Genomic DNA, 72,089 nt, shown 5'->3' on the forward strand with positions numbered 1-72,089 from the left:
TCTATCCTTTCGTATCAAGTGGAACTCTTAGCAATTTACAAGGCATATAAAAATGATTAAAACTTTCATGTTAAATAAATTAAAAACATCTACGTTAATTACTAAACAATCAAGCAGTCAAGTATAAGAGAACAAAAGATCATGTTGAATCAATAGATTCATTGAAGAATAATCCTAGATTAGAGGTGCTACATGAAAAATGTAATATTTTAAAAAATATGATTGCAAAGTGTATTTTTTATTGGAAAGCTGTTCCATGCTAGCAACACTTCTGGCTTCAATCCCCATTATTTCTCCAAAGTGGGAAACTATCACATTCTCCCCACAAAATGACCTTATCTGTCAAGCGGATTCTCCAGAGAGTACAGAGTGTGGCCTTGATGGAGATAGTTTCCAAAGCAACAAGGAGGAAATATTGCTCAAGTCCAAAAAATGAAGAACGTATATGTGAATGTTGACATTCTCCTAAATCCACATGAGTGTAAGAGAGGAAAGAGATAAAAGTTAATCAGTTACAAGATTTTGTCATTTGGTTGCAATCTTCATAAAAGTAATTTTAGGCTTAATTTGGACTTGACTTCTTGGTCTGGTCTATATCTTGGGGCTGACAGATTCCAACTGGACTAATTGGTCCTGGAGATACCTACTTCCTAATTCAGTGTTGGAGAACCTTTTTGGCACTGAGTGCTGAAATGGGAGCATGAGCGCACCAGGAAGATGATTTTCCAGTTTCCAGCACGTGCATGCGCCCCTGCCACTTGGTCTTCACGTGTGTATGTACACCAGAAACTGGAATACCAGGTAGCCAGTGTGCATGCGCGTGTCGTAAACCGGAAGAACAGATGCCCGGTGTGCGCATGCACCCCAGGCTGCTTTTCCGGTTTCTGATGCTCCCATGCGTGTGAAGACCAGCTGACCGGTGCGCCAGAACCCAGAGGAGCAACAGGTGAGATGGCTCTGCATGCCACTTCCGGCACGTGTGCCACAAGTTCGCCATCGCGGTTGTAAGCTATAATTTGCACTGCATCCTTTCATTTTAACTATTCCTTGGTCTATTTGATCATATTCTTTTGGCTGTCTTTTTTGCCTAAATACATTTGCCCCCCCCCCCCCCGGGGTGGGTTTCAACCGGTTCTCGGCGGTCCCTGCGAACCGGTTGGTCGGCGAACCTGGAAGTAAGTAACTTCCGGGAACGGCGACTGGCGTACCCGCCCACCCACACTCCTTACCTGGTTTTGACGAGTTCTGCGCTTCCACGCATGCGCAGGACGCATACAGCGCCTGCGCGATCCTCCAGGAGCAGCTAGAGCATCGCACAGACGCTAGTACGCATGCGTGCACCGCGCGCGTGCATGAGGACGCCGCCGGCCCCGTTCCAACCAAACTGGTTGGAACGGGGCGAGAAACCCACCCCTGCCCCCCCATATTTTTCTCTCATAATTTTGAGAGAGACGGGTGATTCAGGAATGTATAAATAAATAAATAAATAAATAAATAAATAAATTTCTTCATCTAAATATGCACCGGAAATGAACCGTTCCATCAACACTTTTTTTCTTAATGTTTAGAAGTGTAATTCCACACACTTCCATGTCAGTCTGAAACATATGCAGCTCTTTTCATTCCATTCCGAGGAGCTTTCATATCCTTATAACCCCTTTCTATTTGGCTGTTGGGAAATAAATCCATCTCCAAATTCTTTCTCACAGAGACTCATTCTTTTTCCATCTTTCTACTTTTATTAAAATTCCTTTCACTGTCATCCTTTTCTTCCATGTTCATTTTTTCCTTCATGATCCAGGCTTGACCCTCCCATCCCCTATTAGGATATTTTATATTCTAATGCTGCAAGCCTTTCGTCATTAACAAGCAATTTCAGTTGTTTGTTCATTTTTTTTTGTCATATCTGTTTATGAATAGACTTATTTTTAATCCACTTATTCCAAACAAACCCTTTTTTCTAAACAAATATTTGCCAAATAGTCATCATTCCCACTCGCTCCTTGGTCTCTGAATGGCCTAATAACTTTTTTCTATACTGATTTAACTTGTTCCCATAGATTTGTGTCGCCTAACAGGATTCCGCTAACTAACAAGGCAACCGATAGTTGCTCATAGCTGTCAGTTCAGGGGGTCGTGTATCCCAGAGGTCCGTGGAACTGAGAGCCACTGGATTACTGGGTGTTCAGCATACTTGGAGCTCACCAGGTGGGAAGAGTGCATATTACTATTTATTTATAAACTAAAAATAATAGAATAAATGTTAGGCGTTGCAACTTAAAGAAAAAAAAAACCACAGTAAGTTACAGTTGGCCTAAACACAAATCTAAGAGGTGAAAAAAAGTAGGGCTTAAAATGTTTGGAATGGCCTATAATGTCTGAGCCAGAACAAATATAACATCTGTGTAGCTCTGAATGTTTTTGGTTAGGTCACAGTGCTTTCAAAGGAATTTCAGTCACTTTTTATTCATGCTTATGACTTGCTTAGACTCTTTAATCAAAGGCTCAAGGAAGAAAAACAAGCCACGGTACACATCAGTTACAGGGAAGAGAGAGGCCTTAAAGGTCTAAGGCTAAAAGACCAATAGCTTCTGCAACTGAATTCTCAACCTCCCTGGCCTGTTGGGTCAAGGTATTTTCTTCTAAGGAAAGTCAAATGGGACGTATTATAATCCCTGTATATACTTTTTAAAAAAACTTCATGTTAGGTGGGTTAACAAGTTAAAGATTGTATGGGGGAATGGGAAGGGATCCAACAGACCATGCAAACAATGTGCACAATATGCTGTTTTGCACAGCGGGTTTATTGTAAAGGACAAGAGTTCTGCTTTCAGTAATTGCTCTGCTTTGAGTCCTTAGAGAAAGGCAGCATGGAAGTACAATAGAGTTGTGTTTGAAAGAAGATTTTAAAACAAATCATTTTTGGAATGGTGCTACATAGTCTGTATAGTATACTGGGCTAGCTGGGAAACATGTACAACCAATCTGTGTAATGAACTAGCTAGTTTATATGGCAAAGCACAAATTCGGAAATATGCAGAGTGATGATAGCAAAAGCACTTAGACTTCTATACTGCTTCACAACCCTCTCTAAGTAGTTTACACAATCAGCATATTGCCCCCAACAATCTGGGTCCTCATTTTACCGACTTCGGAAGGATGGAAAGCTGAGTTAATCTTGAGCCGGTCAGGAATGAACTCCTGGCAGTGGGCAGAATTAGCCTGCATTCTAACCACTGCTCCACGTTGGAAGATTGAATACGATTGTCTCCTGCCAATTACCTCCCATAGACCAATTAGATCCCACAGATTAGACCTCCTCCGAATTCCATCTGCCGGCCAATGCCGGCTGTCGACCACCCGGAGGAGGGCCTTCTCTGTGGCTGCTCCGGCCCTTTGGAACGAGCTCCCCGTGGAGATTCGAACCCTCGCCACTCTTCAGGCCTTCCGGACAGCCGTTAAGACTTGGCTGTCCCAGCAAGCCTGGGGTTGAGTTCCTCCCCTACTCGAATTTGCTGTGCTTGCTGTGTTTTTTAAATCATTTGTATCGTTGCCCTGTTTTTGTCTTACTTTTCTGTATTTGTTCCCCTTCCCTTGGTTTTTGTTCAGCCACCCTGAGTCCCTTCGGGGAATAGGGCGGCTTACAAATCGAATAAATCCAATTCAATCCGATTGTATTCTGAAGGCATTTTTAATATTGGAAACATTCTAAAAATATTGGTTTAACTAAGTAGGAATGAATGAAAGATGTTTTCGCTCACCTCCCCCACCCCCTTCACAGTGGGAACAAAGTGTGAGGAGCAAAAGAATGATCACTGCAGCCTCTTTCTAAGTGGTTTACAGAATCAACATATTAACACCAACAATCTGGGTCCTCATTTTACCGACCTCGGAAGGATGGCAGGCTGAGTTAATCTTGAGCTGGTCAGGATCGAACTCCTGACAGTGGGCAGAATTAGCCTGCAAAACTGCATTCTAACCACTGCACCACCACGGCTCTTTTATATTCACTGAGAACTTTGTTTTAGTCCCCCACCATTATTTTTGTTTTCTTTTTGAAGATACAGTCTTATAAGTCTTACATATGTGTTTAACTAACTAAATTTATAAGAGCCATTTTTATAAATACAAAGCAATGGAGCTTTCATCCAACTTCGGTGTTTGGCCATGAGCATGAATTTTATTCTGGATAGAAGAGGAACCTGGCTTTGAAATGGGTTTAGGGTTCCATTCCATGGCGCCTATATACTCAACTGCATTGGGAAATCATCCTTCTACTGCTTGCAGGATAATCAGGATCAGATAGAATTGAGGACATCCATCGGGTGGCTGTTCAATAGCTAAATCTGTTCGATCAGACAGTAGAATATCCATGAGGCATCTTGGAGAATAAATGCCTGGTTTCTGGAAAGACTCCTAATCTGTTTATGTACAGACCATATTCATTTTGGGAATAAGATCTAGTGGCAACTATAAGGCAACAGCAACTTCTTAAATAGAAACACATACCATGTTGAAAATTCAAATAGATATATTGAAATTAAAAAAGGAAGTAGTTTCTAGCTTAGTATAGTGATAGGGGACTTTACTTAACTTGACATCCAGATTGGGAGATCAATTCTCAAGTTATGATCCTCCCAGAAAATTCCTGCCTTGTCTTCATGGCAACTTTCTTCTTCCCATTGTTGAGGAAAGCACAAGAATAACAGAATAATAGAGTGAGAGGACTTCTAGAAGATCAATTATATTTAATAATTCGGTAAGGCTCCAACAGAAACAAATAGAATAGTTAAAAATTAACTGCAGTAACTGTAATCTTCGATTATAAAACTATGCATCAGTTCTCACCAAATGTCAAATTTGCAAGGGGTCAGCCTGACCGGTCTAGCACACATTAAAGTCTGTCCTTGAGCCATTAGAAAGTTTGCTGTCCTGATGGCCAAACTCTACCGCAGTAACAAAGCCAGCAATGGGTGCCTCCTTGTTCTAACCCAGGACAAGTTAAGGAAAGTGATTGGTGGATTCCCCTGGATCTTCAGCAGAGTGGTTCTTCAACAGAGTGTCCAAACCATAGGAAGTAATCATTTTATTTGATTCTGCATTGATTCAGCTAAATTATTATGTCCATTTCAGGACACAATACTTTAAGACGGATTTAGAGAATAGAATTTAGAAAATATGATGAGAATGATCAGGAGAATTAAAACTGTATCTTGTAAAAAAGATACAGTCCTCTGTTTAATCTTGAGAAGAGAAGTCTGAGGGACAGGAATACGTTATTCAAATACCCGGAAGGATGTCACACAGAAAAAAGCCAAGAACTATATGGCCTTGTCAAAAGTATAGGAAATGGCATGACAGATTTAAGTACAGGAAGAAAAATTCCAGCTGAATGTTAAAAAATGAAGAATCAAAGTAACCAGTAAGAACAAGCTGACACTTCAGTGGTTGCCCAGAAAGCTGAAATATTTACCCTTCATGTGAAATATTAAAAACAAAGCTAGATAGCCAGAATGCTCTTGGTTGTTTTATTTTAAATTCCTACACTGAGCAGAGGGATGGATTCAATCATTTAAATAGCCTTTCCCAAACTTTTTACTCTGGAGGAACTCTTGAAATAATTTTCAGGTCTCAGTGAGGCCCTGCGTGAATTTGCAAACAACATAACAATTCCACAATGCAATTTACTTTTAATCTAGATAATCCTCATTTTACAGCATTTACAACAACAGCAAGGTGGCAAGTGAGAAGCTGAGTCACACTGCATAACAATTCCCATCAATGGGAACACTAGGATTCTGCAGTACATATGTGAAGTTCAAAAAATTTTCAATCACAATCTTCTATGCAACCACCAGTGATTTCTCCTAGAACTCCAGGTTTCCATGGAATCTCAGAGGGAGTATTGTCTGAATGTCCCATTTCTTATTCACTAACCTTTTCAATATCAATCTTGTCTTATTTTATACAGTCCTGATGTGTTGGACTTCAGTCTGTAATTCCCAGCCAGCATGTCCAATCATTCAAGGACTATGGGAATGAATTTCCAGCAGAGCACAAGAGCTCCAGGCAGTGGTGGGATTCAAATAATTTAACAACCAGTTTGCCCAGGGTCAGGTTGACTGTCATGAGAGGAATGGCCCATCCCCATCCTCATCTTCCATCTCTGCTGCACATGTGGGATGATCATCCCATGATAGCCAACCTGACCTCTCTCTCTCCCCTCCCCCCTCTCTCACACACAGAGTCAGCAACCACACAATTATGTAAGCAATTGATCAGCTTTGCATCATCCTGAGGTCCATTAACAGGACCATGTCTTCAGAAAAGTATCAGATGGGGACCAGTCTTATCCCCTGGTGAATGGTATTCCAAAGGAAGGGAGTCATCACAGAGATGTCCTTTTTCTTGGACCCACTAGATGTATTTCCCTAATGGGTTGGACCTGCAACATACCTTGGCTCCCTGCACTAATAGGCAGGTAGATATAACTGCTGACAGATGGTCCTTCAAATAACCTAGTTCCAACCCACGTAAGGTTTTAAAAGCAATAACTGGCATCTTGAACTGCACCCTGAAGCAAATTGGTAATCATTGAACAAGGGAAGCTTCCAGATACTGTTAAAGGGCAGTGCCATTGCTTAAATAGGAGGTTACTAGGACATTGGTTACTCTGAAGAGGATACATTAGTTTAGAAATGAGAACAACTGGCTTGCAACTTGCAGTTGTAAAAAAGCCATCCTTGCCGCAACTGCCACCCCTAGAGGGAAAGAAACCATGGTTGATGTATTGAAAGCCGCAAAGAGATCCAGTAGACCAAGGATGGACCCATTAAACCTTGTTCCACTCCCACCAGAGATCATTGAAATGGGCAAATTATGCCATTTCCATCCCATATCCAGTCCTGAACCCCAACAGAAGAGGATCCAGATAATCCATTTTATCCAGGATTTTCTGGCATTACAGGGTGACCACCTTCCCAGCAACCTTTCCCAGAAAGGGAAGGTTGGAGACAGGATAAAAATTATCCATTAGAATGGGATCTAGAGATGGCTTCATAAGAAAAGATGAATCAAGGCCTCCTTAAAGGGCTGGGGCACCACCCCCTCATCTAATTTAACATCCCAATCATTCTCTGAGATGTTAAAGATATATTTTAGTTTCTCTTATCCTCCTGAATTGACTAATACAGATAAATATATTTTGACCTGCATTATTGAGAACAAACAGGCAACCCAAGTTGATGTAAGCAAGGAAGGGATCAACAGATCAAATGTGGAATAAAAAAGGAATACAGTAAAATAAATGACATTATATAAATAAAGCAGACCTGATGCATGATCCATAAAATATTTAATGACACATAGAAGGATATGTCTGCTTTCAAATCATAACAGCTGTCAGTGTGATGAAAGGGCAGTTGGCTTCAGTTCCCAGGTATTCCTCTCTGAACATTGTGCTCATTCTAGAGCAAACAGCATATGAAAAGAGGTAGTTGTCAAGAAAAAAAGAAAGGGAAAAAATTGTAATCCGCTCTTCTTCTGATATCAGGGCCTCTTACTAATGGGATTTTGAAAATTCAGTATCCACAAATATAGCGTAATTATTGGTTTTATGCATGATTTAGCCTGAACCATTACTATGTTTTGTGAATCACCTGTGGTTCTTTGCAATCAGTACCAGAGTAGAGAAAAAATAGTGAAATACTTAAATTAGATAATAAATAATGCAAAGGACCCATCAGATTTTTGTTAGCTTGGTGTCTTCATAGTTGTGCCATTCACGTGTCTAGTATTCTCTCTGATATTAACTAGCATGAAGATATTTAAGAATTTTAATTTGATTTAATTTAATTCAAAATTTAAAATTTAAAAATAATTTTAATTTGAGAATTTTAAGAAATATTGCTGCAATATGGATTTTTTAATATTTTAATGGTAAAAGTGGCTACCTTTGCATCTTGAGTGACTTATGATCTTATTGCCTAAGATCCTAGCAATGGAAACCAATCAATGCAGTTCTGAATTTTCTCGAAATGTTACATGAATTTGTGTCATGCCAACCATGCTATGAAGCAGCAATTTAAGGAATATATATGTTAGGAATATAATCTAACGGTTGGGTTGGCAATATATAAATCATGTAACAATGTTGTACTTGCTTCTTTAAATCATACTGTAAAATGCGATTGGTTGCTGTTTTCCTCAATCGGCCATAAGAGGGAGCCAGAATGACTGTTAGTTCTGTTTCGTTAGATGCTGGGCTGATCTGAGTGTTTTTGGAAGCTGGAAGTGCCGTGAGCTATTGTAAGTTTTGCAACTGTTAACAAACTTTGAGTACTGAACCAATTATATGATACTGGACTATGTTATTTGCATTATCCCTTAACTGAAAGACATTGATGACTGACTGTCTTATCAGTGTATGACTTGGGCTGTTTGATGGACTCTGATACCTCTATTTCCACGAAAGTAAAAGCCTATTTAAACTGCAGTGTCTCTGTATGCTGGTTTGTGTGTTCTCCAACACAACTCTCACAACACTTCTCTGAACTTACTCGCTCTCCCAACGGGGAGCTTAGCTAACAGGTCACCTCTGTGCATCAAAAATAAGCAGACTTGTACCAAAACCCATGCCACATGAGAATCAGCTGGCAATCCTATTAGAGCTGAGAGGTATTGTCACGAGTATATACAACTGGCAGCAGGACACTTGTAAAACCTTCACCAGATGTGGCAATAAATCTCATCTCTACAGACACTGCTTGGATATTGAGAAACGTATAAATAGATTGCCTCTGAGATACCTCCTGGGTATGAGCAGGATGCCAATATATGCCGGATTGTCTTTGTAGCAGCTGGCATTCAGTGTTGACTTTTGTATTGAGAAATACACTGTATATATGCTCTGCAAGATAGTATTCAATGGCAGGAATGGAATAGTCTTCATTTGCCAAATGTCACACAAGGAATTTGTCTCTGGGGCATAAGCTCTCATGTACATACCAGCAACAAAATGATATGTCATAGATCATAATTCATAAGATGCAATCATAAATCATAAGATATGAATCATAATATACCACTAGGAGAAGGTAATAGAAAATATGAGAAAGATGAGAAACATATTTATTAGAAACATATTGCTAGGGAGAGAAGAGGGAATATATATGGAAATTCTACAAAGTAGAACCAGGTTCTTAGATTTGTGAACTCCACTATGTTTATATCATGGCATCAAAGGATCCTGGTTCTACTGTAGTAAGGAATATAGTGGATGCCAAGGGATGTTTCCTATGCATCTATGTAGGAGCATCTATTCATTCCTTGGTATTACAGTGTTTTGGAGCTTTTCTCCATTATAGTAAGTTTTTTTCTTCTATCATGCTAATTAATTGCTTTTCAGAATTGCTCTGTTGAAGAGCAGGCATTTGGTTGTCTTAAAGTGTGAGGGCATTATTTATACCGAGCCAAGGTGGCGCAGTGGTTAAAAGCAGCACTGCAGGCTACTGCTAGATCAGCAGGTCAGCGGTTCAAATCTCACCGGCTCAGGGTTGACTCAGCCTTCCATCCTTCCGAGGTGGGTAAAATGAGGACCCAGATTGTTGGGGGCAATATGCTGACTCTCTGTAAACCACTTAGAGAGGCCTGAAAGGCCTATGAAGCGGTATATAAGTCTACTGCTATTGCTATTGCTATTATACCCACTTGCTGAGTTGGACCGGGTGTGATTATTGCTTCTTTTATTCTTCATTACATCTGTGAGAACTATCTACATGTATTGACAGATTATGCTTCTAGTGTGTGTCCCTCAGAGGCTGCCAGAGAAAATGCCATCCTGGTGGATAATGATGAGGTAGAGTCTAGTCCCAAGAATCCATGGTCAGGATTCTGCCTAATATAATCCATCAGACAACACCGTTCATGTATCTGGCATAGATTACAAGGAGGAATGTGTGGGTTCTGTTTACGGAGGCTGTTTAGCCTTGACTGCATGTCCTGGATGCCAGGGATTTTTCCTAACTGCTGGCATGTGTTCTTCTTTCCTTTCTCCTTCTTCTAGGCTGTGTGTAACATGGTTGTATGCAGGAATGTGCAAAATGTGATTTGGTCACAGATCATTTTTGTATTCCTCCAAACATTCCATTCTGAATTCAGAACTTGTTAATCTTGTGATCCATCCCGAGAATGGTTCATCATTTCGTAGGAGTAAAAGTTTGTGAAGAGGAAATGGTTTCCAGTTCTGGATGTGTCTCTGCCTTGAAATAGGCCTATAACAAGATTTAGAAAATAAATAATCACTATATGTTTACGCATATTTGAATCCCCATTCCTCCATACTTTCATGTTTGAAATATTTTTTTTTTAAAAAAGCAACGGTTCCTGCCCATAACCCCTTTTCCCCACAGCAGGCTTTGTAAGCTTTGCTAGCCTCAATCAAGTAGAATCTCTTTGCTTTCAGTCCTCCTCAGTAGCTTCCTCTGCCACAGGTATCATTTTCAGGTATGGTATTCAGAGGTGGTATTCGGCTGGTTAAGACCGGTTTGCTCAAATCAGTAGTGGAAATCGTGGGTGGGCTCGCCCACCTGCCCCATCTCTATGCCATCCCATTTAGGCACTTTTGTAGCCAAAGCGCATGCACGGAAAGCTGAGTGCATGCGTGAATGGGGCGTGTTCACATTTGCGAACTGGTAGGGAAGGTAAGTGAATACCACCCCTGATTCTTTCCCTTTGCCCATCTCTGTGACAAAAACAATCACTACCAGGAAGTTCAAATACTACATATTTCAAACACACTGTCTGATGGTTCATAGAATCCACGCAGAGTGGATACACATCACAGTGTGGGAATGAAATGTTTGTGTAGATCTCTTCCTAAATGGCAGAATAGTCAGTTATGTGAGCCTCCCCTGATAGTTGAAATAGTGTAGTCTACAAAGAAGTAGCTTCTGATTTTCTTTACACCAGTTAGAAGAGCAATTATAAGTTTATCCCTTATTCTACGGTTATCACATACCTCTCTTCTTCCCATAGTCTATTCTGTCTAATCATCAAAACCAGGAATTACAAGTGGATTTTTGATTCTGTTTAACATGAACAATAAATAATAAGCAATAAATGTAGATATTGCCTTTTTTTGGTCAAAGAAGTAATTTTAGTCATCTCAGCAAGGTCCACCATATTCACCAACCATTTCAAGAGTGTCTTCTTCTTCCATGGATAGACTCTGTCTAAAAGATATTATGGAAGAGGAACAAGTTCTACTTGACAAGATCAAGACTGATTTGAAAGAAGATTTAAAAATGACAGGCTGCAAGAATGACATGAGGAAAGATGTTACACTGGACATCGAAAATAAATTGGCTGGAGAATTAAGATTTTGTTGAATGTGAATGAATATATAGGGAAAAAGGTGTGCCAATTGGTTACAACAGTCTGCAGGGAGATTTCCCTGCTCAATATTCCCTGTTAGGGAATGAGTCACTTTGAACAATTCTGCCAGAGGGCAACTTTCCAATACACTGAGATTTCTTAAATGTCTTAAAAGACACCATGAATGATACATATAGTTTTCCCCAAATTTGCATGCTAAAGTATGTAAGACTATACTGGGATAAAGTTATTTGCAAAGAACTTGAAAATCTCCCATCATTCATACACATTCACATTAAAGGATATAACCTTCCTTAGAATACAATAAGAGATGAAAATCAGAGAACAGTTCTTTATATTTTCCTTCAGTCAATTTTTCCACATTTGTTCATCTTTCATTTGGAAAGATGTTCCAAATGCTTGACTATTTTATTTGTCTTTCTTTAATTCTTTGCTTCATGAGACATGTTAAGAGTTTATTTTTCTTTGGAAAAGAATTCAATGGAACTCAGGATTGAACAGTAGAATGCACTGATGATGTTACCTAGCTGGGTAATGAAATGTCTGCAAGCAAATAACCAAGCTCAGAGTTTACCAATAATCCCCCGGCTTTATTTACAGCCAGAATGGGGAGCTTCAATGTATAATATAATATATAATATACTACAAATCCCCAGAGGGCAGTTTGAGCAATTCATCCCAACTCCCTGCTAAAATTGGCTTCCCAATTTCAGTAATTTCAGGTGAAAAGTTGAAACTCACTTTCAAACTAACAAACGGTTCCAGAATTATTCACCACCTTGTCTCTTTAGCAACTTCTAGGTATGAGAATGCAAATTCCTTAAATGGATAAAGGAACTTGAAGGAGCAGTGCTTAAGATGAAACATAGCTAAAATTAGTTTAACACCTACATCATTCATTATACCTCTCCATGTCTTCTACCCTTGAAAATCATCCTTGCTTGCTTCAGTCACTTCACGAAGTCCTTCATACTAAATATTGCTTTTTCAACGTCTTACCTCTCTCTTTAATGGTTTCCTCATCCAAACACAACTTTCTCTGTCTTCCCCTTCCTCTGGACCTAATTACTCTTCCTTCATGTACTTCATGTTTTGCAATTTGATCCTGATTCATTTGTAATCACTTCAATTTAATTCTTTCATACTAATCACTCTTTTTTGTATTCAGTCTGCTTTAATTCATCAGCATCTCCCTGACTCTTATCTCTTCTTATTTTACCATACACACTTCTTAAAGCATCCAAGTCCCACCACATTTAATTTGCTTTTTGCTTTTCCTCACATACCCAACTCTCCCTTCTATATAATGAAATGTGCAAAACTTCCTTTTGCTCACCTACCGCCATTCATTTTTTTCCACAAAAGATGCATAAGATCCTTCTATTACCATTTGTATTCTTAAAATGTCTCCATCTATTTTCCAAGTTTTAGTAAACATCCTACCAAGGTTCACAAATCCATATACTTGTTATAATCTTTATAGTAATTATTTATAACGTGCAATCACCCACACCAATTTTCCAGTCAAACCCAGCTACCTTGAGCTTTGAAACGTTAATTTTCAGATATATGTACTTTGTGGGTTGCTCACATTGTCTACCTGACATTAACTGCAAATAATACATTAGAAAACAACCAGGAATGATCCGCATATAAAAATCTACATTTTCATGTTCCCAAGCAATACACCGCTAGTATAAGCACAAAGATAATTTTTGAATTATCTATAAATACATTAAATAACAAAAGGGACATCACAGCCTTGTCTTCCTGCTCATTGTTGAACCATTCATTAAGCATTTCACATTCTCACCCATGTTTTATGTCTATAATAAAGTGTTCTTGCCATATTCAGCAACCAACCTTCAGTTGCCTAGTTGTACAAAATGTTCCCAAATTTAAAATGGGAACATTGATCGCACAGTGTCTCTAAGTCAAACAAAATACCAAAAAAAATTTATATCCATGCATATATTTCTCAGCTGTTTGCTGGTATAGGGTTTCCTGCCTGAGCAGGGGGTTGGACTAGAAGAACTCCAAGGTCCCTTCCAACTCTTCTCTCCTCTCCTCTTTGATCTCCTTCTCTCCCTTCCATTCCACCAACTAGGAGGGTTAGGTAGTGAACTGGCACACATACAGTATCTGCATCAGTTTGCATTGCAAATATTGTCAAACTGTATTTGTGAAGAAAAAATAGCTCATTCTAATAATATATCTGTTAAGTAGATAGAGTTGAAATTAGCCTAAATTGTGTTTCCAGTTTCTGCTACAAAAATGAATATAGAAAAAAAAGGAAGTTGAAATTCTGGAGTCTGTATTATTAGTATCTAGAGTTAAAAACTATGCATGTGGTCTTTACAGATGTACCATTCTACAAGTCACCTCTATTTTGATCCAATATGATACAAAACCTGCAAAACTACATAATGCTGGCTTATTTCAAGAATTGTGGCTCCCCTCACCCCACTCAAGTTTTGTGCTGGCTTATTTGACATGGCAATAAAGCTAGATTATTATTTTTCTGCAACGCTGTGGCTGAACCAAGCTTGGGGATGGCTTGTGATCTTCTTAACAAGAAGTCCTCCTCCCAGTTTGTAGGTTCAATTGACACCTAGTTGTTCTTCCTCACTCTGACGTTCAGTATCCCATTTTTGGAGCCTGAAGCTCGCATTAAAAATGAGATGAGTAAACAGTGTATTTATTATTGTAAATAAAGAAATAAGTAACATCCATTTCTCCTTATTAATTAATTAATTAACTAGTTTTTCAAACATGTACAAGATAAATATAAGTATGAACATGGACATGAACAAAGGAAATGAATACAAATAAATGAGGAGAGTAGGACAGGGACTGTAGGCATGCTGGTGCACTTATGCACACCACCTTTATGGACCTCTTAGGAATGGGTGAGGTCCACAGTAGAAAGTTTAAGGTTGAAGCTGTGAGGATTTGACAATGTAACAGTGGAGTTGGGTAGAGCATTCCCGGCGTTGACCACTCTTGTTGCTAAAGTATTATTCTCTGCAATCGAGTTTGGAGTGGTTTACCTTGAGTTTGCCCGTGTATTATTGTGGTTAAAACTGAAGTAGTTATTGACAGGTAGGATGCTGCAGCAGAGACTTTTGTGTACTGTGCTTAGGTAGGACCATAGGCAGTGCAGTTCCAGATTGTCCAAACCCAAAATTTCAAGCCTGGTGGCATCAGGGATTCTATTGTGATTAGAGGAGTGGAGTACTCTTCTCATGAAATACTTCTGGATCTGCTCAATTGTATTAATGTCCGATATACAGTGTGGATTCCAGGCAGATGAGCTGTATTCGAGAATTGGTCTGGCAAAGGTTTTATATGCCCTAGTTAGCAGTACAATGTTACCGGAGAAGAAGCTTCACAAAATTAGGTTAACAACCCTTAGTGCCTTTTTGGCAATGCTGTTACAGTGAGCTCTATTCTAGCCACATATAGCTATTGTTAGACATACTGGGGTAAGCACCTGGCTACAGAAATTCTGAAATTGTAAATCCTTTCACCTCTAGATATTTCCAATACAACAAAGGAAATACCCAACAAAAGTGGCTTTTGTTCAGAAAACATTATCTCTTGAGCAACTTGATATCTGAGCAACAAAGATCGAGAGGGAAGAAATTGTATTATTACTGTAACCTCTTTCTCAGCATTAGGAGGTAAGCAGGAGAAGTTCATACAGCTGATTTCATCACCATCTGAAAGATCTGGAAGGCGAAATGTGCACAACGTGACATTAACTATTGCTGAGTCTGAACTGGAACCGGTAGAAAGAAATCATATAAATGCAGTTCTTTGAACATATAAGTATATACAAAGGACATAATTTATATTTTTATCATAAGCATAACAGAGATAATGCACTGCCTAATTTCCAAAAAAGGAAGAGAAAACAGAAAGAACTGAGTACAGGCTTTCAGGCATTTATGGGATTGCAGAAATGACCAATGTTTCCCTCACCTCCTTGGAATTTTGCATAGAGTACATGGCGTCTTCTGAAAATCCTGCATGAGTCAATCAATGGACTTAGCAGGAATAGTTCTAGGTAAGTTTCCTCAAAAATTCAAACCAAGAAATGAAAGAAGCTATAATTTATAAAGCAATTTATAAAAGACTTGTTATAGATTAGCATGCCTCAGATTTTAATGTAAAAGGAGAACAAAAAGATATCCAGGGTTAATTTAAAGTGATTAGGCATATCCAGGGGTGAAATCAACTTACCTTCGCTACCGATTTGGGCGATGTGAGCACGTGTGCATGCTCCACCTCTGCACATGCGCAGGACCTTCGATTTCTGACGATCAGTTGTGATGCACAATTTAAATTAGCCAGAAAGCAGGAAATCCAACTATTCTAGTTAATATAAATCACACATCACAGCTGATCATCAGAAATATCTGTTTTTACTACTGGTTTGGGTGAACTGGTCCATACTGGTAGTATTTCACACCTGGGCACATCCTTTGTTCTATTTTCTACATACAAAATCTTGATAATGATGATGATGATGATGATGATGGACCCAGATGGAGTTGGATAATTTGGACAGAAAAACAAGGAAGCTTATGACAAAATGAATCATGCTTTGCACCCTAAAAGTGATGTTGACCAATTATATCTACCAAGAGCAGAGGGTGGTCGAGGACTCCTACAAGTAAAACAGACTGTGGAAGAAGAAAAACACAGCTTGAATGATTACATCCAGAAAAGTGAAGAACCAATGATTAAGGAAGTCCTCCGGGATTGGGCAGCCTATAAATCGAATAAATGAAATGAAATGAAATAAAGGAGGCCTTTTAAAGACAACTAAGTCAAAAGCTGAATATAAGAAAGAAGTAATTGATAAGCAAGCTGAAAATTGGAAAAACAAAGCTATGCATAGCCAATACTTGAAAAGTATTGAAGGCAAGGCTGACCAAAAGCTAATTTGGAACTGGTTAGGATCAGGAGCACTGAAAAAAGAAACAGAATGCTTTATTTTGGCAGCTCAAGAACAAGCCTTAGCCACAAACTTCATGAAGGCAAAAATTCAACATGTTACTACCAACAGCAAATGTCGCCTCTGTAATGAGAAAGACAAGACAGTCGACCACATGATCAGTGGGTGCTGCAAAATTTCACAAACTGACTACCTACAATGCCATGACTGCGTTGCTAAGATCATTCACTGGAAATTGTGCCAAAAGTTTGGATTTGAGTACAACAAAAACCACTGGGAACATCAGGTTCAGAAGGTTTTAGAGAATGAGAAAGTCAAGATCTTGTGGGACTTCAGAATTCAGACTGGCAGGCACTTGGCCCACAACACAGCTGACATAACAATAGTTGAAAAGAAAAAAGTATGGTTCATTGACATTGCAATACCTGGAGATGCACGAATTGAAGATAAACAGCAAGAAAAAATCACAAAGTACCGGGAATTTAATATTATTATCTGTTAACAACAATGTGAAGTCACAGCTGCTGGCTCTTTAGTTGGCGTTAGTCCTAATGCTCATTGGCTTCTTTCCAAGAACCTAGGATGTTGTCGTATATCGGTATATGTGCAGACTTTTGCAATTGACAGATGTCAATGCAGTGATTTCTAGGTGCTGCCCTAGATTATTATTTGCTGCATTTTGTACATTCTGGGTGAAAGCATTGCATCAGGTTGCACAAAGAAAAGGGGCAGCATTTGCCCCACTTCTGTCATTTCCCCACTTCCTACTGGAGAGCATTTTATGCATAATAAAGCCTTTTCAATAAAATAGGCAGTACCATCATTTTAAATGGCACTTTAAATCCTGTTTTGACTCTCTTGAAATAATATGCTTCTTTCAAAATACCTTACCGATGATCTCTGAGAGTCAGACTCAATCATCCCACCCTGCAGGTTCCCTGTAAGGTATAACTCTGTTTTTAATTTTTAGCATGAAAGGAAATTTCAGTCATTTTTCTGGAAATTCAGTTTCCCGCCCGTCCTCTGCTACCTGAAGTATCTGGGAATGTCAGAACTAATCTATTACTTTCATAATTGTGTATTATCACCATTGTTATCATTTATATTTGATAATAGTTAAAAGACTATTTTATGTTATCTATAGACAGTGATATGAATTGTCTTGGATGATGGAAATATATTAATTATTATTTTCACTTTTTAAACTTGAATGATGGACTTGTATGCATAGACGACCCAAAATACGAGTGGTTGCAATTCTAACCATAGACATGCACAACCTAACTTCGAGCCAATTGTTTTTACTTTGGGACAGCCCTGCCAACGTGGTGTAAGAGCAAGAGCAATGGTGAAGAACATTTATCGCTATAGATGTTGCTTCCACCAGCTCTGAAAGTGCTTTCAAAACTGATAGAAAACCATGAAATGACATCACAGAACAACACCACAGTTACTACAACATTGGACTTTCAGTGCTTCCATTGTGCTAAAATCTGGGCTTCCAGACTGGGACTGCAGAGCCACCCTGAAGCCACAGATGAACAGTGTGCCTTCTTCAAACCCAAATGACGAGCTATATCTGTTGCTGAATTGCAGCTCCAGTTATCCCTCATCATTGATCATAATATTTGACTATTTGATCTACAGCCCAGTCTGTTCATCAGGTTCAATGTCCTTTACATCAGTTTTTTTTTCATGAACTCCATCTTAGGAACTCTTCATCCCAGATAAAAATTTTTTTATGGGATTGTCCTTGAAGATTCAGTTGTTGAAAACTAAACTTCTAAGCAGCTAATTGGCTCACACAGCAGTTGGCTCACTTTATGCCTGAGTTTATTATTTCTGCCAGACACCAGATGGTTTCCAGATGTGTTTCAGGGTGCTGGTCTTAACCTAAAGATGTACTTTGTCTTGATGACAATGATGATGAAGTAATCCATTCAGTTAAGTCCACCTCTGGGTGATTCTATGGGCTAGGTCTCTCCACATCTTCTGATTTTTTTCTTCTAGCACTTCCATTTTAACTTCCAAGGTACACTACACACATTCCTTTTCTGCTTGTGAAGAGATTTTTATAACTCAAAGTAAGTTAGTGCAGAGTCAGAAGTTTCCCTTATGCCTTCACTGTGATTTGCAGTCTGTCTGAAAGTGAGGTTAATGGAAAAGATTATAATCTCTTCAACAAGGATGGAAAAACTTGGGAACAGGACAGCCTTTTGAGACTGATTGTTTAAAACAGGATTTTCCTCTTGTGTGATGTATTGCCCTAATCCAATAATGGCATTTGTTATGTTTATGCATAGCTTTGCTGCCCTGTGATTCAACTTACTGGTGCAGTTAAGGAGGCTAAATTTGTCTCATTTTGTTTTTAGTAGGACAATTTGTACAGAGTTTTTTGAATGGGAAAGCTGCAGTGTTTATAATAACACCCCGCATAATCTTGTGGTTTGTCTATCTGCTGTCTTTTTCTAATTGATTTTACTATAATGGGCAGGTGATTTCTGGCAGCAAAACAGAAAGGTTTTGCCTTACAGATGGTCAAGTTTCTGGTAGGGCCCCTCTTTCCCCTACTGCTTTGAGGCTTTTCAACAGGTATGTCCACACCACATGCAATCCCTTAATTATCTGGATCGTAATTCATTGAATTCAGTGGCATGCATTTCTGCCACACATTAAACTAAAGCCCAGTTGAACCAACTGCCTCTGTATCCTACAACCTGGAACCATAAAATAGCTAATCATGTTTTAGTTCATCATGTTCTGCCAATCTCCAGGAAATATTTCATGCAAAAAGGTACTTCATTTGTATTTCTGTTGTTGTGACATTAGTTTTTACTCTTCTATTCAGATCTCCTAGTTATTCCTGGAAATTAGTAAAGAAAGAGAAGAACCTAGTTCAGATACCTGGCCCATCTAATGTAGGCAGCTTAATGTATTTTATTTCCCCTGTCTACATAACTTGGACTCTACCCTCCAGTGGTGGGTTTCAAAAATTGTTCGAACCTACTCTGTGGGTGTGGCCTCCTTTGTGGGAGTGGCTTGCTGCCCATGTGACTGGATGGGAGTGGCTTGCCACCCATGTGACTGGATATGAAGATGCTGACGACACTTGTCAGAACCACCTTAAATTACCTCACACAGCACTGGCATGCATAAGAATATGATGTAAACTTGTTTTTTAAAAGGCATCTTTGGTTTGCGTTAAAACAACTTCAACACACGCAATGTTCTGATTGCACCACAAATGCAGTAGTCATCCTTACCTTTCGCAGAGGCGTGACTGAGTTTTATAAATATGAGCATGATAGTGTAGAATAATCATATCCAAGGACCAGTGGTGGGTTTCAAAATTTTTTGGAAACTCTTCTGTAGGTGTGGCCTGCTTTCCGGGTCCACTGGTGGAACCTCTTCTAACCGGTTCAGTAGATTTGATGAACCGGTTCTACCGAATAGGTGCGAACTGGTAGGAACCCACCTCTGCTACCTTCCCTCTAAAAGGAGGCCATTGAGTGGTGCTGCCCTAGCAGTTCAGGAAAGGCTATATTAAAGCAGGAATTGGCCAATTTCCCTGCCTATAGGAAAAACATTTACCAATTGCTAATGAGGACTGAGGCTAGAGAGGAAGTGATAGTCATCTGTCAGAACCTTTAAATATAAGAGCTGCTCGGCGCTTGTCTGTCTGCCCGAATTGTGTAGAAATATCCTGACAGGTTGCTTTAGAGAGGTTCTGGTCTACTGCATCCACCAATAATACTGGCGCTGCCGGTGTCACATCAATCCAACAGCACAAATAAACATAGCTGTGGAGGGAAATCAGCAGTCACCAGAGAGCAGAGTCTGGGCATGCTTGCAGCAACCCACAGTAGTCAGCATGAGCAGGGCAGATTCCAGCCCTTGGTTCCTCAACCTGAGCGGATGAACTTATACATATAGGTTAAGAGAAGATAAAGCACTAATTTCACAACGATTAGGGGGAAAAAAAGTTAACTGGCCTTGGCTGGAGAGGAGAGGAAAGGCATGCTTATAAAAAGGACAGTAAGGCATCTTCAAGACAATCTTATGCAGGCAGGCAGACATGCTATCTATTAATGATGTCTGGAATAGACAGCTTCGTGTTTTCCAGAGATCTGGATGACAAGTCCTGATGGCTGGCTGATATGGACAGGGGGCCCCTCTATTTCCTCTTTTGGCAGCAGCTGTCCAAGGTTTCAGGCAATCTTTATTTTGCATTTTATGTTATGATTTGTATTTTATGTTATGATAACCTTAATAAATTTGTTTAAAAACAGTTCCTAATTAATATGGCATAGCCCATGCTGTCTGGAAACCATAGCCTAAAACATGTAGAAGGAAACCTCCTCTAGAAGCAGAGAACAACTTAAAGCTCTTCGGAGAGCACCAATTTCTGGAACATAAGCTAGGAAAAGATCAGAAAACATTCTCATAAAATGTTATCTCCATGTCTGAATCCATTCAGCCACCTAGGAGAAAGTTTGATGATGCAGAAGCCTGGGAAGAAATTATCAAAATCAACAGTGACTTTTGTATCTACTCCAATATAAATGATCCACCAGAAGGACCCCCAAATCCCAGATCCTAGAATATCACAATCATGTTGGCCGGAGAACAACCTGCTTAGAACAAATAAAACAAATCTGCTTTATCATATTTCAGATGGGTGTAGAAATTCCTGATACAGTAGTTTATATTATGAAGATATATTACAGGATCATTTAAATTTTTTTAAAGTCTACCATACCTATCTTGTTGCAGAATATCCTTGTAATTCTGCTTGTTGTCAGCTTTAAAACCTTACATAACTGACGACTGGTAACATTGTTGAACCAATTACTGCCTGTAGCCTTAGGTGTCAAAACCAAAATCAATAAAAAATTAAAAATAATAAAGTAGAATAATAAAATAAAATGGCACTCTCGCAATAAATTGAGCATTAATATTTTGGTGCCTGCACCTAGGTCTCTACAATGCTCTCACAGACCACTGGCAGTTCCCAATCATAGAGCTTGTGGGTTATATGTTGGGCAATGTCTGAACATTATGTTAATTTACTAAACCATGGTGGTAAGTGTGTGTCATCCCAGCCACTGTCTAGCTCTCTGGTGGAAAGGATGGCAGGAAAGAAGAAATCTCTGTGTGTGTCTGACATGGAAACTTGGAAACATTCCATGGGCCACTTTACATGATGCAGGTGGATCAAGAGTACCTGATGTCATGTATTGATTGATTTTTAGCAGTCCAGATAAGGTCATCCTAACTAATGAGTCTTGCCAGGTAATTTTTTTTTATTTTTTGCATACGGGTATATTCAATTCTGTCCAATTTATTAAATTTGCTATAGCTACCCAATTGATTAGAATACTTAATCTGGACTTATCAGGCCTAGTTATAGTCAGAACTTGGATGGACCTCCCACCAAAGAAGCCTAGGACTGGAAACCAGACTGGGAAGATGGGGAGGGGGGAGAAAGTGGGGTGGCAAACTTCTGTAACCCTGCCCATACAACTGGATCAGACAGCATGTTCATAGAGTCAGGGGGAATCCAAATTTGGTTAGCAGGAGACCTCACTACTTTTTACTGTACAAGATGAAGAACTGACCCCTGGATCTACTGGACTGGAGTGACGGGTACCGAACTCGTTTTAGGACCCAGGAAGCGGCGGAGATCTCGCCGGCCGGTTCCCTGGGAATCAGTGAAAGGAGCGGAGTTCTTCAAAGCTCCCTCCAGAGCCTGGCGGGGATCCCCCGGGCAGATGTTGTACAACTTCTCACACACACCCCACGTTTCTCTCCGAAGGGAGCTTTTCTCCCTGGCTGCGTGGCCCCCATATTTCCAAACAAGCACCCGGGATTGGGGTTGGGTGTGGGTGTAAGTTTGTCATACTTGGAGGACCGATGGGGGGGGGGGCGAGGAGGGGGGTGGGGAAGGGAAGCCACCCCGAGGGAGGGGTGAGGCAACATGACAGCCGCTCCTGGCCCAGACTTTCCGTCGGGACGGGGCGTAAAGAAAGGGAAGCCCAAGTCCCGCCGCCCAGGAGGGAGGAGGGGACTCGGCGGCGATGGAGCTGAACTTGGGCGCGAGTTTCGGGAGAAGTTTTTAGACTTGGGCAAAAGGTCTCGCGCTGACAGCCCGCAAAACTTGGCGGGAATGCCGCCTCTCCCTCTCCTTTTCTTCTCTCCCCCGACGCCGCAGCCTCTGCTCGGGAATCGAGCCGCCGCTACGAATCCCATCCCTGAGGCGTTTCCCGCGGGCGATTTTAACTAGCTCGGCCGCTCTTCCGCTCGGCTTGAGCGAGGGGAGCCCCGCTGGCCGAGACGGGCGAGCGGGCCAGATTTCCCCCATTGGCGGGAGATGCCGGCATCCTAAGCACCTCTGATCCAGGCTTAGGGGGCTCGGTCCAGCATGGCCGTCAATGCTCTGACTGGCTTCTCCCTGGTCAGCCTGCTGAGTTTCGGCTACCTATCCTGGGACTGGATGAAGCCCGGTCTGGTGGCTGAGGTTTCGGGGGACCCGGCGGGGAAACCTCGCCTCCCTCCTGTTTTCTCCAGGCCTCCCCACATCATTTTCATTCTGACCGACGACCAGGGCTATCACGACGTGGGCTACCACGGCTCGGACATCCAGACTCCGACGCTGGACAGGTTGGCTGCCGAAGGGGTTAAGCTGGAGAATTATTACATCCAGCCCATCTGCACGCCTTCCAGGAGTCAGCTTATCACGGGAAGGTAAGGAGGGGCAGAAGCGCCGCTTTCACGCCACTCGGTCCACCCGGTCCACGCGGGGAACTGGACGGGAGAAGCAACTCCAAAGGGAAAAGGAAGCCCCCCCCCCAGTGGATGCTGGAGAGGAAGGCCGAAGGAAGCCCCCTGAACTTCAGCCAAGGCCCTCCCCCTAGATAAACTTGTATAAATTATGTTCAAATAAAAAAGAGAGACAGAATGGATAACCAGATTGAGAAAAGCAGAAGGGAACAACAACCCTCACTTTACTTTAACTTTAAAGAGATAATGTGGTTGCTCAGGATTCATAATTAGTGTTAAAGAGCGGAATTTGGAGGGCGATAATGTTAGATGGCTTTTACTTGCAGTAGAACTTTAAAGCTGAGCGAAATTAATGTGCAGACAGGAGAGATGAGGCATAATAATGAGTAATAATGAGTAAAAACGGTAAATGGATTTCACTGCATTAGAATTTTAAATCAGAACGGTGTTGGTGTGCAAACAGTAATCATGAGGCATAGCAATGAGTAATAATATTAGCTTTATTTCATAGGATTAGGCTGTAAAATGTAACAGTACTGGTGCACAGACAGTGTTACCCAAGGGATGGGCACCACTTTTCAGAGCCGAGGTGGCCCAGTGGGTAGAGTGCAGTACTGCAGGCCACTTCAGCTGACTGCTAGTTCAGCAGTTCAAATCTCACTGGCTCAGGGTTGACTCAGCCTTCCATCCTTCCGAGGTGGGTAAAATGAGGACCCAGATTGTGGGGGCGATATGCTGAGTCTGTAAACCGCTTAGAGAGGGCTAAAAGCCCTATGAAGCGGTATATAAGTCTAACTGCTATTGCTATTTTCAGTTCAGACAACTTTCCTTTCAGAGAGAAGCCAGTTTTTCTTGAAAAAAGTTACTTTACATCGTTTGCTCCTTATTTATGTGGATATAATACTACTGAACTCCTGTACCTGGTTACCATTAGGATTCACACCACATACCATTCAAACTTGTACTTGTACATACAATTAAAACTTCTATATACAATTAACATGCAGTTGTAGAATGGATGATGACAAGGACAGAAACAGCAGCATTTGGAGAATTAACAGGATTTCATCAGCCTCCCAAATCTTGATTGGCTAAGATTAATGCAAGGAATTCATTTACTTTGTTAGCAGTGAAGGCAATTTAGCATCCCTTTTAAAGAAATGGTCTGGTTTGGGATTAACAATATATGTATCCATGATAATAACATTGGTCTACATAGGCCGCTGAAAAGGTATTTAAAACATAAGTAAAAGTTTTCTTTTGAGTTACTCTATTGGTCCAATACTGGCAACATTGACTAGAAGTATATTTACAGATTTCATGAAGGAGGTTTTCCCACTGTACCTCTTGAATCTGGGGATTCAGCCTAGGAAATCTAGGAATCTTTGGCATGTAAAATATAGGATGTACCATATAGGGGGAAGAAAGACAAGATGTCTTCCTAAAACCCAGAATAATCTATTTTTCCTTAGCAAACTGAAACCCATCGGAGAGGAGATCATGAAAATTTCTGCCCAAACATTGCATGAAATATATCGTATTTTTTGGAATATAAGACACACCTTTTTCCCTCAAAAAAGAGAGTGAAAATCTGGGTGTGTCTTATACACTGAATACAGCATTTTTGGCCTGCTGAAACACCGCCCCTACATCAAAATGGTTTCCAGAGTGCTCCTGGGGGCTGGGGAGGGCAGAAATGTGCGAAAAATGGACCGTTTTTTGCTCCACCCCCCAGGAGCACTCTATAAGCCTCCTAAAGGTTATGCATGGCCTTTTTTTGGACAAAAAATGGGCCCATTTTTGTGAGGTCTGCAGAGTGCAAAAACTTTTTTTTTCTAATTTGCCTCTTCAAAACCTTGGTGCATCTTATACTCCGGTGCATCTTATACTCCGAAAAATACGATATTCTTTCCTTTGCTGCTACAGTTAACCTACCAATAGTCCTACAGTCCAGTCCTAAGTATTTGCCAAACACCAAAATGAACATTCTGGGTGGAAACTCTGTATTGCACGGATCTTTATGTTTTGCCAGTTTTTCAGTGGCTTGCTCTGCTGTTCACGAGCCAGAAATCAAAGAAACCTGCCTTATTTTCATCATCCAAGCATTTGTCAGATATAAAACATGCTTAATTTCCCGCAGCTACACATTCCAAATCAACACTGTATGTGGTGTGTGTGTGTGTGTGTGTGTGTGTGTGTGTGTGTGTGTGTGTTGGGATTGGGCAGGGGGATAGATTCAAAGCCAACTGTAATTATTCCCGAGGAAAAAAAATTTGGGGATTGGAGTATTGTGGGATAGTTAGAAAAGGCTCACTGCAAGATCTTTGACTTTTCCTAAGCCAGTGAATAAGACACTTCTAGAAAAGTAGACATCTGTTTTGTGGCTAGCTAAACTATCTTCATTTACTTTTGTATCCAATTTCAGAGTGCTATTACCTGCATGCATATCATGAGACGTACAATTTAACAAGTGAGGTAAAAGTATGTGGATTTCTTCCATAAATATTTTGAACTGGAGGGAAAGCAATAGATAAAGAGTACCACTGAAGCTTATTGAAGACTTAGATTTTTGAGCATTGGAGCCTAACTAGCCGGAGGCCCCATCCCATGAATAAGGTGATATGCTTCCAGTGTATGAACGTTTGTTCCATAATAAATCTGGAAGTGTTTGAGGTCCTCTATAACATCCTAACATTTTCCCACTATGGCACAAAATTAAATAAAATGACTTCCAAAATAAATATTACAGTGGATTTCAAGGACATAATTAAATCTGCAATCCTATACCGTTTATCTGGAAATAAGCCCTTTGGGCTTCATTTCTGGGAAACTATGAATGTGATTTCACTCTGTGAGTTGCACAGTCCAACTTTTTATAGGGAAAAAAAGGGCATTCCTTCCCTTGCAGAAAACTCTAGAGATTTTGCCCTCCTTTTAAAAGGACTAAGTCCTTTGAAGATGATAAATAAAAATTTTCAGAAAACAAAGCATGTCTATATGAAATATTAATTCCTGCTGAATCGATCCCTTGTGGATGGAGATCAATACAGTTTAGTGACTGCCTTGTTTAGCAACCAATTGTAGTTATGACAGTGATGAAAAAGCACCTTAGCTACCCATCTTTTCATTTATAACCTTTGCAGGTCTATAAAACAAAGGAAAGCTGAAATAAGATCATAGCACAGTCATGGTTTCTCTTAGTGATCATTTCACATGATGACCAAGTTGCCAATGCCAACTGTAGTCACCAAAAGAGGATGACTTACAATAATTCATTTAGAGACTATTCAAAGTTTACAATAGCACTGAAAAAAAGTGAATTGTGACCATTTTTCATACTTACAACCATTGCAGCATTCCCCATGGTCACATGATCAAAATCCACACGCTTGGCAATTGAATCATATTTATGACAGTTACAGCATCCCAGGGTCACGTGGTCACCTTTTGCAATATTCTGACAAGCTAAATTAATGGAGAAGCCAGATTCACTTAACAACTGGGTTACAAACTTAACAACTGCAGTAATTCACTTAACAACTATGGCAGGGAAAGGTTGTAAAATGGGGTAAAAGTCACTTAACAACTTGTTGCTTTGCAACAGAAATTTTGGGTCGTAAGTCGAGGACTACCTGCAACATCTGTATTTAAATATGAATCATTGTAAATCTTAAAAACAAAAACCATTCAGATTTTAACTTTTGACTTTCTAGATAGTGTTGATTGTGGTTCTGAATTTGTCAGAAGTATTAATGCAAAAAGCCTTTCTGGCAGATACTACCTAATCTTCAGGAAGACAGTACTATTGAAAGTTTTAATAGGCTTTCCCTACATTAGTGATGGCAGAGGTGATAGACTGTAAAGATGCTGTTCTCCTCGGTGTGTTGCCTCATAACAAGCTTATGCTGGGCTTTTTGCTCCAAAACATATCAAATTATTCTCATCTGGAAAAAAAGAGATTGCATTATGCAGAATTTATAATATCAAATTAATTACATGACATGTAAAACTCACTGGGATTTGCATTACACATAGTGGATCAGATACAGTTACAGATCAAGATAATCCTTGACTTACGTCCATTTGTTCAGTGATCGTTCAAACAGTGCTGAACAAACAGATATATAATAGGTCCTCAAAATTCTGGCCATTGCAGCACTACTGTGGTCACATGATCAAGATCTGAGCACTGGGGTACATGGTTCACAATTACTGAGTCAAGACAATCACAATCACACAATCACCATTTGAAGCCTTCCTTGCAGGCTTCCCGCAAGCAAAATCAATGGGAAAGTTGGCAGGGAGGATTACTCAAGTATGTCACTCCTGCTTATTCCCTGCCTGTAGCATTCCTCCACCTCCTGCAGCTTCTACTGCCTATCTGAGGCCTTCCTACAACTCATGTGTAGTCTGTGCTGGCCTTCCCAACTTCCCCAACTCATGCATGGCCCACACCAGTCCTCCTATGCCCTTCCCAGCCAACCTCCCATGGCACTCCCATGCATCTTGTCTGGGGCTCCCGGACAAGGATCTTTGGATCTATACTTACAGCAAAATTATCCAGAAAGTATTAGATATAATGGATTGAACTTTGTTTTTGCTCCATTTTTGCTCCTGTTACTTTTACCATCTCTGGCTTGGATCTCAGCATGTGGTTAACCTTTTCAATTGGTGGTAAAGGCTAACAGGGAGGTGGAAATAGGAGTGGTGAGCAAATATGAAGAAATAAATGAAAAAGTAATCAGGCCTAAAGTAGTCCAGAAAAACATTGGGATTTAGCAATATTCTATGCATCCTTTAAAAATGTGTGTATTTTGGAGACTTCCAGAGAAGAAAGGGCAAACCTGGTGGTTGGTTATAGTTCCGTTAAAAAAGGAGCCCAGAACCACAGTGTAATGAAGAGCTGGTGAGAAGGCTGGCTATTCATAATTCCTTTGGACAAGGAGAAGACTTGAGCATCTGTTATTTGTGTCTGTGTGTGTGTGTGTTTGTGTGTGTGTGTGTTTACTATGTTCTTATTTTTCATTTTTACTTTTCTTTCTATTTTTCTTTTCTTTCTATTTTTAAAGGTTTAAAGCTTTTGTATTTGTAGTGTTTAATAAAACTACTATAAAATAAAAAATGTGCTTATGTATGTATACCAGTGAACCTGGAAATAGATATATATTATATTGTGTCTGCTTACAACTTGGATTCTTTGAAACCATGCCATGCAGCTTTTAGAAGGAATTCAGGTAGAACTAATGTTCTACCAGGGAAACTTACTTTTCAGGGACACAACTATAAGTTCACAGGGGGGTGGAGATATTGTAATGTAAGATGATGTCTTTGCTTTCTTTTTCTCTCTTTTCCTAGGTACCAGATCCATACAGGTCTTCAGCACTCAATCATCCGTCCCCGACAGCCAAATTGCTTGCCTCTGAACCAGGTCACTCTCCCACAGAAGCTGCAAGAAGCCGGCTATTCTACCCACATGGTTGGCAAATGGCATTTAGGCTTTTATCGTAAGGAATGCTTGCCAACCCGCAGGGGCTTCGATACCTTCCTGGGCTCACTGACAGGAAATGTGGATTATTATACATACGACAACTGTGACGGGCCAGGAATATGCGGGTACGACCTTCATGATGGGGAAAATGTAGCTTGGGAAAAAAGTGGCAAGTATTCCACGTTCCTTTACACCCAGCGAGTCAGAAAAATTTTGGCAACCCACAACCCCAAGGAGCCTCTCTTCATCTACATAGCATTCCAGGCAGTGCATACCCCTTTGCAGTCCCCAAAGGAATATATCTATCGCTATCGCTCCATGGGCAATGTTGCCCGCCGGAAATATGCTGCCATGGTCACATGCATGGATGAAGCTGTGAAGAATATCACCTGGACCTTGAAGAAATACGGCTACTATGACAACAGCATTATTGTTTTCTCTACAGATAATGGAGGGCAGACGTTCTCTGGGGGAAGCAACTGGCCGTTGCGAGGCCGCAAAGGAACATATTGGGAGGGAGGAGTGCGTGGCATTGGATTTGTCCACAGTCCACTGATTAAGCGCAAGCGAAGGACCAGCAGGGCGCTCATCCACATAACTGACTGGTACCCAACCTTAGTGACTTTGGCTAGGGGCAATGTGTCTGAAGCAGATGGCTTGGATGGCTATAACGTGTGGCCAGCTATCAGCGAGGGCAAAGAGTCACCCCGGACTGAAATCCTGCACAACATTGACCCTCTGTATAATCATGCCAAATATGGCTCTTTAGAGAATGGCTTTGGCATCTGGAATACAGCAGTGCAGGCCTCTTTACGGGTTGGAGACTGGAAACTTCTTACTGGAGATCCTGGCTACAGTGACTGGATCCCACCACAGACTCTAACCAACTTCCCGGGGAGTTGGTGGAACTTAGAGCGCCTGACAAACGGGATGCGGCAGTCTGTCTGGCTTTTCAACATTACAGCCGATCCATACGAGCGCCATGATCTGTCAGATCAGCGTCCTGATGTGGTCAGGGCTCTACTTCTTAGGCTGGTTAATTACAACCAGACTGCCATCCCTGTCAGATACCCTGCGGAAAACCCACGAGCTCACCCTGACTTCAATGGTGGTGCCTGGGGACCTTGGGCCACAGAAGAGGATGAAAGATGGGAAGTAGAGCATGGAAAGCCAAAAAACAAAAAGAGGAAAAAGAAGTGCAAGATCTGTAAGCTACGTTCCTTCTTCAAAAAGTTGAACACCAGGATGATGTCAAACCGCATCTGAGATGGGGCAGGCTGGGTTCTTGGCAAAAGTCAGGTTGGAAGGGAGCTGTTCCAAAAATTTAAAAAAAAATGGAAGTAGGGGGAGAGAGCACTAGACCATTCTCCTTTCTGTTCAGCTTGGAGTGAAGTGAGATGGACTATCAGCTCTTCTTCCCCTATTGTGAGATAGGGATAACCAAGTCTGCCTCTCCATTCCACTTCGTCTTTCCCTCAATTTCAGCACCAACATTGCTGATTCTGAATATGGGCAGACTTTGCAACTGCTATTTGACATAGTCCCTTCCTTTTAAATGTTGTGACATGAGATGATACTTAATGTGCAATTAGTCATTCTAGGAGATTGCAGCAATGCCATTCAGGAACTAGTGGGAAGGATATACATTCTCATTCTTTAACCAAAGATGAAATTGTTCTTTACCCAGGGAAAGAATCTCTTAAGGATGAAATTGTTCCATATTTGCTATTGACTAATGGAATGCTGAGCATAAATAATCTTATATAATGTTTTTGCTCTCAGAAAGCGATTGTGGATTCTTCTCTCCCTGGAGACTGTAGTTGCCTCCTCCTGATCACTTTAGTGCCTGTGGGTGTAGATACAGAAGACCTGGGACAATTATTTTTATCAGAGTTAAAATGCAGATCTGGTGTGGTGCAATTTCCCCCCACCCCCTGAATATGTATAAAGCCAAACATCTTGTATACGTGGGCAGGGGCATCAGTAAAGGCTGTTTGAGTGTTGCTTGAGTTAAGAGCATAGTCTTATATATGCAGAAGGAGTTGATAAGAGCTGAATTTTTACATTGATTGACAGATCTGTTTACTTCCACTGAATGACTGCTCTTATATAGTTTTTTTTTACTATGCAGATTTTCTTTCCTGCAATTTTGAGTGTACTGCAGATGAGTTCTTGTTCATCTATAGATCTATTCAAATACAGAAGAATAATTGCAAGTTGCTTCCATACGTCAATTTGTATGTAAAACAAACTATGCAAATACTCATGATTAGCTCACAAATAGTTAAAATCTTACTGTTTGGTGAGCAGATGCTTGAATTTGTTCATAAAGGCAGAATTATTTTTTACAAATATGATGATCACTAGCTGAATGTATTTTTTTAAAAGAAAATAACAGTTCATTTATCTATTAATGTGAGTTAATCATGGTGATTGATTGATGCATGGATTGGGGATTTCCTATCAGGTCAGTGTTGGCTCTTAGCAATCACATAGATAATTTTTCACTGATGATCATTAATGCTCTATCATCTCTAATGAGCTGTGGTGGTGCAGTGGTTGGAATGCAGTATTGCAGGCTAATTCTGCTAACTTCCAGCAGCTTGATTCTCAACCTGCTCAAGGTTGACTCAACCTTCCATCCTTCCGAGGTGGGTAAAACAAGGATCCAGATTGTTGGGCGATATGCTGACTCTTAAACTGTGTAGGGAGGGCTGCAAAGCACTGTGAAGTGATATATAAGTCTAAGTGCTATTGCTATCCCTAATATGTCCTTCAGGTCTTCCAATGGTGCATACAGTCTTCTCATCTTCCCTTTTTTACCACCTTTCCCAGTATCAAAACCTTTTCAGAAAACTAAATCTTCACATAATGCATCCAAAGTAGGATATTTTGAGCCTGGTCCTTTCAGTTCCAACAAGAACTTTGGATTGATTTGTCCACTACAACCATTTGTTTGTTTTCTTGGCTGCCTTGAAATATTCTCTGGAGTCTTCTCCAACCCCAAACTTTAAAACACTCTTCTCATTCTGCTTCTTCAAAGTACAACTTTTGCTTCCATAGATCGTGACAGAGAATTCCATGGATTATTCTGATCTTTGTAGGTGTAGCTACATCAGAGCATCTGAATACCTTTTCCAAAGTCTTCAGGGCTGTTTTTCCAAGTGCAATTGGGGAACATATTTCTTAACAGCTGGTTCCTATAGTGTGGACGGTTGATCCTAAAAGGCAGAAATTATCTACCATCTTGATATTTTAGGTCATGGTTGTGAAATTAAATCTTCATAGTGTTGAAGATAAAGATGAATAGTCTAGAACAGTGATTTTTGTAAAGGTGTGCCAAAATTGTGTGTGCACCTGCTATCGCGTGCACGCGTGTGCCCACATCCACAATTCAATGCAACCCACCCACCTGCATGCACATACGACCCCCCTACCCTGCGCATACACTCACAAACCCCCATGTGTGTGGGGGGAGTTTTTGCCCTCCTCAGACTCTGGAGGCTTTCCTGAAGCCTGGGGAGGGCGAAAACGGCCTCCCCCAGCCCTTCGGAAGGCCAAAAATCAGCTGGCCAGCATACGCATGCATGCCGGAGCTGATGCCTCATGTGCTGTCAAATATGGCTCTGTGTGCCACCTGTGGCATGGGTGCCATAGGTTCGGCATCACAGGTCTAGAAATTTCCAATGGCATCTGGCTGGCACCTGAGGGACACAAAGACTGAATAAAGTTGATTGCTGATCTGTCCAGCAGAATTTTTTTTTTGCCATCTTATATTTTAGTTATGTTGACACTTTCTTTGTTTATAAAGCTTCTGATCTAAAAAAAAAGAATTTAGCAATCTGGAAAAATTTGGATATTTGGTTCTTGGACAAGTCTGAAAAAAGAAAGTGTGGCCTCTTTAAAAGATTTGTTTGAATGAATTAACTCCTTAAATAAGTTGTGCCTTTTTTTAGGCTCATGCAGAGGTCTTGGGCAAGAGTAACTACTATGAAACATTGCAGAGAGGTGTTGTGCTTTCACATGGTCCAAAACGCTTCTTCTGAGCCACTTTCAAAGATTGCTCAGCCCTGAAGATTATACATTACCCTGAGTCTCTAAGGCAGTATGTGTCTTTGAATACCAATTGACAAAGAATATGAGAATTTGGTGATGCTTGAAGGATTTCCATGGGTATTTCTTGGGTCACTGCAGGAGCAAGATACTGGTTTGAAGTTTGTAAGATCCATTTTGCATTTGCCTGGAACTACACACACACACATGCACGTATGCACACACGCACGCACGCACGCACACACGCACACACACCTCTCTTCCTGCCCACCTTGCCAAACACAGGAGTAAGCTTATGAAAGTTGCTTTTAAAGAGAATACATTTCCAGAACCTGGTGCTAAACTCCATTTCTCTTCTCTTTTCTGGACCAGTGTTTCTCCCTTCTAAAAGCTAGGGAGTGTTGCTTGCCTGGGGCTTCCTTGGGGCAGAGAGGCTGAAGGATTGTACGCAGACTCATGTAGACACACATTCTGATGAGCATTGAAATGCTGATCTTAAATGAGAGTGGTGTTGACTTTCCAGCCTAAGAAGAGGATGATATCTCTGGTTGGTAGGAAGCCCCTGAAATGTTCCTACAAAGTGACAATGGTTGCCTGGATCACAACTACATTATTTCCTTTTGGTGTTTTGTGAAATAATTCCCGTGTGTACACCACCAAAGAGGATACTATCCAAAAAGAGGGCAAACAGCTCTAAAATCAGTTAACTGTAGGAGCTTGATTTTATTTACACTTACATAATGCGTTTTACATTTTTCTCCCCACAGGTTTTAGTTGGTACAGTGCATGTGGGCGAAAGCCCTGCTGTGAATTAAAAAAAAAATGTTATTTTTGTCCCTAGAGAATGAGCCCTTTTAGGACTTGTCAACTCATTGATGAGCTGTGTGAGGTTCTTTTCTTTCATGTCACTAAAATCTGTGACAGTTGGCAGGGCTTAGACTACCCAAGTATACAATGTACTCCTTTTCATAGTACCCTGGAGATCTGTTTCTGCCTTCTGAACAAAGTGTAATTTGCACCATAGGGCTACTTGTGGTTCTCCCAGAATGATGGCTTAACGTATTCATGGGTTAAGGAGGAGGAGGAGGCAAAGGAGAAGGAGAGTTGCAATTGTTTCTTAGAAGTAGCTAACGTACAATGAGTCTAATTTATCACTTCAGAGGCATTTCTAAAGAATTGTCCCTGTTTGCCCATGAAGTAGGTCAGTTTTCCAAACCAGAAAGAACGAAGAATGGATAGAGCTGACTGCTAATTCAGTGCTGAATTAACACACAGCATTACCTTATTTTTCTGGACAGTCCTGGTAGAGGAAGGGAGGACAATGACATTTACATTTATTAAAAAGTCAGGGAGATGGAATGGAGAAATGGTTAGTGAAAATGGTGGAATTTGTTCAGATGGCCAAACTGACTTTCTTAATCGGAGAAAAGACAATATCTAAGTTTATTGCATACCAATGGTGGGTTTCAAATTTTTTTAGAACCTATTCTGTAGGTGTGGCCTGTTTTGTGGGAGTGGCTCCGCGGTCATGTGACCAGGTGGGCATGGCCAACTTGGAAAATATGGTGAAACTCACTTGCTAAGCAACCAAAATTTTGGGCTCAATTGTGGTCATAAGTTCTCTCTCTCTCTCTCTCTCTCTCTCTCTCTCTCTCTCTCTCTCTCTCTCTCTCTCTCTCTCTCTCTCTCTCTCTCTCTCTCTCTCTCTCTCTCTCTCTCTCTCTCTCTCCTTCGTTACTTCCTTTTGTCTCCTTTCTTTCTTTCTTTCTTTCTTTCTTTCTTTCTTTCTTCCTTCTCTCTCCTACTTTCTTTTTCTTTCTTTTTTCTTTTCTTCCTTCCTTTCTTTCTCTCTTTTTCTTTCTGTGTGTGTGTGTGTGTGTGTGTGTGTGTGTGTGTGTCTGTCTGTCTGTCTGTCTCTCTCTGTGGCTCTTTTTCTCTCTCTACCTCCCTTCCTTTGTGTGTGTCTCTCTCTGTCTGTCTGTCTGTCTGTCTCTGTGTCTGTCTATCTGTCTCTTTGTATCTCTCCCCTCCCTCCCTCTGTGGTATGTCTGTCTGTCTGCCTCTCACTCCTTCTCTCTCTCTGTGCCTCTGTCTGTCTGTCTGTCTGTCTGTCTTTCTCACTCACACACACTCACACACAGAGATGGCAGGCAAACAGGAGTGGAGCAGGCCAGGGGAGGGACTGTTCCTGTACCGGGCCCCTGGAAGCCCCTGTACAGGAAAGCACATTAAATTCTTTCAACCAGTACGTGCGTACCGGACAGGATCAGCTGAAACCCACCTCTCTTGCATACTCTTCCCTTATAGACTCCTTGTGTGAAACAGGAAAAAAAAACCTTATGATTTATGGTAAACTTATAGTTGTAATTATAAGTGATATAAAGAAAATTGGAAATTTCTTCTTGTATCATTTTTGTTTTCTAATTTTTAAATTTTCTTTCTTGCAATTTTGTCTTTGTCTTTGATTTCTTCTTCCTCCTTATTTTATATTAGTTATTAAAGCACCCAGGAAATGCTAAAATGCATTTGGCGCTTACATAAACATGCTGGCAAATGTCCACTTTTAAGCAGTTACCTACATTTAGTCATTGTAGGAGGAGAACCATGTTAGTCTATGGGGGGCAAAAAATCAGAAGGCGTCTGGTAGCACTTTTTCTGACTAATAATTTTTTCCATATGCATGTAATTTTATTTTACTGCATTTAGTAAAAAAACAAAAATAAAAAAGCATTTTATCAGAATAAACCATGGGCTGTCTTAAGGAGCTTTATATATTGACTCAATTACATGCCATCAGGCCAATTTTAGCTCTTAAGTACTGCATAGATTTTCTCCATGATCATCTGTTCCAAATCTAATCTTTCAGGTTTTCATCCAAAGGTGCACTTATTGCCATTGCCATTTTTACTGAGTCCATCCACCTTGCTACTAGTCATCTTCTTCCTCTCTTACCTTGTAGTCTTGCCCAGCACTAGTGCTTTCTTCAGAAAGCTAGATCATCTCATAATGTGTCCAAATTAGGATACTGTGAAGCTGATTATTTGCTCCTTTAGTGGAAACTCCAGATTGTTTTGTTATATATACACGATGTGTTTCCCATCAAACCATTCCTTGTGTGGTCCTATAATGGACAGCCAGCAACAGCTGCAAGATCTTCCCTCCATGCCTCAAGAAGATTGATAATCCTGTTTCTCTCATCAATTTGTGAGAATTTGTGCTTTAAATCCAGACCTTTTTTCTCCTGAAGCAAATTAATTCAAATTACAATCCTTTAGAAAGATGAAATTACATTTGAGTAAAAATGTTTATTACTACGCTGTGAGGACGTTCCACAATATGAAAAAATATGAAAGTATTGAATATGGCAAGCTTTTGATTGTTCATGGGGGTGAGTGGGGGGTTGCTTGTTTGCCTGTTGTCATAGGGCAGGGAGAAAACTTGTGTTCTTTCTAATGTTTTTTTGGATTCCAACTGCCATGAACTTCAGCTAAATAGCCAATGGTTAATCATGGTGGCAGTTGTAATATATAATATAACAACCCAGAAGACCACACATTCTCCAAGCCTGGACCAGTTAGACTTTTAATCAAGCAAAATGGAACTTACAAAATGTTTATTTCTGGTTTCTTTTCTCCTCCATTTAAAAAAGTTGTAAATGATGCAATTTTTGCATGCAAAAGATTCTGGAACATCATGGACCTAATTCTTTCTCCTTCCTTCAAATTTAAGAAAGTGTGGAAAAATTACCGATTTTCCCATTAAATTCATTATGCAATCCATAAACACCTGACTCACCTGGTATTTGCCATTCTTCTTTTCCTGAGGATCCTCCAAGCGAAAAAAATATACATTTTTTTTCAATTACATTGAAAACCAAAGCCTTTATGTGTTTTGATTTGAAGCTTTGAGGCAATTTGAGTCAACAAAAAATGGTTTATTTCTGAATTTGGGGCAACGATAAAATTGATCTTTGGAGAGGAAGGCTTAAAGGCTTAAAAATCTGATAGTGAACCATGGGATCACTGTAACGCCAGTTCTGGATATGTTAACTCTACTTGCCCAATAGTTCAATTATTATCCATTGCCACTTTCAGTGTGGAAATTGTGTGACATTAGAAGAAACACCCCGACCTGCAAATATACACCTAGTAACACTTGGAATTTTGAAAACGTCAGAGTATTTCATTGATTGGCATGAAAGGTCAAATGTTTCACTTTGAACACAAAGAGGAATATTCATACCTCGTCTGGTTCTCGCACCTGAATTGTGGAGTAGAGAGGCTGTCCAATATTTCTCTCCTGGCAAGCATGGTTCCAAATGACGCTACTCCTGCAACGTCTCCATGCTGTAGGAACAGCTGCCAAGAGAAGGAAAACCATTCTCTGTCTTGCTATGCTTCAGAAACTAAATGCATTTTAAAGCACAATTCAATGTGTCAAGCATCCCAACCCAGAGGTCTCAGCCAGGATGTGTTCCCACCCATGAACAGCATCAGATTTGGGGCCTGAATGCAGGCAAACAGGATGCCTGTTCTAAATGCAGCTGTCTCTCCTAAGTGGAGCCCCATATCTAATAGTCCCATTAAACCCCCAGCCTTCTCTGCCTGTCACTCTCTTCAAGCTTGGAAGCTGTGAATACTTGAGAAGTATGAAATGGCCTGGGGGAAGCACTCTGAAAGTGGCTGAGTTACCTCCTGCTTGGTGTCAATCCATAAAGGTCACAGCCGGTGACAAACAGCAATTAAGTTCAAGAACCACTTTGTGGAAATGCTGGGTGTTCCATGCGAAATGGCTCTTTCTCGTTTTGCAGGATGATTGCCCAGCTGCACGGGTGGCATTTTCAGGGCCATAAGACTGTTCTGCCTTCCTACTGAGCACAATAATTCTGTGTTTTCCTCCCCTGCGTCTCCTGCTGCATGTTTCGTGAAGAATTAAAGTCAATTAAGAGGAGTGGCCATGTCCTGGTTTTGTCTAGAAAATGGCATTGCACACCTGAGGTATCTCTACAGCTGAACAGGCATTTATTTATGCAAGATGCAGGTAACGTGCAAATTAATATATGGTATTAAATATGCTGATGTCCACTATATGAAAACAAGAATGGTTTTCTGGGTTTGGCTGACATTTTTGCCCTTAAATATGTTCAAAGAATCAGGCTCCAGATGTTATGCAAGATCCTTACATGGCAATGAATAACACAAAACCTAAAAGACATAGTATTTGTTTTGAAGGCTTTTGAGATCAGTCAACTTAGAGTCTGCTACTTAGCTGAACCCCAATAATTTTAGTCTTGCCTTAAACACTGAATTGCTTTTTGTATTTTAAATGCTAAGAACTGTGCGTGTGCTGGAGGAGAAGAGGTAGGAGAGGGCAATGCTGACTTATATGTCATCAGACAAATGATGCAACTTGTGTGTACCAGACACCATGATGCAAGTACATAATTGATCATTTGTGTGATGATAACATGATGCACATGTGGCCAAGCTGAAATCAATGTGGCTTGCTACAGACACTGATGTTAAGAGCAGCTGGTCCTAATCTGGCACCTCTTGGTAGGTTAACAGCCAGGACTCCAAGCTGGTATGACAAAGAAACAGGAATGGAGGGCTGCCTTAAAAGATCCCTTGAACTTCTGCCTACACAAGACTTTGCCTCCTATTATCAAACTATTTCCTTATCTATCTAGGTCATTGTTATCAGCACTAGCTGACCTTACCAATTTCTCTCCAGAGATCTGGATGCAACTCCCTGAATGTCCCTATGACAGTGAATATAGGCAGAGGCCTCATGATTTCCCATTCTGCAAGAAATTAGTGGGGATGAATAGGGAAGGAGTGCTCCCAATCCCTCTACATATGTCAATATTCAGACATTTGGTTTAGAAATGCACAAGCAGGGTACGAAAAGACTCCCAGAAGAGGTGACTCACTTCTCTTGCCTGAAACCATGGCATCCCGGTATCCTAGATGGATTGCTGTAAAATAATTATAATTTATACTGCATGAACTAACATAAACTTATCCAGTTCTCTCTCTCCCTCCCTCCCTCCCTCCCTCCCTCCCTCCCTATGTATTCGCAGCAATTGCTTTAATATGCTTTTTGCAGGCAGTGCTCAGCATGATTACCTCTTAACAATTTAGTTTTCTTTTCACTGCTATCAGGAGAGACTTCTCTCTACTTCCCAAGAATGATATGAGAATGTGTTTGCATGCTAGAAATTTACAAATGAGGACTTGTTGCTGCCATCTAGTGACTGTCTGGATTTATGCAGCCCAAATGTGATAAATTTAATATCAATAAAATGTACTTCAGAATGGCATGGTGTGTATGAGAGAGAGAGGAGGGAGGGAGAGAGGGAGGGAGGGAGGGAGGGAGGGAGAGAGAGAGAGAGAGAGAGAGAGAGAGAGAGAGAGAGAGAGAGAGAGAGAGAGAAAACAGACAAGACTGTGAGAGATTTAATTATTCATATTCAGTATTAAGGGCTGAGGCACACACACACACACACAGCTTACAAAGTCTTGATTGCAGCTGACACACAGAAGCTGCATTTCTCACCCAGAGCATTTGAAAGTGGAAGAGCAAACAGTTGATGTTTGGGTGTGTGTTAAAATAGCCCCTTCCTGGATTTTTCAGGCTGAGAAAATAATTATTACTACTCAGCACAACTGCATCCTTATTTGCCAGACCTGTCAACTCATTCTATACATACAGCAGACCCTCTTCTTTTAGAATAGTAGACATCTTCATTGGGTCTTTTTAGTGAGGGCTGCAGTGCCCCCTAGTGACTTTCTGCAAGAAGCGGTTGCCCTTTTTTGCACATTGTTGGGGTTTTCTAGAAAATGTGTGGCGGTGGCTCCTTCAGCTCCTGGCTTTGTCCCAAAGCATTCTAAAACAACCTGGGTAAATCACATAGCACTGCAGGCCTGGACTCTTCAAAGGCTTTTGTGCTGCTCGTGGTGTAAGAGCCATCTGACCAAACCTCATCCCACCACAGATGTGGCAACATTGAATGAAGTTTCTTTTCCTGCTTCTTGCCTGGATCCTCCTACAAGCAGTTCCTAGAAGGCCCACTGAGGACTGGAGAAGAAAAGAGGCAATGTCTCCTTTCAGCCAAGCTTGACACTGATGACTTCGCAGGCGCGCTTGTCTGGTTTACTTGGCAACCTCACAAGACAAGGTTGCGTTTCGTCTTCTGAGATGTTTTTTCTACTTCCCGGACTGCTCTTCAGCTAGGGGATTTTCTAGCGGGCACCTTTCAAGGACCAACCAACTCAGTCTCTGCTTACCTTTACAAGATCATCTGCATCAACCTACAGTAGATAACTGGGCACGTCCATTTAAAAATAAGCCTGGGCTGATAAGGCTGGGCTACCCTTTGGCATGTTCCAGTGTGCATTTCCTTCCTCAGACAGGTTGGATGGCAGGGGATGCAATCCGACACAACCAGATGGGGGACAGCTGGTGCAGACAATCCTAAACTTGCAGGACCCATGGTCTGACTCAGTATAAATCAGCTTCCTTTAAAAGCCCAGGAATGCTGCCAAAGGGGGAGGGCGGAAATGTGACAGTTTGTTCTTAGCCTTCTTCCTAACCTGATCCACCCTGAAACAGACAGCTTGCTGTTCATGCCAGATTGGTCACCAATCCTCCCCCCCCCAATCATTCCTGCAATGGGGAAATGAGCACACAGTTCCTTCTGGGAAAGTAGTAGCAACCAGACATTGTAAAATCTGGGATTAAGGGAGATGATTCAAAAGAATTGTTGGCAGAGAGAAATATAGTTTATGATAGAAGAGTCTCTAGAATTGTTCATGAGCTCTGGGTTGCAAATACAAATTTGTTATAGAACAACTTGTTTATTTTTATGTGGCATAATCTGGATAAATTGTTTCATTTTCATAGATTAACATAACATGGTTAAGTGTTAACAACACCGGTAATGCAATACTGTGATATAAACCTTAACCCGATGAGAACATAACTTATAGCACCATAAACCAAACCAAGGAAGCATGCACTCAGGGTACAATCTGACCAGTATTACAACAAACTCCAAAGCTTTCAGAATTATGCCCTTTAGGTTTTATTGAATTGATCCTCAAGTGTAGTAAATTGAATTAAAGCATTGAAGTATTGTAAAGTATTTTAACGTCTCACTGATTTCAGTGTGGAAATGCCTAACTTTTCCAGACAAATTAGACCCACCAGAGCACTGTAAAAATCCAGCTAACCATTAGATCCTGGTTATCCAGGTTTTGAAACCCAGTTCTAAAAGCCACATGGAAGTCAATGCAACACCACTGTAAACTCAACTGATTTTCTTGTATTTTTAAAATAACAGCTTCAAAAATATCAAAATCTTATTCAATTTGTCCATGGGGTTTGGAGGAGATTAAAAGTACACTGGCCACTTATTGCTGTTCTGCAATTTTTACAGGGACATAAGAAATCTTATTTAATCTCTTTTTAAAATATCTAGGACAGACAGACTTTTGATATATAAACGTCCTATTTTACCATTACCAATATTGTGGATAAATTCTGTATTACTGCAATTAAAATATACCTTCAAATCTTATAGCCTGCATTATTATACTTGTACAATCTTTTATTATTTTATTTCTTTGTAATAGAAGTCATTGCTGCCATTATAATAATATCAAAGACAAAACATCCAAAATAAATGCAATATAATATTAGTAAATTCCTGGAATACAAATGGAAAATATTGCACTATCTTGAACTACTTGAACAAACACTATCTTGAACAAATACATGCTTACAAAAATTAAACTTGCCAAACTAATGCATGGGTACAACCTACCATAATTTAAATTTATAAGCTTCCTTTTTCTCTGAACCCTAAAGGATTGAACAATATTTATAATTAATAAAAAGGTAGAAATATATCAACCTGCTCCTACCCAAAACGTATGATTAAAACTGAGCTGCAAATTGAGATCTAAACAAATTTGTAGCAGAAGATGCTGATGATTCCAAGGGGACCAAAAATTTAGATTGCCGCAATCAGAAACATGGGACTACTGAAAAACAGTTTAAAGGGAACATAAATATTGTAAAGTTGAATCATATTTGACTAATCTATTTCTATAACAAGGAGTTATGCAAGGTTGATTGCAAGCTTGTGTACTACAGCTTTTTGACAAACTCTAAGAGAACATTTTGGTAAAATAGTATGTGATTATGCACTCTTTTAGTAAGTATAAATTTAGTTGAAAGGAAGTTGGACCGATGAGATTAAAGAAAAACAGCAGTTTAACAGCATGCACGTACCGTTGAGACTAAGTGTCAGGTGGAGGCACGACATACCATATTACATAAATGGGCCTACTTAATTCTACAATGAATTGTAACACATAACAGCAATAGCATGTAGACTGTGCTCATGAAGAATTGACTGCCTCAATCATTTCTCAAGCAATGAAAGTAAGGAAATGAAACCTAAAATTTGACAGTGGCTCGTAGTGGCTTATGTCCTCATTTTTGCAGTAAAATGATAAAGGTAAGTTTCCTGATATAGATGGACTCCGGACCCATAGCAAAACCCATGTATCCACAATTTAACAGTATAGATGCACGGAAGAAAATGTAGGGCGTTCAATTCTACTAAGCAGCACCAATTTCCTCAAAAGTAGAGGAATCTGGGAGTAAAGGGAGGTTGGGTTTCCAAAAAATTAAGGCAGCAGTTGTGAGTATAGAATTGAGGTTTCACCTTATTTCATAGGCATTGCATGCATGGGGATTGGAGCTCAACTGCATATCTTAACAATTTTTTTATCCTCCCCCCCCCCCCTTCCTGCTCATCAAGTCTTCCTCCAGAGTCCTTCATTCCACTCAAGTACTCAAATGAACCTTCATTTTTGTTTTATTGTCTGTCCACATTTCTAATTGATTCTCTATAGCTCTTTCCACCAAACTGTTAGTTAGCTAGTACCCATAGCTGGCAGAGCCATCAATATTTAAAATGAGAATTCTAGCTGTCTCCTTCTTGTTGTAAGCCTTAAGAACCAAATCAAGCCTTTTAGGGGCATTGTAATATCCAGGGTAGTGGCTCTCCTGAAATCTGTGGAAGACAAGGCTTTGTGCTTCCACGTGACCCGTCAAAAGCGCGGAGGACAAAATCGCGCTCGACGAAAGCGCACATGTGACGTCATCACAGCGCGACGAAAAAAATTAAAAATTGAAATAAAATTAAAATTAAAGCAAGCCGATTCACATAAAGGTAAGGGTTAGGTTTAGGTTTAGGTTTAGGGTTAGGGTTAGGGTTAGGGTTAGGTTAAGGGTTAGGGTCAGGTTTAGAGCATTAGCGTTAGGTTTAGCGTTAGGTTTAGCGTTAGGTTTAGCGTTAGGTTAAGGGTTAGCGTTAGGTTTAGCGTTACGTTAACGGTTAGGTTTAGGGTTAGATTTAGGGTTAGGTTAAGGGTTAGGTTTAGGGTTAGGTTTAGGGTTAGGTTTGGGGGGTTAGGGTAAGGTTTTAGCTTTATTTTTACATTTTTCGATCACAGCGCGATGTTTTCGTCGCGCTGTGATGACGTCAAATGCGCGCTTTCGTTGAGCGCGATTTTGTCCTCCGCGATTTTGTGGTGGAACCGTGCTTCCATGGTGAAGCAAGGCCCTGTTTTGTTGATTTCGGAGTAAGGCTGATGAATGGGCCCTCCCAGAGGAAATAAAAGAGGAGCGAAAGAGGAGTGGAGTTTGCAGGAGACAATTCGTTCACTTAATTGGCTTGTGACTCTCCGAGACTCTTTGCCAAGTTTTGCAGATATCAGCCTGGCAGCTCTCTATATCAGATAAGGTCTGTGACTGTAAATCCTCCCTTGAAAGGCTTTGCTATATGTGAATGAGCAGAATTCACAGTAAATTATTAAAAGGTTTTTGTTGAAACCAGGAGTTTGCTTCATGCTCTTGGGAAGCCTAGGTCAAAACACCGACCACGTAGCTGCCTGTAAGAATTTGATAACATTTGGAGAATGATGGGAAGGCAAGACAGGGATTAACCTAATCGCTTCTGCGATGAGCATGCCAAGCAATGGGCCAACCCACACTAAAACTAGATGAATAGATATTCCAGGCTGACATCCCCTGTGATTCAGCTTTAGGCTTACACATTGTGTAAGAATAACAGGAATATGCCCAATTAAGTTATACAAGGCTTTGGTCAATTTGAATCTCCTTCTTGGAAGTGATTTCCAGTTTCACAAAAATCACTCTGTCTGACAAACTGATGTTATTACAGTAGCTGCAAATCTATCTCTGGAATGTCTAGCAAAGCTAGTCGGCCAGCCTGTCTTAACTTTAAGACTGCTGTTCTTTCCCAGGACTGACTTCAGAAAGTATCTTCTAGCTATTGAATCCCAATTCCCAGTCCTCTCATCATCTGTGGTAATGATTCTTGATTGATGGAGAACATGATCCAATACTATCTCCACAACCAAACTTAGATTTGTTCAGCCTTTGGTATGAAAATCTTTGTTCAGCTCTTAATGTTTATTGAAGATCCATCTTTAACTACACAGCTACTGCAACTTATGTGAAAGCTTTCAATAAATGTCCTCATTTGATAAAAGCAAGTAACAAGTAACAAGAGACAACAGGATCCATCATCAAGAAACATGACAGTGATGGCATTTAGCACTTTTTCTCTCCTAGACTTCAGCAGAAGGCTTCCTCTACTTATGCCCAGACAAGCAGCAAGAGTCTGCATTGCCTGCTCATATGGTGCAACAGATCACTTTGTTAATGGGAAGCCTGATCTGTTCCCCCTTTTCACAGCCCTTCTGGCATTGTGTGTGTGTGCTTTAGACAAGCCAGCTTTGTTCTAGCTTGTACCTTCTGTTCTTTTTGTCTACTGCTACAACTGCAGCTTCTAACTACTATGAAGATAGTTCATTCTGGTTGGTCATTCTCATGTGTAATAGATTTCTTACCAGTCAATTCTCATAAGAACATTGACTGATAGGCACTTCCTACAACCATTTCAGCAAAGTCCACAGTGTTCTATTGGGCTCTTAACAAGGTTCCTGAAATAGCTTTAAGTTCACATCCTAAAGCTTCAGACTCTGATGACTTCAGTTCATGGCCTCTTGAGTTTCTTTCTTTATAATAGGCTCCCCCCTCCTTCTGCTTTATTTTATGTTCATTATACATCCTTTTTTCTTTACGCAGAACAAAAGACACAGCTTGCTGCTTTCTTGTCTTTCTCACTGCTGAGTTAAAGAGCTCTCCACCCACCCGGAAGAAAACTTCACCAATGTGAAATTGGCTGCCTCCATTGCTAATCGCTCTCCTCCTTCAAATGCTTCTGTTCCCAGTCACTGTGTGACAGCTGACTTCCATCCAAAATAATGGATAACAAAGGCCAACAGGTTTTACACCAGTTAAGGCTGCTGGCCTTGGACAAAATCAGAAAGCACTGTGGCTCTTTTGGATTGTCAAGTTCAGCTATGATTCACCTTAAGCCTGCAAAAAAGTATGATGGCATAAATTGTACTATGGCCTTCCCTCAATCTCTGTTCTGCAACAGTATGGAGTTAGTGTAGGCCAACTCCATTACTGTTTGTAATGGTATGTGGGAATGATCTTGGGGGAGAGGAGGAAGAGCGACAAACTAGACACCCATCATTCAAAAAACACCCCAGCCTATAGAAGCTGGGATGAAAGGACATGGAGACAAGACAATTCAGAAGAGACCCAACCTAATGGAAAGTAAAAGTAAAGAAGAGGAGAACTACTTTCAGACTTGCAAGATTCTGTTAATGGAATCTTATAACAAAGCCAGAGCTAGCATTCAGAATTGTGTTTCTTGCCTGGATTACTTATTGGATTACATTATACTGGGCCAAGAAAAAGGTCTTACGGTTCTCTGATCTTTGTTTTCCCTCCAATAGGAAAACAGTCACTTTCACTAGCAAGTATTGGGGTAGATACATAGAATGGCATTTAAGAATACGTCTTCAGTTGTTTGATTAACAGTGACAAGCACTAAAAAGGAATGTGGGTTGAAGTAGGAGGGAGCACACAAGCTCCCTGCTTGGTGCAACTCTTCCTCCATACCCATCTCTCTATTTTTAGAAAGAGAATGAAAAATCACTCAGGTAATTGGGAAGAAGGAGAATCATACACAAGGTGGGATGTAACAATAATGAGTGAGATTCATCTTTGACTATTGCTCTGATAGAATGGCAAAGTTGTCAGTGAGTAACCAAGAAATCTTGGCCAACAATATTTAGTGCTGTCAAAGCTGAAATGGAGTCAACAGAATGGCATCATCATAGTAAACTACACAAAGAAAGAATAAGTGTTGCCACATAATTCTACCTTTCCAGCAGATCATGTCTTCATGGGTTTCTCTGACAATTTATCTGTGATGGTGGCAAATATCTGGAGCTCAGGTGTAGGATGAGGGTGGAGGTTTATTCTGTGATCTTGCGCATTGGTTTCCAAACATTTCATTACCAGGCTAGATAATATCTTCAGCGGAATTTAGGGGATGTCAGTGTTGGTTTTCTTCTGCTTATAAGTGCTAGGTGTGGTAAATAGGTCTTGTGATGGTGAGATCAAATCAGGTCAGGGTGGCACCAGGTCAGGGTCTTGTGATAGGCCAGGTGTGGATTGGGTCAAGTGATTTCAATTTTGTCAAATTTAAAATTGCTCTGTTGTACCACATCTCAGATTGCTTTCTTTTAAGCCTCCTTCTCTAAAATCTTACAAATACCTACAAACAAGGAGAAAATTCACATAGTGACTTCTCCATTCAGTTCAAAGATCAGGAGATCCTCTTTCTTCATGATTGCTCAAAACTAGAATTCTTCTTCTTCTTCTTCTTCTTCTTCTTCTTCTTCTTCTTCTTCTTCTTCTTCTTCTTCTTCTTCTTCTTCTTCTTCTTCTTCTTCTTCTTCCTCCTCCTCCTCCTCCTCCTCCTCCTCCTCCTCCTCCCCCTCTTCTTCTTCTTCTTCTTCTTCTTCCTCTTCCTCTTTTCCTCCTCTTCCTTTTCCTCTTCCTTTCCTTCTCCTCCTCCTCCCCCTCCCCCTCACATTCCTCTGTATTGCTCTCTGTAAGTTAAAGTTGGACTTCAAAGAAGCAGGATAGGAAGACTATTCACATTTTTGGATTTTGGTACTGGAAAGACTTCTGAGAATACTGTGGACATAAACAAACAAACAAATGGATCATTGGGCAAATAAACCAAGAGGTCTCTAGTTTGAAAACATTATGTGAAGATGTACGGTAGTTCTCTGGAGGAGGCTTTAATGCTGAGAAAAGTAAAGGGAAAGAGAACTAAGACAAAATGATTTCACTATAGGTTATGGCGTATATACAAAAACTAAATATACGGTATTTAGAAGATGGCTTTATGTTAAATTAGGAACATTGTGTGCAAAACTTAACATTCCTACCCATGCATAAATCATTCAATATATTAATTAATTGGTTCTTTGTGTATTATTTTGTGATTTGGACAAGGCATATGTATATTTATCTACCCTGTTTCCCTGAAAATAAGATGTCCCTGAATAATAAGCCCAATGGGGCTTTTGAGTGCTTGCACTAAAATAAGCCCTCCCCCTAAAATAAGCCCTCCCTGAAGATATTGCAACACAGCAGCAGCCACGAGGTGACCACGCACGCCGCCTCCTGGACCTCAAAAATAATAAGATCTCCCCGAAAAGAAGGCCAAACGCTTATTTTGGGGGTCAAAAGAAAACAAGATCCTTTCTTATTTTCGGGGAAACACGGTATTATTGACCTTGTTTCTGTCTGAGAAACTAGATAATGAAGGAACTGTTGACTTATTTTATGAATAATTTCAAAAGAAAAAAATCCACCCACAAAGCATAGATTGGAATAAACATTTATGGATTTTTAATAGGGAACTTTACTAAAATTATCTAAAAAAAACAAGATCCAAATTATATACCATATTGCTGTGGAATCAATACCACAGTTTCAATAGATCATCATCTAATCAAGCCTGGTATAAACCAAATCATAAAAATTGATGGACACAGTGCTTAGTATATCAACAACCCTCACTTTTATTTATATAAAATTCATAAACTGTTGTTTAGTGCCCATCTCCTATTGAAAGCAATTTACAAAAGATCATCATCAACAACTGTAGCCAAAATTATGACACTGTTATTATGGGAAGTAAATACTTGCTATTGGTCATTGTGAATGTACACTGCCTATCTGGACCCATTTGAAATTTCTATGCCTTTTTGTTACAAAGTGGGAGGAGAAGTAATTTAAAATATTTATAGCGGACCATTTCTCCCCAGGGTTCCCCAGTAAAAAGTAATTATATAGGCTTCCCACAGGTTAGATTGAACCTCCTGGCACACTCTAGGGCAGGAGACTCAATCCCAAGTCATCATGACGGCTACATGAGGACACATTCATTAAATCAAAGCCTTTTCACATGCTAAATTTCTTTTCATAGATTTTTTTTTAAAAAAATCACAGGATAGCTTTGGGGAAATTAGCCTATATTTTTCCATAGAGGACCCATTAGCTTAAGTATGCAAATAATAAAATGCTGATTAATTACATAAGGAATATAATTAAAGTCGTCTGCCAATAACAGCTCACATGTAACAAATGAATTAGTAAACCTCATGTGTAACCAAAAGTTTGCCTGCTCTTCAAAATATTACACAGACTTGACAAGTAGGGGCAGTAAGCGAAATGAACGTCACTAATGGAGTTCAAAGAAGATCAAGTCAGGAGATGCAGGAGAGGAGTGAAGAGAACAGAGAGTGAACAATATCGAAGGAGAAAAAGAAAATAAAGAGGTTCATCTCTTCTTGGAGGAGTTAGTGCTACTGGTTCAGAAGGAGACATTTTCTGCACTTTTGATTCTACTGATCTCTCTAGAGCCATCAAGAATGGCAAGAGTCAATGAGCTACTCCTTCCTTGTTCCTTGTTTGTCTCTGCTCTCCCTGATGGTAAAGGCTGACTCCCCCTTCAGCTTGCTTTCTTCCTCTCTAAGGACAGAAAGATCGGAGAAGCAGGCTTTGAATCAAAGCACAACGGTGTCCTTTCACCATCTGTCTTTAAGTCATCTGTCTTTAAGAATACTTTATTTACACATCGTGAACCATTGCCTCTTTGCATCTAACCAAGCAAAAGCATGTCCTAGCAGCCTCCTTTTTCAGCCAAGTCCTTAAACTGTTTGCCTTCTTGCCTCAGTCCATACCTGTCTAGAGTTAAAGTACTTTTCCCCCTTCAGCTTACAACTATGGCCGTTTTTCCTATTGATGCTTTTAGGCTCTCATTTTCAGATACAAATTAACAGAGTTGGAAGGGACCTTATAGGTCATCTAGTCCAACCCCCACTGCTCAACCAGGGGACCCTACACCATTTTTGACAAGTGGCAGCCCAATCTCTTCTTGAAAGTCTCAACTTCGGAAGGCAAGCTTTTCCATTGGCTGATTGTGCTCATTGTCAGGAAATGTCTCCTTATTTCTAGGTTGAATCTCTCCTTGGTCAGTTTCCATCCATTATTCCTTGTCTGACCTTCAGGTGCTTTGGAAAATAGTTTGACCCACTCCTCTCCCAATATTGGAAGACTGCTGTTATGTCTCACCTGGTCCTTTTCTTCACTAGACTAGCCATGCCAGTTACTTCCCTGGGAACTGTCCAAATAAAGCAGAAACAGTCTCATTCTTTTCAACCAGCCCCACCAGTTCAGTGAACCCAAGCCCAGTTCAGAGACCCTGATCATTGCCTTGATAGTGCAGAGGGCTGCACTATGAGCCAAAGGAGAGAGCATAGTGCCTGTGTTCAAAAGGAGCCGAAGCCACATTTAATAGATGCAGGGGTAGGATCCCATGGTGCAGGAGGAAGAGCTGGCTCTCTCTCGCTACCACAAAGACCTCCCTCCGAACATGACCTGTTAATCAAGTTACTAAAAAGCTAACAGGCACTGTGAGTGGGAACTATTTTAAAGGCTCCAGAAAACCCCATCAGTAATGCTGTGATGGGTGGATGGTTTTCCTATCAGCTGGTGACCATGAGCAGGAAGGTAAGAACAGAGAAGGCCTTGACTACCAGCTGCAAACCAAAGCATAGTTTAACATGGTGATATCATGAGAAAGATCCCATAACTCTTCTCTAGTGAACAAAATGATGGATTGTTTTTTTTAACTAAGGTTAGCTCAAATTTCCTCCTATTTCTGTGCCATGTCACTGCTAGGCAAGATATCAGACTGGAGATGCTGTGAGAAATGGTAAATAGGATATAATATGTTTTCAGTGTGGCAAAGACCTCCTTGAAAATGACCAACAAATTTTATGTGACAACTGAAAAATTATGAAAACCACAGGAAGTTATCATATTAGTTGTATCTTAATGCTACCTAAATTTCAGTTCTTGTTCCAAATGTGTCTACATTCTGAATGAAAGTTCTACATCAGTGTTTCTCAACCTTGGTAACTTGAAGATGCCTGGACTTAAACTCCCAGAATTCCCCAGCCAGCGAATGCTGGCTGGGGAATTCTGGGAATTGAAGTCCAGGCATCTTCAAGTTGCCAAGGTTGAGAAACACTGTTCTAGATGCTATTGTCCTCTGACCATGCAAGAAAAATATATAATCACTGAGAATCAGGTAACATGTAAATTTAATATATTATGATAATTACAGTTACTACCCCTATTAGCAACAATTTGCAAATACATACAATGGTAATAAGCAGTAATAAAAAAAATCATTTGCTGACCAATGTCTACACTTATCTCCAAATTTCCATATCTAATCATGCACATGGGAATGATGCTGCACAAGAAAACTTTTCTAACTGAGGGAACCAGGGAACTTCACAATCTGTCTCTGTCAGTCACATGTTTGATTTAGTGACTTTCACTTAGCCATTTTTCTGAAATAAATTGCTAAATGAGGACACATTGTGTTATTGAACTAGTCCAAAAGGTGATTTAAAAATAAAGTGAAACAAACTCACGTATAATAGATTTAGACAATGAAGAGAGATAAGCTAGAATCTGATAGATGAGGACTTTAAGGAAACCAGAAGGAAGGAAAGGATTCTCAGTTAAAATGTTTTTATTTTCCATTTTTCATTTTCATACATTCACATATATACTGTCCATAGCCGGGGCCATACAACATTAAACAATAATCACAGCAATTCCTCTTGTCAACAATACCCCCCAAAATAGAAACCCAATATACCTCTTCCACTCTCCATACACCTCTTTTTTTCCGGAAGGAAGGAAGGAAGGGAGGAAGTAAAGGATTCTCATTCATGAACTCATTGGAAGCTGTTTTTAAATTTATTTGTTTGTTTGTTTGTCAAACATGTACAAGATAGCAGGTATAAGTATGAACATGGATATGAACAAAGGAAATAAATGGGGACAGTAGGACAGGGACAGTTGGCACCAGGGGTGGGTTTCTCGCCCCGTTCCAACCAGTTCGGTTGGAACGTGGCCGGCGGCATCCTCGTGCACGCACGCAGTGCATGCATGCATACTAGCGCCTGTGCGATGCTCCAGCTGCTCCTGGAGGATCGCGCAGGCGCTGTATGTGTTCTGCGCATGCGTGGAAGTGCAGAACTCGTCAAAACCGGGTAAGAAACACGGGTGTGCGGGTGGATCCTTCGGCGTTCCCGGAAGTTACTTACTTCCGGGTTCACCGACCAACCAGTTCACGGGGACCGCCGTGAACCACCTGAAACCCACCCCTGGTTGGCACGCAGGGGCGCTTATGCACACCCCCTTTATAGACCTCTTAGGAATGGGATGAGGTCCACGGTAGATAGTTTAAGGTGGAAGTTGTGAGGGTTTGAGAATGTAACTATGGAGTTGGGAAGAGCATTCCAGGCATTGACCATTCTGTTGCCATATTTTCTTGTTGTATTTTCTGCAATCAAGTTTGGAGTGGTTTTACCTTGTGTTTGTATCGATTGTTTCCCCTTATGTTATTGTGATTGAAGCTGAAGTAGTTGTTGACAGGCAAGACGTAGCAGACAATTTTGTGTACTATGTTTAGGTCCGACCGCAGGCGGCGCAGTTCCAGATTGTCCACGCCCAAAATTTCAAGCCTGGTGGCATAAGATATTCTACTGTGAGCAGAGGAATGGAGTACCTTTTAAGGAACCGTTTGGAATCCCCAAATCTTCAAACTGAATGCCTGGAGGTATTAATAAAGAAATTTTATTGATTTTTTTTCTTTAAAATATCCAGGGTCCTGTAAAGGTGCGGATTTTCAAATTACAAATGCCAGGGGACCTCTCTTTTCAGCATTCTCTTAACAAGACGAAGGAGCAACATAAAGCAAAGATGTTAAGCAAAGGAGCCACGGTGGTTTTGGACCCTAATGGGAAAGTAATTCTGACAAAGACTGAAAGCAGAATATTCATGGCTGAGTCCAGAGTAGCAAGAAAGAAAGAGGATCATGGAAAGTTTCTGGATAACTCATGTTTGGGCTACTGAATGGGAAGCATTTAAATTAGCCTGATCTTTCAATAGCAAATGAGAGAGAGCTTGTAGGTGAGAGTTACTCTTCTGAATTACACAACTTTGTAGAGCAATCTTTCTGGATTAGTTCCTTCCCTGGCTGTAGATATTTTATTTATCAGAATATAGCAATAGCAATAGCAGTTAGACTTATATACCGCTTCATAGGGCTTTCAGCCCTCTCTAAGCGGTTTACAGAGTCAGCATATTGCCCCCAACAATCCGGGTCCTCATTTTACCCACCTCGGAAGGATGGAAGGCTGAGTCAACCTTGAGCCGGTGAGATTTGAACCGCCGAACTGCAGAACTAGCAGTCAGCTGAAGTGGCCTGCAGTACTGCACCCTAACCACTGCGCCACCTCGGCTCAATCTTATTCCGCCTTTATTACTTTGTAAGTAACTCACGTTGATGAACCTATCTAATATATAATGCTTTTTTCTCCTTCTATTTTCCCCACAAGAACAACATTATAAGTTGGATTGTGCTGTCTGAGAGAGAATAACAGGCCAAAAGTCACCCAGCTGGATAATGTGTTGGATGGTGAGACTAGAACTCGTAAGTGTTTATCACCTCTCAACGTGTTTGCTAAATGAATGGTCCCTCTTAATAGGAGCATGATTAATTCCCCAGGGAAATCCCCCAACAATCAATTAAGGAGGCATACAAGTACCTCTTCCTCATTTAATTATTTCACTGTTTTTTTCATTCATGCTGCCTTATTCAGCTCCTTATAGCTGAATTGTTTTAGGAAAAAAACATGAAGGAAGTCAAAAGTGTCTGGGTGATGGCAGCCTAAAATATAAAACATCAAAAGACTCTCAAGTGGAGATATTTTTCTTCTTCTTCTTCTTTTGCAATATCGGCATGGATGTCAGTGCTGCCACAAAGCTGTTCCAAAGCCAGGTTTATTTGAACACATTGATATCATTTGAAAATTCCTCCATAATAGTATTTTCTTCACATTAAAGCTACGTCAAAGATCTTTAATCTTCATTATTTAAAAACAATCCCCTCTGTTTGATTCGCTCTCACATTCCGGGCTGCTTCACTTGGCTGATTGTGATTAATGAAATTATCCTCCCCATCATCAGTTCTTCATTAGCTTCATTTTCTTTGTTTTGGTTCAATCTGGGTGCCCAGTTGCATCTTCCTTCCCTCATCCAAGAGGAAAATTTCCTGCCTTGAATTCTCAAGAAACGATGCCGTCTATCCATCATACTGATCTTCTGTGACCTATTTTATTTTTGTTTATTAAAAACATTCAAAAGAATCTTGGTTAAAATAAATCCCAGCCCAGGTAGAATGCAAATATCTTTATCCCACAATAAGGGGCTATTATACTAAAAAAAACAACCACCTTGCTTTAAAATTTCTCTACCAGGTCAATACTGCAGTAGCTCAAAACAGCCAACTCAAAAGTAAGATTGCAAACTGGATGGAATATGAATAGATAATCACAGTTGTTTCTGACATTCTAACAGAAATATAGGTCACTCAGTCCTGCTTTTATATTTTCAGAAAACTAAAGGGAAAAATAAACCCCTTCTGAATTGGGCTTATTTATGGTTATGTCCCAATATATATATAGTCCAATATAACATAGTCCCATTTCAATCTGATGGATTCTTATTTCCATCATTGACAGACAATAAAGTCATTGGCTCCTCTGGCTAGAATCTAGGGATGATTTGGAGGATTTCATATTTAGGAACTAAATATCTAAATATGCCTTATGATAGACCGTTAGGGCATACGTTTAATATTGAAATGTCAGTATCTTATCCCCTTACGAAGTCTGGAGAATTATACTTAACTAAGGTTAGCAGTCCCCCGTGCAGAATTTTTAGCTTGAACATTCTCACAAAACTCAGAAGTAATACAATTTTAATTCATGGTAGCTAGCATACAAATGTGCAAATAAAATAGTATATGCATTAGAACATTGTGTGCATTTAGTTACTCATGAAGATACTGTGTCCTGCAAATTATGGGAACTATGTGTGATACTCCTATGCAGTCCCAGAATGTCTGAACTATATAAATGCAGGTGTAGGCAAATCCGTAGTTTTATAAGGAGCAATCTCTCAGATTCAATTAGCTTTCTATTGTGCTTCTGCAGAGGTTCTCAGGCGCCAGTCCCATGCTTCTAGCAATAACATGCTTTCAGTTCGGATATAGCTATGGTGGCACTAGACATAATGTATCATTCTGAGGGATTTCAATTATCTGTCAAATTATAAGCAGAAAAGGACAAATTGCAGCAAACATTTTCTCAAAGCAATTAACATTGTTTTCCAACTGGCTTTCCTTTGCAATGTCCCACTGCAACTCGGTGAAAAGGGATAATGGAGGTGCACAGCTTAATTTACACAGAAGTCCAGTGTTTCCTTTTACCCTAATAAGCAAGGGTGAAATTCAGCAGGTTCTGACAGGTTCTGGAGAAGCGGTAGTGGATTTTGAGTAGTTTGGGGAACTGGCAAATATCACCCCTGGCTGGCCCCAGAGTCGGGTGAGAATGGAAATTTTGCAGTATCCTGCCCCTGGAGTGGGGTGGGAATGGAGATTTTGCAGTATCCTTTTCTTGCCATGCCCCCCAAGCCACACTCACAGAGCCAGTAGTAAAAAACAAAAAAATCACCACTGCTAATATACCAAGTATATTGAAAAAGAGATAATTCCAAACTTGATTTAGAAATTCTGCATAGTTCTGATAGAACGTATCAGAAAGAATATCTGAGTGAATTTAAAATAGACAGACCAGCTTCACAAGTGAAGAACCGTAAGACAAGAACGAGTGGGTGGAAGCTTTATAGAGAAAACCAAAGGTGAACTAAGGTGGGATTTCCTGCCTAAGCAATGGGGCAGTCTGCCTTCTGAAATGGGAAGGTTCCGTTAGTGAAGGCTTAAAAAAAAATTGCACAGCTTTTTGTCCAGAATGGTATATGGATTTCTGCTCTAGGCAGGGGACTAGAAGATCTCCAAGTTCCTTTCAACCCTGTGATTCTAAGAACTCCCAATATATTGTCGACTGACACATGACTTCTTTGAATATCCATAAGTATTTCCATGGATGCTCATTTTTTGCGGGAAGGGCACAGTGGCAATCCTTCTTTGAACAGGACTTTTAAGTCCATTCTATTCTTCATTAGCCAAGACCATGTCTACTTTTGGAAAGTACATTTTGAAAGACTGCCCACAAAACGGAAGCTTCCAAATAAGTGTGGCCAGTCAGATGCCTGGAAAGAAGTCCATGATTTAAAGAGCTAATTATATTTAGTCCAAGAAAAAATTAACAAGTATTACTAAAAGATTGATGTTAACAGGAGATGGGATGGATTTGTTTGATATCCAGAGGAGGAGGACTTGAAACAGCAGGTAGGAATGGCAGGCTAATAAATCTCAATTAAACATTAAGAAAAAATTTCATAGCAGGGAAAGCTGTTTGACAATGGATCAAACTGCTTAGACTGGACATATTTAAGCAGAGACTGAACAGATGTGAGTGCATCTGGCGTGCTACATCCCGGATCAAAGAAATGGATTTGGTGGCTCCAAAATCCTTTTCAATTCCACGATTTAGAGAAATTAGTGTAACTGATTTTTTAAAGAATACTTCAAAATAAAATAAGTCCTGTTTAAAAAACAGACAAAATAATGAAAGAAAAAAAACCCAAGAAGGCATCTATACATCCTTTATCAGAAAGGCTCTTTCTTGCTTATCTCTCAGAAACTTTTAATTCAGCTAAAACACCATTATGGTTAAGTATCCATTGTCCTAACCTAGCAGAATAAATCTTCTGTTCATCCATTACTTGAAATTTCAAGACCTAAGTGAGTTCTCCTGCCATTTGCCCACAAATTGTTCTCAACATTGTTCAGTGGCATTTAAACAAGCAACCTTTATTAGTCACTGTTGAGGTAGCTATGTAAGAGAGGCAGACAAATGGAATCTATGCTTTGTTATAACTAGGCTGATCAGGTGCTGTCTAGCCTTATTTTTTGTCAAAGGAGCTGTTGCTCAACAATTTCCCCAATCCACGGCCAATGAATCAGTCAATGCTCTGATCCTGAAAGAGTCTTCCTCCAAAACCTGGGTAAAGGTGTTTGAATTTTTCAGGGAACATGTTGAGATGACTGTAATAATGTGCTTCTCTAATCTGACCTGATTCATCCAGGATGTTTGTGGGTGGAGTCAAATTGCATTGAGTGTTGAGGAACACTGAGTAACCCTTTCCAAGTCCCTTTCCATGAGGATGATTGATGTGCTGAAATAGGAAGAATTGCAGCCACATACATGAGAGCCCAAAATTAAGTTTTTTTAAAAAATAAAAATAAATGAACAGTTGACATTGTGGTCAAAACTTTGCCCAATAACTAGAGCTCTTTCAAACTACAATGAGCCAAACTACTAATTACAGTAGCCAAAAGTAGTAGTAGTTATATTTCAACTTCTAGTATATTCCAATTATTCTCAAATCTCTTTAATCACAGCACAAAGGTGACCCAGGATTATTTTTAAATGACAGGTTCTTGTGATTTTTGCCTTCAGTTCATCCCACAGCAGAAACTGCTTAAAGCATTATTTAGCTCATCTAGTGTTAAAGTAGTGTTTCTATATTTCCCTATTTTCACAGCAGGCATGATTTATGATCCTTCCTCAGAGAATAATGCAGTCAGGGGCTGAGATCTGGCCAGCTTCTATAAGGCGTTGGGTCACTAGGCACAGGGCCATTTCATTTGGGCCACAGGAAAGTTCAGGTGCCTGGTTTCTGTAGAGGGATCTACCTTTGTAGCCAGGCTTCTACTACACCTGGCTCTAGTGTTCTGCCCAGTACATCAATTTAAACTGGGAGACAGCCAGATACCATGAGTTGCTGGTTCTCTATTACAGATTTTCTGCTGCTTCTGTTGACAAGGATATTGGTGTGTGTATGTTTGTGTGGAACACTTTTTGCTATTTTTTATTACTGGAGTTGGGAGTGCCATTTGGCCTATTCCTGTATCCTTTGCATATTTCATCAACAGCTTCTGGGTGCTGCAGCTGGAGGCATTGTGACCAGAACCTGATTCTTTGGTTGCTCATTGTAACAATCAAGAGTGGTCCTGGAACTAGAGATTCTGGTCATAAAAGATTTGTTTATTGATTAGATTTGTAGGGCTGCTCAACTCAGACTAGAATGACATTAAGTGGCATACAACAAAAAGCCAACAACAACGCCCATAATCCCATAAGATCACAATCCCATAAGATCAAAAAAGCTACCCAATATATGAAACATAAAATGGCAACTGACTGTAATAATTAAACAACTGAAAGGAGACCCCCATGCAGATTGGATCCAAACACCAAGAGAAAAAGCCAGGTCTTAATGGCTTGTCAAAAGTCAATCAGAAGTGGGGACTGTAGCATATTGGATGGGGATGGAGGCGATTGGTCCAGAGCACTGGGCAAAAGGCACACTTCTGAGGTCCAATAAGATGGAAAGATTTAAAAGAGGAAATCTAGAGCCATGCCTCCTGGAGGAATGAGTGGGGAGGGAAGCTATTCTTGGGTGAAGTCAATGCTACAATGTACAACCCCATTATTGTTCAATCTGTAAAACTCTGTAAATGGGAACGAGAGATAATATAGCATCTGTATGTCTGCTCTGAGAGTTTAAGATAGTGTTTCTCTGCCTTGGCAAATTTAAGATGTGTGGACTTCAATTCCCAGAATTCCCTAGCCAGATGCACCTTAAAGTTGCCAAGGCTGAGAAACTGGTTTAAGAAAATAATCTGCCTTGCTGTGCATTGGACTTTGGGCTTCATCTCATCTTATTTCTTCTTTTTCCTTTGGATTTGTTCCCTAATTGCTCGCTTAGATTGTTGCCTTGCCTGTTGGGCCACAAGGACTGTACAGTCTTTTCTCAGAACTAATGGGAGGTTTTTTCCCCCTCACCTAGTGTGTGGAAGAGATTGAAGCTACTTATCTATAGCCTGTGACAGATTTATAGCCTAGTAATTTACTCTTTGGCTGGCAGCCAGCCAGCCATGCTGGTACAGAAAAGCTTATTACCAGCTGCACCATTCACAACAAACTGCAGAGTAAGTATGTGCAAACCACAGAATAAGTACAAGCAATTACACATACACACTCCTGTCCATGCCAATCACCACAGAATTCCAGTTGAAAATATTCTAATATGTCACAGATACAGAAAAAAATATTTCCTCTTGCATCACTCATTAATCCCTCCTCCTATTGCTCAATCTTGCCAAAGAAAAAGGAAGGAAGGAAGGAAGATAAAAGGTGGGGAAAATGGGAGAATTAGAAATGAAAAATGACATTGTTTGGAATTCTTTCTAAATTCCAGGACTGAATCAGGATGACTTCCTAATAAATGTTAGATCAAGAGCAAACTTTCTTGGTTTCACATGGTTGCTTCGTGATTGGTATCATGGAATAAGAAAACTGATATAATATGTTCACCAAATGAACCTGAGCTTATGTATACATTAAATAGACTAAGAGAAGATTCATCTTTGCTTCTTAATATGTTCCCTGACATAGCCTGTCTAGCATTCTTCTTCTTCTTCTTCTTCTTCTTCTTCTTCTTCTTCTTCTTCTTCTTCTTCTTCTTCTTCTTCTTCTTCTTCTTCTTCTTCTTCTTCTTCTTCTTCTTCTTGCTGTTGTTTTTGAAAATATAAAGGATGTTGAACAGTGTTACGGCATTTATTATCTTTTTTTGGGCCTCGCATAAATTTTCACAATGACATTTCTTGTGTGTTTTTATAATAAAGCAAAGTTTATTGGTAACAAGCTTTCTCCCTTGCCACTGAAAGTTACTTGCAGAAGAATCACAAAATAGAACTATGGTCTTCATAGTTGGGTTCTAACCTTTTTTCAAACTCATTGGATGGTATATATCAGAAACAGGATGCTGACTAGATCAAATCCTGTTGATCTGATATGTATTTAAAATGCAACACACACACACACACACACACACACACACACACACACCGAATGAAACCTCCCCGAAATGTTGCCAAGACAATCTCAATCTTACATGGGAAAAGACCCGAATACAACAAGAACAGCATTCCTACACCCGTGAAAATCTACACACACACACACACACACACACACACACACACACACACACACACACATGTATATGTATATGTGTATGTGTATGTGTATGTTGTGTATGTATATGTATATATGTAATGAGATTGTTGATTATGGAAAGGATGTTATGCAGAGAAATACTTAGGTTAGGTCTTAATGGAAATTTACTTCACTAACTTTTGAGTATTTTAAAAAGAATTTAACAGATACGGTCACAAAACCGTCAAGTTTATCTTTTCTTAAAATAATAATTGTATTAAAATTTACATTACAATATTAAAATATGTTTGCGCATGTGCGGGTTTGGAATGGCGACCGGGCTTTTTCGCTCCACATTAACCTAGCGAAAAAGCACCGGGGAGCCTCCAAACGGACCGCAAAAACTATTGGAAACAGCTCCTGGGAGAGCCCAAGAGCTGCGGAACCTACAGGACCTGCTGAAATCCAGAGGCTCGCATTTTCGTTATACCGGCAGCCCGGGTTATCTAGCTGTGCGAGGACGGCGGCGACGGCGGCGCGCGGCGGTGAGAGCGGCGCGCGGGCGTTCGGAGCCTCCCCTACCACTTTACCATCTGTGGTTTTCTGGAAGCCCCTGGTGCTGCTAGTGAGCCCCCTGGCCAATTACCTGCTGGCCCCTGGTCCTATTAGTCGTCCCAGAGTCGTCCCAGAGCAGCGGAACAGCAGCTGCTGAAGTTGGAAGGGAAGCGTGGAGGAAAGCATGGAGGAAATGGCGGCGCCAAACAGCTGACTCACAGCGTTACATTTTTACATCCTCCTTTCCGGACTTTGCTGGAGCTGAGTGATTGTGCCTGTGTCTGTGAGTCTTGGTGGCTAGTGAGCTGAGAGGGGCTAAATTTCTAACTCAGTTTACTTTAAAGTAGGGGGCTGTCGGAGGCTATATTGATTAGCTGTGCTTGCTGCTGTCCTAGACGCCCCCCCCCCTCGGATCTATCTCTGCTCACTTTATTATCAGTTACCTGCCTTATTATCTATCATCTGCTGTTTTACTATTTACCATCATTGTAGCCCCTCCGGACCTTGCTCCCTGCTCACTTAATCATTAGGAGGAGTAAGACTGTGGCCAACTGGCAGGGAGCGATAGAGGATGGCGGCTGCAGGGACAAGGACTGAGCCCCGAAAATATCAGCATTTTTCCTTCCATTTGCAAGAGCGGTGCAAGTCAGTCTTGATCTCTGGTCTCCTACATTGGGGCCTTTATACATCGTTGGGAAAGAGACTTTGGAATATACAGCCCGCTAACCTCCACCAGTGGGGTAGGACTACATGGTTACCGTTCACGAACTTTGGAACTTTACATTTAATCTTGTTCATATATAGCCACCTTATACACTACGTACTTCTAACTTGGTGGCTAAGGACATTTTCCCAGGACATAAGAAGAAGGGAGAGGAGCAGACCATCGCTTCCTCCACTGTTTCCATATTATTATATATTATAGCTGCGCAATTTTAAATAGTATGCTGAGTGTATGGGAGTTGGCTGGATTTGAATGAATGGCCCACTTTTAGTAATTGTTACCCTTGTATTTTATATGTTTTAAATTTCTACGTGGGAATTGTTAGTGTGGATAAATGAGAATGTTTGACTCGGAGGACCTGCTGGGGAAGGCGGGGGGTACTGGGGTGGTTGGGGGGACCATGGACATGGGAGTGGGTCGGAGCATAGCGGTCGTGACAGGGAGAGGCAGATATGGCGGGGACCTTAGGGCTGGCCATTACCGGGGAAGGAGGGTTCGCTACATTACAGAGATCCCTCCTTCCGGCCCTAGGAGTCCCACTCCAAGACCAGATGGCGCGAGTAGTCAGGACCCTGGTCTCAGGCTGTTGTCGCTAAATGCCAGGTCTGTTGTTCATAAAGCTCCCCTCGTCCGGGACTTAATTACTGACGAGAGGGCAGACCTGGCATGTATTACTGAAACCTGGCTGGGCACAGAAGGAGGAGTCCCCCTTGTAGAGATGTGCCCAGAGGGATTTCAGGTGCTTCATCAGCCGAGAGCCCAGGGAAGGGGTGGCGGTGTGGCTATTGTAATCCGGGAGTCTCTGTTACCTCGTAGGGTCCCTGCTCCGGAGCTTGTCGGGTGTGAGTCTCTGCTGATAAAGTTGGACCTCAAGGGTCAAGTGGGTTTGCTGCTAACGTACCTGCCTCCCAACTGCGTTGCAGCATCCCTCCCCTCGCTCCTCGAGTCAGTAGCCGAGCTGGCGGTTGAGTTCCCCAGGCTTATAGTTCTGGGGGATTTCAACTTGCCATCGCTCGGTGAACGCTCTGACGGGGCGCAGGAGTTCATGGCTTCCATGACAGCCATGGGCTTGACCCAAGTAATTCGGGGCCCAACCCACGCAGCGGGTCACATGCTCGACCTCGTATTCCTCTCGGAGCAGTGGATGTGTGATCTTGGTCTGAAGGGTAATGAGATCATACCCCTGTCGTGGTCGGACCATTGCCTACTGAGGCTTGACTTCCGGAGGCCATACCCCCACCGTAGGGAGGAGGAACCGACCAGGTGGTTCCGCCCCAGGCGACTTATGGACCCTTTGAGGTTCCAGACGGAGCTTGGGGTTATTCCTGATACTCTCGCCCACAGTTCGGCGGAGACTCTGGCTGCCGCCTGGTACTCGGCGGCGTCGGAGTCTCTCGACCGGATTGCGCCGCTACGGCCCCTCCGGGTCAGTGGATCCCGGAGAGTTCCCTGGTTCACCGAGGAACTCCGGGAGAAGAAACGCCGGAGGAGATGCCTAGAGCACCAGTGGAGGTCCGATAGGTCCGAGGCGAACCGAGCACTTTTAACTACCTGCACCAAGGACTATGTCCGAGCATTAAGAACCGCAAAAAGATCTTATATTTCTGCCTTGGTTGCGTCCGCCGAGTCGCGCCCAGCCGCCCTGTTTAGGATAACCCGCTCCCTCCTTAATAGGAGGGATGCGGGAGACCCCTTGCAGGGTAGGGCTGAGGATTATGCTCAATTCTTGGCGGACAAAGTAGCTCGGTTTCGATCGGACTTGGACTCCACCGCAGTAGGTCCAGCTGAGTCACAGGAGGATTACTTGTTACATCAGCTCTGGGTTGAGTTCCAGGAAGTTGCCTCTGGGGATGTGGACAAGGCCATTCGAGCTGTAAGTGCCTCCACTTGTATTTTGGACCCGTGTCCCTCCTGGCTGGTGGCTAACAGCAGGGAGGTGACACATGGCTGGATCCAGGCGGTTGTCACCGCCTCCCTTCGGGAGGGGCACTTCCCCGCCGTACTTAAAACGGCGGTGGTGAGACCCCTCCTGAAGAAACCATCGTTAGATCCAGCCATCTTAAACAACTTTCGTCCTGTCTCCAACCTTCCCTTTATCGGGAAGGTTGTTGAGAAGGTGGTGGCCTTTCAGCTTCAACGGGCCTTGGAGGAAGCTAGCTATCTTGACCCCTTCCAGTCCGGCTTCAGACCTGGTTACAGCACAGAAACCGCTTTGGTCGCATTGACCGATGATCTCTGGAGGGCCAGAGATGGAGGCTATGCGTCCATCCTGGTTCTCCTTGACCTCTCAGCGGCTTTCGATACCATCGACCATGGTATCCTTCTGCGACGACTGCGGGAGGTGGGAGTGGGAGGCACTGTTTTGCGGTGGTTCTCCTCCTACCTCTCGGACAGGTCGCAGTCGGTGTTGGTCGGGGGGCAGAGATCGTCCCTGAGGCCCCTAACATGTGGGGTACCTCAGGGTTCGGTCCTATCCCCCCTACTATTTAACATATACATGAAACCGCTGGGCGAGATCATTCGGAGGCACGGGATAAAATACCATCAATATGCGGACGATACGCAATTGTATCTGTCCGCCCCGTGCCAACTCAATGAAGCGGTGGACGTGATGAACCAGGGTTTGGAGGCCGTTAGGAACTGGATGAGTGCTAACAAACTGGTACTCAACCCGGATAAGACCGAGTGGCTGTTGTGTTTCCCCCCCAATAATTTGGCTAATATACCAACGCTTAGGCTGGGGGGTCAAATTTTATACCCCTCAGATAGGGTCCGCAACTTAGGAGTCCTCCTGGACCCACAGCTGACTTTCGATCACCAGCTGTCAGCTGTGACCAGGGGGGCATTTGCCCAGGTTCGCCTGGTCCGCCAGTTGCGGCCCTACCTAGACCGGGGGGCTCTCACAACAGTCACTCGAGCCCTTGTGATCTCTAGACTGGAATACTGCAATGGGCTCTACATGGGGTTGCCCCTGAAGTGCATCCGGCGACTGCAGCTAGTCCAAAATGCAGCCGCGCGAGTGATAGTGGGCGCACCGCGGTTCGCCCACGTTACACCTGTCCTCCGCGAGCTGCATTGGCTGCCTGTTGGTCTCCGGGTGCGCTTCAGGATACTGATGACCATCTTTAAAGCACTCCATGGTAGCGGGTCTGGGTACTTGAGAGACCGCCTTCTGCCGATTACCTCCCTAAATCGACCAATTAGATCGCACAGACTGGGCCTCCTCCGAATTCCATCTGCCAGTCAATGTCGACTGGCGACCACACGGAGGAGAGCCTTTTCTGTTGCCGCCCCGACCCTGTGGAACGAGCTCCCCATGGAGATCCGTACCCTCACCACTATCCAGACCTTCCGCGCAGCCCTCAAGATCTGGCTCTCCCAGCAGGCCTGGGGATAGGTTTCCAATTACCCGCCCGAGTGTTTGATCGCTGAATGAAAGTTGTGTTTTATTATTTTTTCTTTGTGCACATATTGTTTTGTTTTTGACCTTGCACCCCCCTCCCCTGTGGTTGTAAGCCGCCCTGAGTCCCCTCAGGGAAAAGGGCGGCATATAAATCCCAATAAAACCTTAAAAACCTTAAACCTTAAAATATGATGCAAATTTAATAAGAAAGGGAAAATAGAGCAAATGAAAGATGCAAGTAAACAAGAGGGGGGGGGGAGCGACAGGGAAACCCAAAGAAAGTGACTACACCTTATTATGAGAAGTATAAATAATTTCATTATCTTTTTACCTTCTCTTATCATAATTAACAGATATATAATTCTTCATTACATAATTCCACCCTTAATTATAGGCAAATCCAATAAATAACATTTCCTCCAGTCCAGGTCCAAAGTCCAAGCAGAGCCCTAAAATAATAACATTAATTAACAAATGTAAAACTCATCATTCCATATCTCAGCTGTTAACTGTAAGCAAACCCAGTTTTAAAAGGCATAAAGTGGTCCCAGTATTCTAACATAAACAAAAGGCTGAAATATAACATGATAAAGAGGGAAAATATCTCCTTCAAAGACAGCAAGTTCACAAAGAATCCTTATTTAAGTGAAAAGACAATTAGATACTAAAGCAATTTAGATGCTGTCAGATTGGACCACATGAAGTTACTGTGAGGAAAAAAGCATGTTAACTGTAAATAAATCCAATAGAAAACATTTTTCCAATTCAGATGTCAACAAGTCCAAAAAGAACCATCCAAAGTAACACATTCCATTTTAATTTGGATTGAATGAACCAGCTTTGTGTTCCTTTCTTTTGGGTAAAACAATCTTTAATCCATTCAGATAATAGTTTATCTTTGTCTAAAATTTCTTCTAAACTTTAAAATGCCTCTTTTGTATGTCCAGCAAGAAGAAATTATTCCAATTATTCTTTGGGATTGGCATCCCTATTTTCTTATTTCTAAAAGCCTCACCTGATTTTTTTTTTGTATGTTAATGACAAATTCACATTCTCAATAGATTTTGTTGCAAATCCTTTTCTACAACAGCTTTATCTGGGAATGGACTGTTCCTAAGAACAGACAACACAGCTGACATCAATGATTCAAGAACCGATGCAATTCCTCAAAAATGTCTCTGAATGCCATTACAAGTTATCTTGTTATGTCTCCAATATTAAAAATAAATTTTCTTTCCAACAAAAATATATTTAATCTTTATACTTAATTTTAAAGTCTGAATATTCCAAGTCCAATGTCCATATGTTTACAGACCCATTAATCTGTTTAAAACTTTCTATAGCCAAAACCTTGTCTTGCTTTTTGCTGTTTATTTTGAATTCTTAGAACATATAAAGAAAGTTTCATTTTCTTATATTAAAGATGGAAGATACTCCCCTGGTGTTGTAACTTTGTCATTTTAAATGTGTACCTCTTTAAAGTAGCCATATGCAATTTCCAAAAGTGATTAGTAAAGGAAATACAATAAAGAGTCCTTTAAAGGCTCCAATTGCAGCTGGATTAAGTATGGCAAATTCCTTTGGCTATGTTGTCTCCCACCCTCCAGTGAATACTCCTTGAAGCCTCCTTGTGAGAAACAAGTATATGGAGTGCAGCCTGGGCAATCTCACACGCTCTCTTTGTTCAGAAGGATTGAGGGGGCTGATCTGCTTGTCAGTTCCCTGTTCTTAGCACAATTTTCATCTCCATCTTTCCCCCATTCACCCCAAAGTCACTATTTATAAGTTTCAAGCTTATCAATGCATCCATAACAGGTAGAATCTTGTTTTGAAAATATTTATGTTCATTGTATTGATTTTTGCACCTGTTACAATGCAGGGCTTATATGGAAAATATGATGTAGAACTTTTCTGCAATGCAGAATTATGTATTTTGCTCTTCTGGGCATGAACCGACTAGAAATGAAATCACTTTAAGGCATCCCTTTTCAAATTTTAATACTTCCCACTGCTTTGATCATCATGATGGATCTTGATGGGTTAATTCCTCTGCTTTTTATCCCTCCCATTTCAGGGAAATGCAGCACCTAATGCTTTATGTCTATGAGCAGGCCTTTGAGAACATGCAGTCCCCATTGTTAGACAACTTGGTTGAAACTCTAGATTTTCACTCCCCCTTTTTACTTGATGTCTTTGTTTCTGGTACCAGTAGGGTAGGAAGGATGATCAGTTTTACCCGATTTTAAAGGTTTCTATTTCACTATGACATTGTGTCACAGCTGAATCTGACAAAAGAAGGAATCCCCTTCCCCATTGTAATCTTTCACCATGGAAGCAGTGACCAGTGACCAGTAACCATAGGGAAGGGGGTTGTTCCTGCCATAGAGCACAGTAGCAAATTGGCACAAAAGCATTTGCCACAATGAAATGAAATGTAGATGAATCAGCAAGGTGTGCACCACCAAAAGTATCAAACGCCACTTTTTCTGTGTAGCAGGAAAAGACAGAAGAAAGTGGCCTTCCCAGTGGGTTGGGATTAGATACAGCTGGACCACAAAATTTGTCTTGATTATTGCTAAAAGATTAGCTTTTTAACATCGGAAAACAAACATACAACCCAAATTATTCATTGGGTCAAAGATATGTTACTTCCACTCTATAAATGAGATTTCTATAGTATGCTCCGTCCCATAATTAGGTAGATCAGGTTGCCCTGATACTGGTCTCACTGGAAAAAACCCTTAATCTCTCCCTTGGTATAGTCAACAAAGTGAGGAGAGCCCATGGTTTAGAAGTTAATATATCTACATAATATACAGAAGGGTATGGCTAGCTGATGAGAGCTAAATAGCTTGAAATAAATCTAGTCTGGCTTTATTTCTTTGTTGGTAAAACATAAATTCAACACAAAAATAGTTTGTCATGAAAGCGACTGCCTGTGAAGGCTCCTGGATTGTGGCTGAAAGATGAAAGTGGAAGCAGTATCTCTGTCCCATAATTGGATAGACCAGGTTGCCCTGATAGACCGGTCTTACTGGAAAAAACACTTGAGATTTCTATAGACAAAGATTAAAGGTAAAGGTTCCCCTCACACGTATGTGCTAGTTGACTCTAGGGGGGGTGCTCATCTCCGTTTCAAAGCCAAGAGCCAGCGCTGTCCGAAGAAGTCTCCATGGTCATGTGACCGGCATGACTAAATGCCAAAGGCACAGGAAAAGCTGTTACCTACCCACCAGAGGTGGTTCCTATTTTTCTACTCGCATTTTTATATGCTTTTGTACTGCTAGGTTGGCAGAAGTAGAAAAAGATTATGCATGGACATTTACAGTGAAAGATGCTTTCCTTTAATGAAACTGTTATGTGAAATATCTTACGTATTTGCATCCATATATGCAGGAGAAGGGCGTGTATGTGGAATTTATTTTGTTGTAATTGCATTTTTATATTTTTTAGCTCTTGTTATTTTTTCAGCACTTTGCTTCATTTTACTTCATTAAATAAAACAAAGAGCATGTATTTGTTTGTATATTCATTATAGCAATAGCACTTAGACTTATATACACAACACCATAGTGCTTTACCACACACTCTGAGCCGTTTCCAGAGTCAGCATATTGCTCCCAACAATCTGGGCCCTCGTTTTACTGACCTCAGAAGGATGAAATACTGAGGCAATCTTGAGCCAGTCAGGATCAAACTCCTAGCAGTGGGTAGAGTCAGCCTGCAATACTGTACTCTAACCACTGAGCCACCTTGGCTCATACCTCTCCCAAACTTTCTATGTTTGAATCATTGTATAAGGGACCAGCATATGTCTATGGACTGACAACATTTTTTGTTCTTGCATTTTATCTCTTTTGTTTGAAGTCCTCATCAAGTCTGTCCAGCCACAAAATTCTATTCTTCTCCTTCTTCTGTCCCACTGACTCTTCCTCCCTAGTTGGGATTCAGTCCTCATTCAGTCTCTATGTAACCAAGCCTTCTTGAGAGACCGCCTTCTGCCGATTACCTCCCTCCGACCGATAAGATCGCACAGACTGGGCCTCCTCCGAATTCCATCCGCCAGTCAATGTCGACTGGCGACTACACGGAGGAGAGCCTTTTCTGTTGCAGCTCCGACCCTGTGGAACGATCTCCCCGTTGAGATACGCACCCTCACCACCGTCCAGGCCTTCCGCGCAGCCCTCAAGACCTGGCTCTCCCAACAGGCCTGGGGATAAGTCCTTAATTTGCCCCACCCGAGTGTTGAATGTAGAATGCATGTTGTGTTTTTACTACTTATTTTGTTTATATATTGTTTATTTTCTATTGTACCCCCTCCCTAATGGTTGTAAGCCGCCCTGAGTCCCCTCAGGGAAAAGGGCGGCCTATAAATCTTAATAAAATACCAAAAAAAAAAATACCAAGCCACCTTAATGTACTCCATAACAGAAGAAATACATACTTGTGTGCAATTGCAAGAAATGAAAGATTCTTGCAATTCAGATTTATTTTCTTTTTATGTGTTTTCATAATTATGATGAAAGAACAACATATGCCCTAACAAGAACATTAGAAAAATGTAAAAACAAAGAATAAGTACCATAAGCATTTTCTATCCAACTTGGCAGAATTCCCTTCATGCTTAGAAAAATGAGGAATACTTGAGCATGTATAATAATTTTCCCTACCCAGCATTATTAAAGCTGAGCCTTTATCTGTGAATAGTTTCTATCATTCCATTCCGAACTGTTTTGAGACAAGATTTTAAGGTTAAGGTCAGACTATCGATTAGTTGCATACTATTCAGGATCCTTAACTAATCCATAATCCACAATCACTCCCACTTAGGGACTGATGTCTGCTAGGCGGTATGCCTTTCCATCTGGGTTCTTTTCCGTAAGAGAAGCTGCATATAACTAACAAGTGCATCATGAACTCTTTCACATGGAGCGATTCAAAAACAAAACAAGTGCCAAAACAGAAAGTGTAAGAAATCTGGGCCAGATACTCCATTGGGAATAAAGCTCAGTAGCTGCATTCCAGAAGATTTTTCAGAGTCTAGATCAACTTTAGTTTTAGCTGCTCCCCCTATTGGAATTTGAGAAACACTGATACTTTCTGCTATATTTCATTTTTTCCCCAAACCCACAGAATCACCAGAAGACCCTTTAAAAGAATTTAGTTCTAATTACCCCAGGTTATACCAAAAAGAAGAGACAGAAACAGCCCTTATCCCATCTTCCCTAAGAAGCTGTGACATCGTGTTTCCTTAAACCTTAGAATAGTTGCCAGGCAACCCGACAACACCTGTCTTTCTGGAGTAAAAGATGCAGTTACCAGGGCAACAACATCCTGTCTTTCCGAATACCATCCTGCAATGTGGAAACTGCTGTTTCCATAGTAATCTTTTTGACCTAATTAATTCTTACTTGTGTGATCTAATTGTATTTTAATATTGACTTTTTTTGGCTTGTTGTTTCCAAAAGCCTTTTCCTTCAAGCCATCTCTTGTCCAGCTCAAAATGCAGCTTCCCCACTCACAGACTCAGGGCGTAAGAGAGCTGCAGAAGCAGCAAGCAAAGCAGGTGTTTGGGAAGTAGTTACCCGGGCAACAGAACCAGGGCGTTCCGGAGGTGGTTGCTATGGAGAACTGGATGCTGACGAAGGCTTGGGAGACTGAGAAGACAAATTGCCCTCATCATTATCTCCAGGCTTGTCAATCATACATATTCACTTATTTACCTCCGAGAGGCAAACAGCACTAGGAGCAAAGAGCAAAAGGAGAACTTGTGTGCTCAAGGCAGCAACGGTGCCAGTGTTAAACTTCACACCAGGAGAGACAGTCACCATCCAGGATGGCAACCATCACCTGCAACCGGTTTACAGAAGAATATCAGCTCTTCGAAGAGCTGGGGAAGTAAGTTTGAGAAAGATCTGGGGAAAAACAATAACAACAGCAACCGTCTTTAATCCAATAGCAAATGTTGAGTTGTGCAGAAATGGGGGTGGTTAGAAGCCTTGATCGGAATAAGTGCAGTTTGTATCTCAAGGCAAAGACGAGAGAATGTAATGAATAACAGCCACAAACTCATAGGAAAGCGGGGAAATGCAGGCACTAAAGAGTGCAGAAAGAGTGCACTAGGAGAGAGAGAGAAAAAAAAATCAGGGAATTGGCAAACATTATCAGCCTGCTGATAAAATTAAGGCAGTGGAAATAAGCATGGGAAGGTTACAACTGCTTGCTGACACTGTTCTCTTATTGGAATGCTTGTTGGTTCAGCCGGTAGTTCTGAGCTGTCCCAGCCAGAGAGGACAAGGGATCTATGGTCCTGTATAACAATTCTGTCGTGTTGTGAATTTGGGAGAAGTTTATGCTTCATTTGTCTAGCAAGAGCAACTTTCCAACAATGGCACTCTCTTCCCTGGGAATGGTCAACACCTGTCCCATTGCTTGTTTTTTTTTTTAAACCCTACTCATTGTGACATAATGATATAGCCACCTTGAAATCTCTGGGTAAAAGCACCCAAGTCAGTGCAAGAGAGCACTCTATTCGGGTGCTGCAACATTGCAACAAACAGATGGGTGCATGTGTTTAATTTTGCATATTTCTAGTCTCGTTTTTGCATGCACAATTACACAAGCTTCTGTTGTACTGTTAGTTTGCACATGTGTTTGTCCAAGCCTATATCTGTGTGCATAAGAATATGTGTGAGTTTGTATTACGATATTGTTTACTCTCAGTGAAGCAAGTACAAAGTCACTTTATTTGATTAAATTTCTGGGAAGCTAATCAGGAGCTATGTATGGCTTTAGGGAGACAGTGTTTGGGATTATATGTATTTCATTCTTTATAATGCATCTTTATAAGGCTAAAGCACATAATTCTTTATGTTCTACTTTCAATACTGGCAGGATTTCTGACTCTGTAAATGATGCCTGAATATTTCTGTACTCCCCCCCCCCCCTTATTTGGAATCATGTATGTATTTTCTGATGCATTCGCTTTTTTTACTGTGCGTCTATAAATGTATTCCTTTGTTTCAACTTTCCTGTTGTAGGTTTGCATTTCTTTGTGTGTTTGCAAAATATTATGGAAATATGCATTTCGATTTGAATATGTGGATGATCTGTTTCTCTAAGAACACACATTGCTACTTTGCATCCATACATGCATTTGTGTGGAAGTACTTAGGTATATGCAATTTATACAACAAACCAAACTGGAAAAAATATATATGCAGGACAAAAAAATCCTCATAAAGAGATGAGGACATTTAATTCTTTTATTAGCACATGTCAATGTAAATAAAGAGCCAAGATAAAGTGCGCCAAATTCCAGACAAGTCAACTTCGTAAAAGTTGATAAAATCAAATGGTTTAGATATTACTGGTTGACATTTTTTCACCAACCTTATATTTATATTCACATACATTTTGGTGATTAAATCATGGTAGATGAGTCAATGAGCAGGTCTCTACAATAAATGGAGGCATATATTTCATTCCAATCCTTAACAAGCATTTCTAAGCATTTTTTCCCTTTAATATGCACCTGGAAAAAAGTCAAGCTCAGTTTGCTAGGTTATTTCTAAAATGTGGACTAACTCTCCTATGCGATATTAACTTGCAAGGGTGATTTGGACAGGAATTAGGCAGAATGTGCGCAAGAGCATGTGCAACAGAGCAATGTGTCAACGGCGCATGGCTCAGAAAGAAAAAAAGTGGGCAGCATTTTGAGTTCTGCAATAGTGATTCAAAAAGTCATTTTTTTTTTGGTGGCCACCAAAGTGTTATTATTACCATTTGTGTTTTGTTTTCTCTCTCTTTCTGCTTGGATCCTCATTCACTCTCTATTAGTTAACTCAAGAATATATATGGATAACAGGGTGTGGTATAGCCTCCATTTTTCTCTTCCTTTATCCTAGCACAGGTGGGAGATGGAGAAGCAAAAGAAGAATGTTATTGCCATGGAAGAGCCCAGGGACAGTTGAATGTTTTCATGGCAATTAAATGTTGCTGTTTATGATGTGGGTGTGTGGGGGCGGGGGCAGGCAGGTGGGAGATATAAGTCTCGCGAGGAAGACTCTATCTTTGCAGATCTGCACCTAAATATTGTGTGTCTAGTGCCCTAAATATCCCATAGTCATTTGGTC

The 72,089-nt window shown here is 41.0% G+C and overlaps 2 protein-coding genes across 6 annotated transcripts in view; both read left to right on the forward strand.

Moving 5' to 3' along the window:
* The first annotated feature begins 22,568 nt into the window (after window positions 1-22,568).
* Window positions 22,569-31,635, forward strand: ARSI (arylsulfatase family member I). Its single transcript, XM_087709450.1, has 2 exons — window positions 22,569-23,101; window positions 28,493-31,635. The coding sequence occupies exons 1-2, from the start codon at window positions 22,779-22,781 to the stop codon at window positions 29,889-29,891; spliced, it is 1,722 nt and encodes a 573-aa protein (XP_087565576.1). The 5' UTR covers window positions 22,569-22,778; the 3' UTR covers window positions 29,892-31,635.
* A 37,936-nt stretch (window positions 31,636-69,571) lies between these two features.
* The window catches only part of CAMK2A (calcium/calmodulin dependent protein kinase II alpha), a 162,945-nt gene continuing 160,427 nt past the window's right edge, over window positions 69,572-72,089 (forward strand). For 2 of the 5 annotated variants that reach the window (XM_087709455.1, XM_087709454.1), the window contains exon 1: window positions 69,572-69,852. In XM_087709455.1, coding sequence (XP_087565581.1) covers window positions 69,791-69,852 — 62 coding nt within the window. In that variant the 5' untranslated portion in view covers window positions 69,572-69,790. The remainder of the gene's footprint in view (window positions 69,853-72,089) is intronic. The other 3 variants (XM_087709451.1, XM_087709453.1, XM_087709452.1) reach the window with 2 other exon arrangements.

This window comes from Thamnophis sirtalis, unplaced genomic scaffold (assembly GCF_051295495.1).
Source record: "Thamnophis sirtalis isolate CommonGarterSnake01/CBP01778 unplaced genomic scaffold, rThaSir2_p1.2 scaffold_3, whole genome shotgun sequence".
Taxonomy (NCBI): Eukaryota; Metazoa; Chordata; class Lepidosauria; order Squamata; family Natricidae; genus Thamnophis; species Thamnophis sirtalis.

Bases quoted from the DNA above. Each gene is read 5' to 3' on its own strand.
- ARSI (XM_087709450.1), top strand. From the start codon at position 22,779: ATGGCCGTCAATGCTCTGACTGGCTTCTCCCTGGTCAGCCTGCTGAGT. The intron at 23,102-28,492 runs GTAAGGAGGGGC...CTCTTTTCCTAG, and splicing joins AGTCAGCTTATCACGGGAAG to GTACCAGATCCATACAGGTC.